Raw genomic sequence first — 72,089 nt, 5'->3', positions numbered from 1 at the left:
CATCAAGCATTTTTAAGCTTCCACATTTCAGTGTCTTTAACTTTGCCGTCGTTGAAAAGGATACTTCACAAATATATGTAGTACATAGGGGTGGACGAAAGTCCCTTACCTTTCGCCAAAGCTTTTTCGCGGTGGGGGGGAGCGCTTCGCTGCTCCCCCCGCAAAGTTCAAGCCGGGTGGGGAGGCTTCCCACCTCGCCCGGCCGAAATTCAGGCCAGGGAGGAGGCTTCCCGCCTCGCCCGGCCGCGAACTCGAAAGTAAAAAAAAAAAAAAAACATGTCCCCTGATAGGCTACGTGACGATTCACATAGCCTATCACGGCTAGATCTGGAAAGTCAGCCGTGATAGGCTACGTGAATCGTCACGTAGCCTATCACGGGTGACTTTAAAAAAAAAAAAAAAGCGCGTACGCGAATGGCGGCCCCCATAGGGAGCCGCCATTCGCGTTCCTTATTTAGTTGCTGTAGTCTACGTCAATGTTTACGTACACTACGGCGAAAATAAGGGCAACGCAAATAGCCAAAATATGTTGTCATGAGTCACATGCACTCATTGGTAAACCTTAAGAATCAAATGACTGATGGACCAGAACAAGGACGTTACAGGGGCATCCCTGGAGTCGACACCAAGAACACAATATTTAAGGAAGTTTTGAAAAGATCAAAGATGTAACACTTGGAATGTTTCAAATAATAAAGTTAGTTACCTTAAACTTATCTTTACATTTCATTTTTCTCTGCTAACTGGGGTCATAACTAACCAATTTGTTGAATATAATTTAGTTCTTCCTGAACAAGATGATGCACAGTTCTGATGAGCTCACTGGAAGTACTAATAGGGGGAGATCCTTCCATTGTATGGCAACCACCATTCGTTGTTTGATCACTGGTAATCCTAGCTGGGAAACTCTCCAAGTAGTGTGCACCTTCATGTGAATAAGGAATGGGGAAGATGTGGCCCTCCTGATTTTTAATGCTTTTTTAGCTATGTTTGGATGCATTTTTGAAATGTGAATCCAAAAGCGGTCTAAGTCACCCTGACCCTGTTCATGCATCATTAACAGATTTCGATCATTTTTTATGTCAGCTAATTCTTCTTCTTCAATAAGTGAAAAATTCCTCATTGCAGTTGAAAGATATGGATTTCTGATCCAATCATAGTCTTGGATTTCAACATTTGGAAAGGAATGATGAACTTTCTCTCCAAGCAATGTGAAATGGTCAACAATTAGCAAGCTGATATCACATTTTAGCCTGCACTCAGCAGTTTTGGAAAACATTTCAAAATTTCCTTCTTTCACTTTCCTTTTCCAAATTGCTATTTTGTCTCTCATAGCACAAATTTTATCTACCGCTGTTAAGATATTTTCTCCTTTTCCTTGCATACCGGTGTTTATTTTATTCAAATGTTCAAATATGTCAGCAAGATATGCCAATTTTGTGCACCAAAGTTTGCTTCGAATTAGATCTCAGAATTCATTTTGCTGATTTTCCTCAAAAAGTTTAAGCATCATTTCCCTCAATTCATTTACACGACAAAGCACTCGACCTCTTGAGAGCCAACGAACGTCTGTGTGTAGTAGAAGCTTTTTAAACCTTGCCCCCATGTCTTCACAAATATGAGCAAATAATCTTGATTGAAGAGGTCTACTTTTAATGTAATTGACCATTTGAACCACTTTGTCCAAAACTTTTCTTAATTCATTTCCAATGGTTTGTGCGACTAGTGCTTTGCGATGTAAAAAGCAATGAGTAATTATAATATTTTCATTCTCTTTCTTTGTTAAAGCTATAAAACCTTTTGTTGAACCAACCATTGAGGGTGCGCAATCTGTGCATATTCCTACACAATTTAACCATTGCAAATTATTTTCCTTCATGAAGCAATCAAAAGTTTTAAATATATCTTCACCTCTAGTTCTCATTGGAAGTTCTAGACAACACAAGAATTGCTCAATAATTCTGTCAGTATGAATGAAGCATATAAAAACCAATAATTGTGCTAACCCACTGACATCTGTTGCTTCATCTAATTGCAATGTAAAGATCATATTATCGTCTTGAAAAATATCCTTCATTTGCTGCTTAATGTCATCAGACATGTCTTGAATATGTCTTCCGATTGTGTTATCTGCCAAAGGGATTTTATTAACTTCTATCTCAAATTCGGGCCCAAACATTGTTCGAACAATAGCACAGCAAGATTCCTTTATGGTGGTTTCAGCAGTAGCGTGTGGGTCCTTGTTTTTGGCAATTATTTGAGCAAACAAGTACCTTGCCTTTTGAGCTTTCTCTGATGTCTTCATTCTCTTTATAGAATGATGCAGACTGCTTCTTTCTGGACTACAAGGCTATACTGCTGTAAATATTGCAATGCCTATGTCCAGAGTCCAGTTCCAGCACTCTCCAGTGGTACACTGCCAGTGAGTGGTTAATCCACAATTACAGCAGAGTAAAAATAAAAATAAATGGCAGAAATCAACTGAGCTCCGTTCCGACTGGCCAAGATGGCGGATGGCCCGCTCGGTGCAGTCCCAGGTGGCGTTTCCACCTGTGTGTTACTTTGGCCTGTCCACGCAGCAGCACGGTGAAGAGGTCCGCAAAGGGCACACCAGAAACCATGCAGGGCTGGTGGCCGCTGCCACTTCTTCGCGCCAGTGTTGGCCGAGCTCTGCTCCCAGGGCAGTGCCTCCCTTCCCCTCTCTTCGCCCCACACCTCTACCTTTCTGAGGAGCGCAGGCTCGAAGCTCCTCGCCTGCCCGGCGCAGCCCTCCCTGCTCTGGGGGCGTCCAGCAGGCCGTTCTTCTCCCCCACTGCCCTGCAGCCTCACCAAGGACGTGGGGAAGCCTCTCGCCCGAGCTGATGGCAAATTGCTCGACTAATTGCTCTGCTAACTTCGAATTCTCCACACTCCTCGTGCAGCCAGCATTACCACACTCCTTGCCGTACCGCTCCAACACCGCCAATCACGTGCGTCCTGGATCAAAACGCCACGTGATCCTATAGCAGCTAATGTTAAAGCAGCTAAACCTTAGCAGCTAAGCTGCTTTAACATTCGATGCTTTAGGAAGTTCTGGGGGAGGGACCACGCGAAGCAAACGTGAGTAAGGGAGCTCCGCGGTACCCGTCCGCACAATTTTCATGCGACACACCTACACACTGCTGGCGACACACTAATGTGTCGCGACACACAGTTTGGAAAGCTCTGGTCTACGTAAATATTTACATAGACTAAGATGGCCCAAAATAAGGAACGCAAATGGCGGCAGCCGTAGCTGCCGCCATTTGCGTACGCGGTTGTTGTTTTGGTTTTTTTTAAAACCCATCCATGATAGGCTACGTAAATCTTTACGTAGCCTATCACATCGTTGTTGTTGTTTCTTTAACAAGACTACAAATGGCGGCGGTGGCAGCCGGTCGGAAGACCAGCCACCGCCGCCGGAGCCGCCACCACCCGGAAGATCATCCCCAGGTAAGTCTCATCCCGGGGGTGATCCGTGGGAGGGCAAGGGGCAGGCCGTTCCACCACAGATTTCGGGGGATTCGGCCTCACCGAGATCCGTGGCCAAATTCTCTGCCCTCCCTAAAGGAAATACACCCAGATGGGAGCAAAGTCAGGACTTTCAGCTGTAATTCAAGGGGTTTGACAAAAGTGGGGCACTAACCATTCAGGAAGTACAGCCAGTGGCATACAGAGGCCAACTGCCAAAACAGTTATCCTCTTGGCCCTGACTGTACACCTTGCTATCTTCCGCCTGTTCTGCTGTCGAGAACTTGCTTGGATCGTTCTTTGTCTGGTTCCTCCCCCTTGATCTTGCCGCCATGGGTGACCCTGCTGGGAGTACGTAACTCCCAATGGCTTCACTCACGGGGTTCACTGGAACACACAAGCCCACTCACCACAGCAAGGTGATGATCCAGCAGAGTAGGTTAGGATGTATACCAGTGAATGGGAATGTGTGGCCCTCCAGATAGCACTGGACTGCACATTCAGCAGCCCTAACTGGCCTAGCCCATGGGGAAAAACGATGGGAGTTGCAGTCCGAGAACATCAGGAGGGCCACATCTTCCCCATTCCTTATGAGCATGAAGGTGCACACTACTTGGGGGAGTTTCCCAGCCCTGCTCCCTTTGCAACCCTCCCAGTTGCACTCCTTGAGCTGGATTAGCCAGGATTTTGTTGTTTATTTGGTCAGTCGCTTCCGACTCTTTGTGACTTCATGATCCAGCCCACACCAGAGTTTCCTGTCCGCCGTCACCACCCCCAGCTCCCCCAAGGTCGAGTCATCACCTCCAGAATATCATCCATCCATCTTGCCCTTGGTCGGCCCCTCTTCCTCTGGCCTTCCACTTTCCCTAACATCAGCATCTCCGTATAGGAGATTGTGCAGCACTCTCAACCCTGAGAGTACACTACCAAACAAAGATGAGCCAAAGGAAAGCCATCTAAGCTAGTCCACACAGAAGCAATTCAAGAGACCCCGGGAACATTATCGCATCCAGAGTGATGGAAGCACAGAGGTACATCCATTGGAACAAACCCAGCAGCAAGTGCAGCAGCGTCCTTGTGCTCGAGGATTTCACCCACCTGCAGGTACTCAGTAGCGCATGGGCAAACATTGAGTATCAGTTAGTGAGTGACTCCAGCAAGGTGCAGCCCAGTGCTGTTCTCTGCTTGATCCAGGAGAGCCGTAGTGGCCTCCTCAGTGTCCAGGATGCACAGCTGGCCGTAGCTTGGAGGCTCATCTGACCGCAAAGTGCTCATCAGAGGCTGAACTGAGCCTTGCACCCTGAACACAACTGTGCTGGTGCCTTGTGGCTGTGCAGTCTTGAGTGCTGCAGACCAGGAAGCCCAGCCTAGAGGCCCGTTGTCCTTGTGAATGCTCTTTAGGAATTCCTTGCCCAGAAACGAGCCATCAGTGTCAGTGTTGCGAGTGAAATCAGGAACTGTCAGTGGGGGTAGTGAAAACTTTCTGCCATGGCAGCTAGGAGTTGATGATTCAGCATTGAAAAGCCAGGCATTGCAGTGCTCACAAACCTTAATGCTGTTGCTGATATGGAAACTGTCAATGTTGGTTGCAGGATGCAGGCTGAAAGGCACAGCCTGCCTCCCATGCCTGGGCTGGTTTCAGATATGGACGGATGCAAGGCGGGACAGAGCTTGGCATTTGCGTTCCTTATTTTTGGCCATCTCAGTCTATGTAAATGAAAACCAAAATGACAAGACTGCAAATGGCGGCGGCAGTTAATACTTAAATATGTAAGTATTTACGTAGGCTAAAATGGCGAAAAAGAGGGAACTCAAATGGTGGCCCCCGTAGCCGCAGCCATTTGCATCCGCTGATTTGTTTTGGGTTTTTCTAACCTGGCGTGATAGTCTATGAGAATACTTACGTAGCCTATCATGGCAGCCTGGCTGGACATCCCTATCTTCAGATGTGGGAGATACTTTGCTCTTTCAGATTTCAGGGATGCGAAATTGTCCTGGAAGGGTCTTATCAGCAAGTGGGGTTATCACCCACCCTTCCTACAACTGCATGAGATGCGTGTGAAAGGGGGAGGCATTATTTTACTCCAACCCTGTGCTTTTTAGGAAGATTCAGGTCTGTTAATGTAGAATTCTTCAGAGATCAACACTGAACCAGAATGCCTTCATAATATCCCTCTATGGCTCCCCAGAACAGATGGGAAGGATGGGCATCTCCTCACAAAATCTCACCTTGAGCCTGGCTCCAAAGTGTCTTGCCCCAACGGGGCGTTGCGTTACTTCTTACAGTCTGCCCCTTGTCTCTGCAAGGGATGTATGAAAGACTTATCTGATTCCAAAATGGGGGACCCGCGTGGAGGGGAGGCGCTCCGTCCTCCCCCCCGGAATCCTCCAGAGTTCTGGCCATGGCTGGGCTGCTGCGGTCGCTAACGGCGGCCATCATAGCGGCCGCCATTTGCGTCCTTCCAGGCTGCTGTGAAAGGCTACGTAAGTATTTACGTAGACTATCACAGCAAAGAGCAGGGACCCAAACGGCGTAGTGGTGGCCATTTGGTCCCTGCTCTTTGCCGTGATAGGCTATGTAAGTATGTAAATACTTACATAGCCTATCACGGCAGCCTGGAAGGAAGCAAATGGCGGCAGCTAAGACGGCCGCCATTTGCGGCCACAGCGGAATCCCATTCGAGGATTCCGCAGGATGGCAAAGGGTGGGAGGCCCTTCCGCCACGGGTTTCACCACCTCTTTAACTCAATCCAATTCTACCCATAGTGGGGCCATAATTCAGCAGTAGAGCACCTGATTTACAGGCACAAGGTCCCAGGTTCAATCCCTGGCATCTCCTGTTAGGGCTGCAATAACTCCTGCCTGAAACCCTGGAGCGTTACCAGTCAGTGTCAGCAATACTGGGTTAGACGAGCCTATATTTTTGGAGGCAGCTGCCTAAGTTGACCCTTGAATTCAGTATGACTTGGGAGTAATGAATAACTGACTGGATAGACATGTAGCCTAACACATGTCTGACCAGGGGGTCGGGGAGGTGCCAACATAACTGTTGTCACAGGCAGGGGGAGGTATGGCCTTGGCGGATTAACAGGCCAGCTGAGGAGAAGAGGGGCTAGACACTTTACAGCTGTCCCCTCTTCTGGTTCTTCCCCCAACCTGATGGTTCCGGACGGCCTTACCAGTCTGCCCTCGGGTCTGGTGGTGCTGATGCTGAATGCCTGGTGGGCCCCAAATAAAATCTCTCTCATCCATGATTTGATTGTGGATGAGGGGGCTGACCTGGTATGTATTACTGAGACCAGGGTTTGGGAACTGGGAGGGGTCACCCTCTCCCAGCTGTGCCCTCCTGGCTATTCAGTGCAGCACCAACACCGACTCGAGGGTTGGGGAGGGTGGGTTGCCATGGTCTCTAGGAATTCAATCTCCCTCTCTAGGGTTCCTGCTCATTCGAGTGCAGATCTTGAGTGTCTTTACCTTGTGTTGGGAACGCAGGACAGATTAGGGATTCTGTTGGTGTACCGCCCACCCTGCTGCCCATCAGACTCCCTGCCTGAGCTGGTGGAGGTGGTGTCGGACTTGGTGTTGAGGACCCCTTGGATGATGGTCCTGGGGGATCTCAACTTCCATGCTGAGGCCGCTGTATCCATGGCAGCTCTGGACTTCATGGCCACCCTGACAACCATTGGGCTGTCCCAATATGTCATCGGCCTAACGCATATAAAAGGACACATGCTTAATCTGGTTGTCTTGACTGGGCAGGAGGATGGTGATGTGAAAGTGGAGGAATTAACATCTGTCCATTTGTCATGGTCAGATCACTTCCTGTTGAGGTTTAGACCCCTGGCAGCCTTTCCCCTCTGCATGGGTGGGGGAGATGTTAAAATGGTCCACCCCCAGAGGCTAATGGATTCCGATGGATTCCAGAGGGCTCTGGGGGGTTTTCTGCTGGTATGGCTGGTGCTCCTGTCAAAGCCCAGGTCGCTCTGTGGAATGCAGAGATGACTCGGGCAGTTGACACGATCATGCCCAAGCGCCCTCTCCCTCTGAGCAGAACCCGGCCAGCTCCTTGGTATTAGGGATGGCGGAGAATTCCGCCACGGATCTCAATGAGGCCGAATGCCAGTGCGTGGGGTCCCCTGAAATCCGTCGTGGAACGAAGCCCCCCCACCCCCACCCCACGAAATGTACACAAAATGGAGAACCTCCCTGGTGCCGTTCGCGCCACTTTGCGAATGGTGGGCAGGTCTGCGGCTGCTATTCGCTTCACCATTTTTCCTGAGATACGCTATTTAAATTCATACGTAGCCTATCTCGGTTAATGCAGGGACCCCATTTGCATCCCTGTGGAGCCCATGATAGTCTACATAAATATTTACGTATCCTATCATGGTGAAAAAAAGGGACACAAATGGCAGTGGCTACAGCAGCCACCATTTGCATCCCTGTGCTAGCCAGCAGTGGCCGGATGTCTCTGTGGGCAGCCCTGGCTGGTGGCTCTGCAGAGTCGTCGAGCAGTGGAGACAGCCAGCAAGAATTTCGGGGGAGGGGGGAAAGTGTCTCCCCTCCATCATGGATGTCATGAAACGAAACAGGTAAGTTGTTTCATACATCCCTACTTGGTATACAACTGAGCTGAGGGCAATGAAGCAAGTGGGGAGATGGCTAGAATGCAGGTGGAGGAAAACTCATGCTGAGTCTGACCGAACACAGGTAAGAGCTCACTATCGAGCCTACTCTGTGGCGGTGCGGGTGGCAAAGAGACAGTGCTTTTCCACCACTATTGCATCTTCTCAGTGTCATCCAGAGGAGCTTTTCTGAGTGGTTTGTGGCCTGTTACATTCTGGGCCAGGGAGAGACAACTGTGGGACTCTCAGTTGCACGCTGGAACTGACAGGATCAGGACTCCAGATCAATACAGCATAGAAACACCCATCCATGGACCTTAAGATCATCCTCAGCAGCCCTTCTCCATGAGCCCCTGCCAAGGAAGTGAGTCAGATGACTACTAGGAAGAGGGCTATTTCTGCTGTGGCACCCCGGCTGTGGAATGAGCTCCCTAGTACGGTTCGCCTGGCACCTACATTGTATTCCTTCCGGGGCCAGGTGAAGGCCTTTTTATTTTCCAAGGCGTTTTAGCATTTTAGCTTTCTAGACTGTTAGCTTTTCTGTTTTAAACCTGTATTTTAAATTCCTACACTGCTGCTAAGTTTTATTGTGGTTGTATTGTTGTATTGTGATTTGGATGTTCTATATATTTAAATTTGTTTTATTGCAGGCCATTTGGTCTTAATTTTTGTGAACCACCCAGAGAGCTTCGGCTCTTAAGCAGGATAGAAATAAAATGAAATAAATAAATAAATAAATAAATAAATGTTAAGAAGCTGGGGTTGGCAGTGTGACACACAAGACAGGGTGGAAATTCTTAGAGCTTAAGAGATGTCACAAGCCAATAATAGGACACAAATCCTTTCTCCTACCTCATTAAAATGGCCGGGCCAGGCAATGTCTTCCTGTTTAATGGTGAGTTTCATGTCTGGAGAGGCCTGTCTCTCCACACTCCCAATATTTACTCTAGTGCGAGACGCATTGGGAAACATCACCCAATTCACAATATCAAAGTCAGCTGCCAGTTCCCCACTCGTATCCAGATACAGTCCGCCCATGGAAGCATTAGAAAACTGGATGCCTCATAAGGGAGTGTGAAGCTAGAATGACAGATAAAACAGCCCCGATTTAGAAATCATGACAATGTAGTCCATATCTTAGGCCTCTTCACTTGTACAATAAATGCATCCCATCAATGAACAGGGGGCAGAAGTAAAAGTGCCTGATTACCTGCAGACATTTTGAAACAAATCCTGGCCAGTCCTACTCATAATGAAGATACCAGGCATGTTCAGACATCATGCTAAGCCATAATGGTTAAGGAATCTCTGCTCACCTTGGTGGCTTAGTTTGTCATGTGGGGGAGAAAACCACATTCCTCATGCTTAGTAAGCCACCCCAACAAACCACCTCTCTGCAAAAGTGTTAAGGGGCCGAGGTGACTTGTCGTTTAATCTGGCAGACTCCTCAGGGTTTCAACAGGCTCCCGAGGACTTCCAGGCCATTACCATAGAGTCTGCTGGATGGAGTCTCTTCCACTCTGGAAATGCTCTAACTGCCACGGGCTTTCTCTATGGCCAAGTGCTTTTTGGACCCTGGAGAGGCCACCAGGAATGAATGGCAGGAGCCGTTTTGTGCCACAGAAGATGGGATGCTCACAAAACACATCCAGAAGATAGACAGATAACAAAGGAGAGAGGGTCGTTACCAAAATGAAAACAACATTGGTGGACAAGGTCATATACCGTCTGGGATGCCACAGCTCAAGAGATCAAAGAATGATCACCGAATTTTAATTTCTGAAACCACCCTTGCAGGTAGCAGGGGAACTGGAGTTCAGTGCCTCGAACACCAGTGTAGAAGGCTCAGGAGGATATGAGCGTTGATGGTAAAATCTTCGAATCATAGAATTGTTGGAATGGAAGGGGGCTATAAGACCATTGCGTCCAACCCCCTGCTTAATGCAGGAATACAAGTCAAAGGATCCCTGACAGGTGGCTGTCCAGCCTCATCTTGAATGCCTCCAGTGTGGGAGAGCCCACCACCTCCCTAGGTCATTGGTTCCATTGTCATATTGCTCTAACTGTCAGGAAGTTTTTCCTGATGTTCAGCTGGAATCCGGCCTCCTGTAACTTGAGGCCATGATTCTATGTCCTGCATTCTAGGATGATCGAGAAGAGATCCTGGACTACCCCTCTGTGACAACCATTCAAGTACTTGAAGAGCACTCTTGTATCTCCTCTCAGTCTTCTCTTCCCAAGGCTAAAGATGCCCAGTTCCTTCAGCCTCTCCTATTAGGGCTTTGTTTCCATTTACCTGGTGATCTTTCCTTCCCTCCTCTGAACCCTTTCCAGTTTGTCTGCATCCTTCTTAATGTGTGGTGCCCAGAACTGGACACAGTACTCCAGATGAGGCCTAACCAGTGCAGAGTAGAGGGCAACTTGTACTTCATGTGATTTGCAAGTCTCAGATTCAGGTTGTGATCGACAACAATTCCAAAATCCTTCTCGCTTGATGTCCTTTGGAGCCAAGTATTCCCCACCTTGTAACTGTGCATTTGGGTTCTTTATCCTAGGTGCAGAACTTGACATTTATCCCTACTAAATTTCATTCTGTTGTTTTCTGCCCAGAGCTCCAGCCTCTCAAGATCACTTTGAATTCTCTAACTGTCTTCCATGGTATTAGCTATCCTGCCCAATTTTGTTTCATCTGCACATTTGATCAACATTCCCTGCATCTCCTCATCCAACTCATTAGTAAAAATGTGGAAGAGCACTTGGCCCAGGACTGAGCCCTGTGGCACCTCACTCGATTCCAATCCCCAGTTTGAGAAGGTCCCATTGATAAGCACTCCTTGAGTCCGATTCTGTAGCCAACTGTGGATCCACCTGATGGACCCTTGCTACTGGTCCATCTGCCAGGAAATATAGCCCGCCGTCCTAGATTCCAAATTTCTCATGCTAGCAGCACCTTCATAGCCAGTCATTCACCTGGAGTATTTTTCTTTCCCATTTTATCCCTCTTCAAACTATTGGAAGGATGGATGAGAAAACTACCTGGGCCCCAAAGTTCTTGAGTTTCCTTCCCAAAGCTTCAAAGTCTGACATGATTTCTTTGTAGTTCTGCTTGTTGGTGTCATTTGTTCCCACATAGATGAGAAGAAAGAGATACCTGTCATGGGCTTTATGAGCATAGGGAACCCTTCAGACACATCTCTAGTCCATCCTCCTGGGAGACAGCTTACCTGGTGAGTCCATGGGTCTTCACGACATACTTAGATTTCAATCCCACACAGCAAGGAGTCTCCCACTACTACTAGTCATATCTTCTTCCTGTTGTAAGCCTTGCTTTCATTGCCTCTGTTTGACTGACCTTCAGCCTCTTGCTTGCTCTCATGCGGGATCCCCTGTAATTCTTCCTCTGCACGGTGTCCTCCTGTCTCATCCTCAAGTACCTGGAAATGATTCCATAGTTCCAATGCTTCCACTGGTCTAGAGTGGCTTCCAGTTGTTCTGCTCCTAATTCTGACCCTTTTCCAAGGAGTATCCTTTACTTCATTTTTCTTCACCTCAGCAGTTTCCTATTCTGCCTCAGCTTGCTGTTGCTCTTCTAGCTTTATGTTTCTCGCTTTCTGATTGTACTGGAATAGCCTGAGCTTCGTCCTCTGTTCACTGGAAGTTAAAAACACAGTCCCACTGGTATGGAAGTGTGTGTTACAAGAAAAGGAAAAAAAAAGAAAAAAAATAATTAGCGGCCTCCCCCTTGACCTCCCCTGCCGAACCTCCCAGGCCATCTCCTGTTTTTTCCCCCTGTTCACTCCCTCTGATTTCTCGCTCTCTGGGAGCTTGCTTGCTTCCATAGTCCCGAGACCAGCTGGAGCAGCTTCCTCTGCACTGCTCAGGTAGGAAACAGGAAACAGACATGTCAAAGGAGATGTGAGACCAAGTAGCATCAACAGCGTGGATTTCCCCTTGTTTCTTTTAATGGTCATCCTTCCTGAGACCAGGACTTATTCAGTCACATAACCAGACAGGGAATCCAAATGGAAAGGGGCTGGACAATCAGGAACTTCAGCTGGGCTGCCACCACCCTCCTCCTTGAGACCACTAGCCAAATGGGGGTATTAGGGCTGGCAGCAGTGATCCAAAACCAGGGCTGTGAACAGAGTCCCCATAAGGTTTGGATGCGACTTTGGGCCTTCTGAAGCAGCCCTGCTTTGCTTCAGGCTGATTCTGACCCCCTCCGCTTGTCTTCAGACCCCAATTCAAAGCTAGATTTGGATATCCGAATCATTCTGATATGACATGTTCTCATTGACTGGCATTGAAAAATAGAAATGGCTGTCAGGTTTACAGGTTTTATGCTAAACACATGAAATTCGGAAACCTGGGATCCCCCATGGAGGGTATTCCACCTGCTAAATTTCAGACAGTCTGGCAAAGTAGTTGTTGTGCTAGGCACTGCTAAAATGTGCTTTTCTCAGAAATACAAACCAAACTCAGGAGGGATAATAATTCAAGAAGTTAGCTGTTGAAGTGGAGGAGGTCACTGTCCCTAATTCTGCTGTAGGTTTCTTTGAAGTGTCTCCTCCATCAGTGCGCTCAGAGCACTGCAACTTGCCTCCGCACTATCTGGACTGGGGGAGCAGCGGACTGCCGACCGGTGCTGCTAATCACAGCCACACCTCATCCACCTCTGCTCTGCCCTGCCAACAAGATGCTGAAGCTGCCTCATATTGGGCTTGCTTGCTTTGAAACACAGGGTGGTTCTAAGTTATTCAAATAATTGATTTTAATGTGTGTGTAGTCTTTTGCTTACTGTTTTTTGAAATGTGGACTGGGTCGTACTTTGACACACACTGCTTGCTTGAGCACAACACAAAGACAAACACAAAAATGAACACATAAGTTGAGAGACGGGGGGGATCAAAAGAAAAGCAAATGCTGGACGACCTACAAGCAAGTCAGGAGGACAACAGAAGGCAACGGGGGTTTTAACTGTTGCTGTTCTCACTGTTGTTTAAGGGAAATGTGTTCAAAAATGGGAAAGGAAGGAATACGGGAAAGGAGGAGGGTGGGGTGGGTGGAGGAGAGCCTAGAAAAAGGTGTGTGTGTGTGATACTGTGTGTGTAAAATCCAGACAGAATCAAAGTAAGAGCAAACAAATTGTTGAGAATTGAGAAGGGTGTTCTGGAAGCGAAAGAAAGAGGCAAGGGAAGGAAAAGAAAGTAGTTTTTTTTGAATCTCTCCTTTTTAAAATAAACAATCAAGAAAAATTGAAGCGTAAAACCTATTAGAGAAGGGGAAGGGGAGAGACAAAGAACCAGGAACAGAAAGAGGAAAACTCAAACTCCGTACTTTTCAAGTGTTTGGTTTTTCAAATAAAGGATCTACAAATGAAAGAAAGAAAGAAAAAGAAAAGAAAAGTTGGATTTGGTGGAAGAAGAAAGTACAAGCACGCACACCATGTACGCACAACACGCCGTAAACCAAAACCATCAACTAATCAGTGCTCGCTCTCTCCCCCTCCCCCTCCCCCCCCTCCCTCTCCCTCTCCCTCTCCCTCTCCCTCTCCCTCTCCCTCTCTCTCTCTCTCACACACACACACTGAAATGAAAGCAGACTGAACTCTCCAATGAGTCCACTCCAATTCTGTCCCCCTCCTCCACTACTGTCACTGTTTGGAGACTGCTGGGTTAAACTCTGCCCTTATTTGGCAATTGGAGATGCCATTCACCAAGGCTCACCATTTCCCCCTCCCGCCTCCCCCTACTCTCCCCCTCCCATATCTTTTGCAAGTTGCTACCTTTTGGAGATGGGCTGTCTGTGCTTCAGAAGGCATCAGAATGCCTCTGAAGATCCAAGTGGAACTGAGGAGCCTTGGCGACGAGCTGCTTCGCTTCGGGGCACCTCGGCACTGTTTTGATCCACTTCAGATCATGACAAGGCACCTCCAAAGCAGCCCACTTTGCTTAGTTATTCGGGATTCAGTCCGAAGATGTGCACAGCCATCTCCAAAACCATAGAGTTCAGACAATGTTTCAAAATAAATGGTCACACTGCTGTTCCCTTAGGAACAGCAGGCACTACCCCCTCACATCGGGATGCATTCTTCACTAGGGATGGATGGACTCACCTCTGTCCAAGGCATGGGGGAGGTCCAAAGGACCCCCACCCAGCCTCCCAGCTTGCCTCGCAAGGTCATCCAAGTGAGCTGCCCCACCCGCCTCCACAGGGGTTAACTGCTGGAGTCCTGAGCACAAATGGGCCCAGCAAGCCAACCATCCTAGGGATGTATCTGTTCTAACCCATATTTGGTTATCTTCATCATGAGTCTTTATGGAGGTGTTGCCAAAGAAAAAGGGAATACCTGCCAGGGCTGCAGCCTTTGACGTTCCCGCCTTTCTCCTTCACCCACAATCAGCATCCGCTTGGGTTGGGATGAATATGCAGCATGTAAGGCATGGGCCACAGCTTGGATGCTGCTATATGTAACGTAGCTGTCCTGAGACAGGGCTCTCTCAATCTCCTCCTGGGGCAGCGTCGCCTGTTTCTCTTTCTCTCTGCAACCTGTCCAAATTTTCATGGACAAAACATGCATTGAACTGAAACACTCAAATGTTTCATCCCACAACCGTTCCAGAGAAGAGGAGTTTGGCTCATAGTAGTCATATTTTGTCATTATTTTAGTCTTCATTCTGAAGGACAAAGATCTCTGGAGGAAATGGAAGTAAGAAGGTTCTACAGACAAGTTGATGTCAATATCCTGAAAAGCTGGTGTGATCCAGACTTTTGCCCCAGTTGGTTTCTTTTCGAGTGTTTTTTGCATAAACAACAACGGAAAAATGCCATAGTGGGAGTCCGCATAGTAAACAATTACCTTCTTTCCCCAGGAAAGAAACGTCCATCTGTAATATTTGATATAAGAGATTTCGGGGCAGTCTTTTGGAGAAAGCGACACAAATTCCACTGCTGATCATCAGGGGTGTGAAGGCACCCAGGAACCTCTCCCCATTCTCAGTGTCTGGAGCAAAGAGACCGACCCACGTCCATCGGAAAAACAGGAGTAGCTGGACGATCCCTGGGTACTGGGCTTCCTCCTTCGGGGCCATCCGGTAGACAAAAGGGAACTGACTTTTGTCATTAGAAACAGGAGTAGCAATGCCGTAACTCATCTAGGGAGCAAAGTAAAGTAAGAGATGGTAGTTTAGTATCAGTTTGTTTTCTGGATAAAATGAAATATTTTTGGCTAAAATGGAAGGATGATTATGTGCCCCGCATTGGGTTCCTTAAAGAGGAAAAAAGGCAGGGTATAAATGCAATAAATGCAATAAATAAATAAATAAATAAATATTGCCTAAATCAATGCCTGTCAGTATGAGGCAGAATATGTGGACAGGGAGTGCAAAAATACCTCAAGCTCCATTTGTGGTGCAATCCAAGAGGAACACTGGGGTCCTGTACACCCATTCAAAACACTGTACACTGACACACTTCAGGAACCAATCAATGAATGTTAGACCTGCTCACTGCCTTGTGTGAGCCAATGGAAAAGGGTAGATTTACCCTCGCCCCCTACTATGTTCTAGATTCTGTTTGGGGAGCACACAGGAGCCCTATTCAAGAATTAAAGCAATCAAGGGGCCACATGAGAACCAAAGAACCCCACTTTGGGTGTTGACCTGGTTACAGGACCGAATCAGCCTTGGTTGCTCTGCTGGATGATCTATCTCAAGAGAGGGACAGGGGGAATGCCACTCTGCCATTTCTGCTGCATCTCTCATTGGTTTAGGTACCATGGACCATGGTTTCCTGCTGTATTGATGCTGTGGGAAGGACAGCGGAAGAAGTGGCTTACAATGGTTTCACTCAAACTATGGGGCTGATTTGAGGGAGTAATGTTGGGTGTCCATTTCTTGACCCCTTGGCAGTTGAGTTACAGGGTTCCACAGGGCACCATCTTGTCCCCAATACTGCTCAACATCTGTATGAATTCACTGGGAGTAGTCATGAGGGGATTTGGAAGAGGACGGAAGCCCTGTGTGTCACTGGTTCTCAAGTCCAGGAGATAGGGCCATTGTCTCTTCTGGATGGGGATGCACTCCCCTTCAAAGATCAGGTTTGTAATTAGGGATGGCGGAGAATTTCTCCCCGAAACTTCGGGGGGCCGAGCGCCAACGTGTTCGGCCCCCCGAACATGTTTTGGGGAGAAATCCTCCACCCCCCGTCCCCCGCCCCCCCCGGGACGGGACTTACCTTCCCTGAATGTCCCTCCCGGCGGCGGGTCTGGCTGGCGGTTCGTCCGGTGTTCGAGCGGGGCGGGAGCGGCAGCCGGTCTTTTGACTGGCTGCCGCCCCCGCCATTGCAATGAAAGAAAAAAAAGAAAACACGTCCCCTGATAGGCTACGTGACGATTCACGTAGCCTATCACGGCTAGATTTGCAAAGTCAGCCGTGATAGGCTACGTGAATCGTCACGTAGCCTATCACGGGTGACTTTAAAAAAAAAAAAAAAAGTGTGTACGGATAATGGCGGCCCCCATAGGGAGCCGCCATTCCCCTTCCTTATTTGGTCGCTGTAGTCTACGTCAATGTTTACATAGACTACGGCAAAAATAAGGGCAACGCTATTTGCGTTGCCCTTAGTTTCGCCGTAGTCTACGTAAACATTGACGTAGACTACAGCAACTAAATAAGGAACGCGAATGGCGGCTCCCTATGGGGGCCGCCATTCGCGTACGCGCTTTTTTTAAAAAAAGTCACCCGTGATAGGCTACGTAACGATTCACGTAGCCTATCATGGCTGACTTTCCAGATCTAGCCGTGATAGGCTACGTGAATAGTCACGTAGCCTATCAGGGGACTTTTTTTTTTTTTTGTTACTTTCGTGTTCGCGGCCGGGCGAGGCGGGAAGCCTCCTCCCCGGCCTGAATTTCGGCCGGGCGAGACGGGAAGCCTCCCCCCCCGGCCTGAATTTTGGCCGGGCGAGGCGGGAAGCCTCCCCCCCCCGGCCTGAACTTCGCGGGGGGAGCAGCGAAGCGCTCCCCCCCACCGCGAACAAGCTGCGAGAAAAGGTAAGTGACTTTCGTTCACCCCTATTTGTAATCTGGGGGGAGTCCGACATCCATCGTCCCTGCAGGCCCACATGGCCCATGCAGCTTGGAGTGGCTTTTGCCAACTTCAGCTGGTTCATCAGCTATGGCCTGTCCTGGATGGGGTAGCTTGTTCACCATGGTACAGGTGCTAATAACCTGAAGACTGGATTACTGCCATGCACTCTATGTGGGGCTGCCCTCAAGGCTGCTCCGAAAGCTGGCGATTGTTCACAATTCAGGAACTTTGCTGTTGTCAGGAGCTGACTCTCTTCAGCATGCTACCTTTGCTGTGGGAACTGCACTACCTGCCTATTTGATACCAGGTCAGATTTAAGGGGTTATTTACTAGTGTACAAAGTGCTAAACAAATTGCGACCAGGATACCTGCCACAGCATCAATACAATCCAGTGGTATTGTAATTATTTTTCTTTCTCCCACTCTCTCTCTCTTCTTTAAAAAATAATTTTTAACATGGAGTTTTATTCTTTTACCTTATCTTGTATCTTTTATTGTTCACCACTCTGGAATCTCTCTAGATGTGGAGTGAAATATGGATGTAAATGAATAAATACAGAAATGAATACAGAAATAAATAAAGAAATAATAAATGCCCTACAGGGCTGTGCCTCCAACAGAGAGATCGGTGACAGCATACCTTCTGGGGCAGAATCATGGCAGTAGTCATGCGGGGGCTGCAAAAACTGCTGGGGAGGGTTCTCGTTCCTGTCACCCACTACTGTTTTCTGCAACATCTGCATCGGAGAGCCTTTGAAGACATGATTAAAGTTGCAATCCTATACAGATAGACGGGCACTCAGACCTCCGCTGAAGTCAGAGGCAACCTCCGATCCAATGCAGGGCAGAACCAGCGCAAACAAGGGGATTCCCTCTGTGCTGCACTTTGCCTTAGATGGACGTTTCCACGTTTCTATGTGAGGGTTCGGGAAGGAGCAGGAACCGGGCTGGCGATCACATGGAAAGCTGTCTAGTACAGCTTCCGTGGTCTCCTGCCATCCCTGCACCCAGGGATGCCTGGTGTCCCATCCCAGAGCTCCACCGCTGCCATGACTCACCTCCACATACTTCAGAGAACCATTATGCCCATGAGGCACAGGGACTGAAGAGCGAGAGCTGAGCCCAACCAAGGCTCATCTCCCCTTTCTCTGCACCTGGCCTTCTGTCCGCTCCCCATTCACACCTGTGGGGTTTTGTAGATGCTCGACATGGAGGAAATGTGGAGGGAGAGGTCCGATTCAGCCCCTTCAATGACGGCCAGCAGGTGATTCTTCCTCCCGCAGCTGTAGTGTGGCATGTTGCTTTCACCCCCAGCAAGGAGCTGCAGCATGGTGTAGGAGGTGGCTCTTCCCTCAAAGAAGGACTTGTAGATGTTGTAGCCCAGGGTGATGTTGGGTAAGAGCCTGGGGTTCCGGTTGATCTCCTGAATGGCAAACATGAAGGACAGGATGTGCCAGTACCTTGTATCATGGAAACTGCAAAACAGTAAATAAGAACAAAATTCAATGCCTCATGCTGTCGTTCTCCATTGAATGAAAACAAATCTCAGTTTCCTTCTTTTATACCCCCAAATTCTTTTTCATGCAATTTAAATCTCAGAAGAGCCGATCATCACATAATGCTTTGGATGTTCATAGCGAGCGGCAAATGTACCTGTGCTGCAAGGCGTTGGCATATTTCAGGGATCAAGGATCTGTCTGTCTGTCTGTCTATATTTAGACAGATAATCTCTCTCTCTCTCTCTCTCTCTCTCTCTCTCTCTCTCTCACACACACACACACACACACACACATGCCTTTTGTTAAGGATTATCAGTAAAAACAATGTTTTTGAAATTTACTGGTGCCAGAAGAAGTGTTGCGTTTACATACCATCAAATTTCCAGATCTATTGGTGAACTATGGGGAGAGAAACAGCAGTATAAGAGAAAAAGCAGACAATCCCCTCTCTCTGTCCAAAGTCACTTGGGCAATATGTATCAGCGACCTTGTTTGGATCAGAGTTGGGGGGGGGGGCATTTTTTTAAGGCTAAAACATTGATGATTTCCTCTTCCTCAGGTTTTGGGGATGGTGGAATACTTTTTTAAAAAAAACACACACCTCTTTTTAACATGTATGCAAGTCACCTGCAGCCCTTGTAGGCTTTGTTTTCATTTTGTTTTCTGCATCATGCCATGTTTTCTGTTGTCTGAGAGGGAAATCAAAACGGCCAGAGCCATTTTAAAAAAAAAAGTTCCCCAATTTGCCAAGGATATCATTAAAAACAAAAATGTCTGGAGGGACATGTAGTGAGTATATACTGACCAATCAAATGATGGTAAAGTAGGCTGGCGTATTTAAATGGAAGTAAATGCTTTGAAGAAATGCTAGTTTCAGATCTTCTGTGTGCACGCGTTTGCCTGAGCATGCGCATGCACGGGCCTGTAGGTCTGCTTCTTCCTGCCTTTATAGTTCTCAGTGTTTCAAGTAGGGATGGCTGAAAGTCCCTTACCTGATCCAGCAGCTTGCTTCGCGGTGGGGGGGAGGCGCCCCATCCCTCCGGCCGAAATTCTGGCTGGGGGGAGGTGCCCTGTCCCTCCGGCGGCGAACCTCGTCGCCTGCCGGGACGCAAATTGCGGCGGCCGTAGGCGCCACCGTTTGCGTCCCTGCTGTCAGCTGTGATAGGCTACGTAAATCTTTACGTAGCCTATCACGGCTGACTTTGGGGGGGGGGAAAGCCCGTACGCAAATGGCGGCGCCCATGGGCAATACAAATAGCGTTGCCCTTATTATCGCCGTAATCTATGTAAATGTTTATGTAGACTACATGTGCCCAAATAACGAATGCAAATGGTGGTGCCCATGGGTGCCGCCATTTGCATACGCGCTTTTTTCTTTTTTTTTGCAAAGTCAGTCGTGATAGGCTACGTAAGGATTTATGTAGCCTATCATGGTGTTTTTTTGAAAATCTAGCCATGATAGGCTATGTAAATCTTTACGTAGCCTATCACATCTGTTGTTCTTGTTTTTTTTCACCTTGGAAATGGTGACCACCACCACCAAACAGCCGCCGGGAGCCGCCAGCGCCAGGGGCATTCGACAAAGGTAAGTCCCATCCTGGGGGTGGCGGGGGGGGGTGGCGGACCATTTCTCCACCAATTTCAGGGGGCTGAATGTGTTGGCATTCGGCCTCCTGGAGATTCGTGGAGAAATTCTCCGACATCCCTAGTTTCAAGGGATTTTACTTCTGGTTTGAATTCAGCTTCACTCTCTCGTTTCCCCCAAAGTATCTTTAAATCAATTCTCATTTAGCTTTGCAACTTTTGTTACTGAATATCACTCACAGAGACTTCGAACTGAGTCTCACTTTTACTCACTGGAAATCACATCAAAGTGGAAACTGAAAACGAAGCACACATTAACACTTCTTGAAGGAAGAACTTTTTTCTAGCTGGTACTCGCACAACCTGTAGAACCTGAAAGGAGGGTTACAGGCATTTGCTTTTGCCATCTTAGCTCACTGCCGACAGGATATTCAGAAATAAAGCCCCTCAGCTCAGCTTGGTGACCCCAAATGCTCAATCTGCCGCTCCAGCACCACCCCTTGCTACCTGAAGTTTCATCTTCTCCCATATACACTTGCCCAGACGCTGAGATCAGCTTTAGCCATCTCACTCCAGAAGCCCCCGCCAAAGTAAGCAAGGTGAGTAGTGACTAAGACAAGGGCTTTTCTCCTGTGGCATCCCAGTTGTGGAGGAGAAACTTGGGTGCAGTGTATTCTCTTATAACCAGAGGTTGGAGGCGGGGAGAGTAGATTCTATTTCTTATGTTGAGAAAATGCCTCAACTGACCAGGCTGAATCTTCCTAGTGGAGGAGAAGTGTATCTGAGGATGGCCTGTGGCAATTCTGCAGTAGAACTTGTCAGAAATAGAAATTGCTTTTTTTCTAAGAGGTTAAATTTTGAAAAGTGAGCTCCTGCAATTTGACAGGGTTTGTCTGTTCTTGTTTTTTCCCACTTGAGTTACATGGGCTACTTCAGAGGATCATTTCTCCTGTTTGTACAGCGAAAACAGTCTGCAAAACAGTTTGTCCTCTTAGGAAGGAAGAAGGTGTAGAATATACTATGCCTCAGAAAACTATAAGGCATTTCAAGGTTTTTACTCCATTTTAAGCCAGCATTCAATTAAAAAAGAATTTCCACACCAGCCACTCAGCCATTCTGGAATATTAACCAGTCCTTAATCGCATGAAGGATGTTAATAGTCTTAAGCCATGTTAGATTCAGGGGGAGGAGGGGGGAGAAAAAGAGATCTACATCTTAATAACACAAGAGGCGTAGCTCGGTGCTGATGATCTGCAGCCGTATATTTGATATACATCGATATAGATGGACAAAAATTTGGAGACACATTATACAGATTCTTAATTCTCCTATCTCTAATAACCTAAATGAACAGATCACCAAAAAGATAACAAAGGGCTCTGGTTCATTACCATCCCAGAAGCCTTTTCTCCATTATCGGGAATCTATGCACAAAACACATAATGAACTAAACTGGTTTTTGCCTTGAATCTCTTCTAACGCAGGAGCAACCACAGGCTTCTGCAGTCTTGATTCAGAGACTTGATGATACTGAGTGACAGGAACTACACTCCTGCCCAGCAGAACCTGTTCCCCCAGTGACCCCATGTGAATGTGATGCTGCCTAGTTCTGGCACTTCACCCTCTTCTTTGATGTCTCCTCAGAATAAACAGGGCCATCATGCATCCATTCATGCAAGACTTAATCTTTGACCAGCAGCAGCATTTCAGGGGAGGTTTTGGGAAACTCCATTCCAAAGCAGATCATGTCTGTGTAAGGCAGGAGTCCCTGCAACTCTGAGCCAAGGACTCTTTTATTGTAATTTTTATTCTGATTTGAGAGGCCGTATGCTGTATGCTCTGCTGACTAATTCCCAGGGCATTCTGAGGAAAGATTGGTCACTCACTGTCTTGGGAAAAGTCAGCTATCTCAACAAAGAGGTGGCTAATTATTTTCTAATCATCATGCATATAAACAGCTGATTGTATGAGCTAAACTGAAGAAACGGTATCCCTGTGTCCTGATATTACGTCTTCTATTTTATCTTGAATTGGTCTAACGCCCATTACATACACACACACACACACACATGCACACACACACGTGTTTTCTTCAGAAGTAAATCCCTCAGAGTGCAGTAGGATTTACAGTCACGTGCTGTGGTGGATTTCGGCTTAAATTGAAGAACGTCGGGAAAACCACTAAACCGTTCAGGTATGACCTAAATCATATCCCTGATGAATATACAGTGGAGGTGAGGAATAGATTTCTGGGATTAGACCTGATAGACAGAGTGCCTGAGGAACTATGGACGGAGGTCCGTAACATTGTTCAGGAGGCAGCAACGAAATCCATCCCAAAGAAAAAGAAATGCAAGAAAGCCAAGTGGCTGTCTGAGGAGGCTTTACAAGTAGCTGAGGAAAGAAGGGAAGCAAAAAGCAAGGGAGAAAGGGGAAGATATATCCAACTGAATGCAGAGTTCCAGAGAATAGCAAGGAGAGACAAGAAGGCCTTCTTAAATGAACAATGCAAAGAAATCGAGGAAAACAACAGAATGGGAAAGACTAGAGATCTTTTCAAGAAAATTGGAGATCTCAAGGGAAAGTTTTGTGCAAAGACGGGCATGATAAAGGACAAAGAAGGCAGGGACCTAACAGAAGCAGATGAGATTAAGAAGAGGTGGCAAGAATACACAGAAGAACTATACAGGAAAGATCTGAATGTCCCTGATAGCCATGATAGTGCGGTCACTGAACTTGAGCCAGACATCCTCGAGAGTGAAGTCAAGTGGGCCTTAGGAAGCATTAGTAACAACAAAGCTAGCGGAGATGACAGTCTTCCAGCTGAGCTATTTAAAATCCTAAAAGATGATGCTGTTAAAGTGCTGCATTCAATATGCCAACAAATTTGGAACACTCAACAATGGCCACAAGACTGGAAAAGGTCAGTTTACATTCCAATTCCAAAGAAGGGCAACGCCAAAGAGTGCTCAAACTACCGCACAATTGCGCTCATTTCACATGCCAGCAAGGTGATGCTCAAAATCCTACAAGCTAGGCTTCAGCAGTATGCGAACAGAGAACTACCGGAAGTACAAGCTGGGTTTCGAAGAGGCAGAGGAACTAGAGATCAAATCGCCAACATTCGCTGCATCATGGAGAAAGCAAGATAATTCCAGAAAAAAGTCTATTTCTGCTTCATTGACTACGCTAAAGCCTTTGATTGTGTGGATCACAACAAACTGTGGCAAATTCGTAAAGTGATGGGAGTACCAGATCACCTTACCTGTCTCCTGAGAAACCTGTACGAGGGTCAAGAAGCAACAGTCAGAACCAGACATGGAACAACCGAGTGGTTCAAAATTGGGAAAGGAGTACGACAAGGCTACATATTGTCACCTTGCTTATTTAACTTATATGCAGAGTACATCATGAGAAATGCTGGGTTGGATGAATCAGAGGTCGGATTAAGACTGCTGGGAGAATTATCAACAACCGCCGATATGCAGACGATACCACCCTAATGGCAGAAAGCGAAGAGGATCTCAAGGGTCTCTTGTTGAGGGTGAAAGAGGAGAGTGCAAAAGCTGGTTTGAAACTCAACATTCAAAAAACGAAGATCATGGCATCCAGCCCCATCACTTCCTGGCATATAGAAGGGGAAGAAATGGAAGCAGTGACAGATTTTACTTCCCAAACATGATGATGCACAGTTCTGATGAGCTCACTGGAAGTACTAATAGGGGGAGATCCTTCAGTCATTTGTGTACGTGGGTTTTTTTCTTCTTTTTTTTACCCAGAACCCTCTGCGGCTGGAAATCCGGCTGCGGACGGCTCTGGCCTGGCTGGGCCGGGCCAGGCCGGCTGCTCCGCGCAGCTGCCGCGGAGCAAAGCCGGCCGTTCTAGGATTCCAGGGGGAGGAACGGAGCGCCTCCCCCCTGGCCAGGATTCCGGGGGGAGGGACGGAATGCCTCCCCCCCCACCATCAACATAATTTGCGAAAGGTATGTCACTTTCGTACATCCCTACCAGATTCTAAAGAATCCGGCCTCCTTGTTCTCCTTGTTCTCAAGACAGAATGTCCTATGGCCCATTTCCTGTACTATAAACAACTGTACCAACTGTAAAACTGTTGCAGAACCCAGAGTCAGAGAGACCACGGAGTGAAGGAAAAAGAGATTCTTTATTTAACGCGCTGGCTTAAGGCTGGAATCATTTCCAAAGAGCCAGAAGCCCCGATTTACATTAGCACATTGGTTTTATAGACATTGTGACACATATGAAACGGCTTCTCCTCTCCTTCCCGCATGGGGTTGCAATCCTCAACATTTCTTCTCCTAGCACCATTGTTTATAATACAAGAACTGGGTTATAGGGTAGCCATGATAAGGAGAGAACAGAAGAGAACAGCAGAGAACAAGTATGACCTTTGACAAGATAAGGAATTCCTGTGTCTCGTCAGCTTACAACAATATATTTAAGGGAGAAAGAGCTCAGCAAGAACATGAAGCATGAGACTGCATGAGGCTACTTAGTCTGACCCCCGATATGGCTGCTACAAAACCATAAGAGAGGGGGTGGGAGAAAGGGTCGCTTGTGTGTCATCATCTCTATAAAAGTAATGTGTGGCTATGCCTCGGGGCTTCTGGCTCTTTGGAAGTGATTCCAGCCTTAAGCCCGCACGTTAAATAAAGAAGTACTCATTTTCCTTCACTCCGTGGTCTCTCTGACTCTAATTTCTGCTACATAAATGGTGCCGTGACTCGGATGTGGCAGGCTCTGAGACAGAGAGGTGGCAGTTGCCTGCTCTTTATCGCCGCACCGGGAGGAAGAGCTCGGCGCATGCCTCCCTTTCTTGGCGCCACCAACCTTTTTGTTGGGTAAACGGGAGGGAGCCTGCGCCGGGATCGCCCAAATGGCAGCGAGCAGCAAGAGAACCTTGGGAAGCAGAGGAAGGAACTTGAGCCCTGCCTGTATCGCAGCTGCAATTGAATTGAAACCCACATTGGAAGCCTTCAGGAGTAAGGCAAGTATGGAGTCAAAGTGGGCCCCGCCTTTAGGGAGAAAGGCCACTGGGCAGAAAAAAAGAGGGCCCCGCCTTATGAAGAAGGTCAGTGTTGGTATATGTATACAAAAAGAACCTACTCCTTGCAGGTAAAAGGGGGGCCTGATCACACCCCCGAGCGGGCGCCAGTACTCAGCACGGCCAGTACTCAGCAGGAAGCTGAGAAAGCTAGGGAAGCCGCTTTCTGCTCTAGTGAAAAGTGAGAAAAGTAGGTGGCAGGGACATATAAATGCAGTGGAGAGATTGATGATGGTGTGAGTGGCTACTGCGGTTTCTGATGCATACCGTTGACCGTCCGGGTGCCCAGGCCAGTAGCAAAGTGCGTGGTATGGAATTCCTTTTGTGTCGGCCAGTGAGACCCCTTACTCACTGACCAATCCCCTTTCCCTCCTTGTGTCTGTCTTTATCTTAAAAAAGAGGCTATGGGAGGTGGGGGAAGCAAGACTTGCACCCCCTTGAGACGTATGTTAAAAAAAAAAGGAAAAAGATTTTTTAAAAAGGATTCAGAATAGAGAGAGGGAATAGCAAAAAAGCTCAAGGTCGAGCTGAGAGAAAAAAAAGAACAAGATCTGAGGCTGTTAATCAGAGAAATGTTGCAAGACAGCCTGGCTTTTGATGAAGCGTGGGAGTGTGAGGCCGAAGAAGTAACCGTTAGCCTAGTGCGCCGGGAGGGCAGCAAGAGAATTGCCCACAACGTTCTGAGTTGTGCAACATCATCACCTTGCCTAATTGAGATGAAATCCCTAAGAAATGGAAACTGAAAATGAAGACCCAGAAGATGAAGGTGCAAAATGAAATAAAGATGAAGAATCAGCCCCCAGGGCACAGGCTAGACCCCTCTTCGAGTGGAAAGTGTGCCATGCCCATAGGACGGTCCCAAGGCAGAATGAAGCGGAGAGACCATGATGAAGATCTCTGTCAAGGTAGCCGTGTTTAGCTTTGAACTGTCCTAGAATTTCATAGAGCCTGTAGACCATCAGCTATATGATTTCTGAAGAGCGTAACCATTAAGCTTTTGCCGTGGGATTCCCTGCAATGAAGAAATCTCACTGATTTGAGTGTCCAGTGTTAAACTGCCTGAGTGTGTGTGCTGAAGAGACCGAGAAACCAGACAGCATGTTCCTGGCCAAGCCAAAATTACGCTACTACCATGCTCCTGGAAGCTGCAATAAACTGTGTAAGCTGGGAGACCCAACCTGATTGAGAAAAAAAAAAGGTATTGGAGTAACTGTCTTGAAAAACAGTGAAATCTGTGTAGCTGGCTGGCTGACGCTGTCAGTGGTGATACAACTTTAAATTAAGACTGTTTTCCTGTTTAAGACCCCAGCGAAGAAAGCTAACCTGAGTTATTTGTTGCCCGTGCCAAAGCAAAGATTTGGCTGCCCTGTACCTCATCATATCCTGTTTTAAGCTTGGGATTTACAAATACAAACAAACTGGAAAGTTTGCCTTTGAAGTCCTGCAAATCACCCCACCGCCTCCCCGAAAAAGATTAATAGCTGCCTGAAAAAAAATGCAAGTATAAGTCGATGCCCATCACCCACCCAGTGTCCTGAGTTTTGGCACTTTGCTTTCGTGTACCAGATTAAAGGAAAGAGAAAAAAGAGTAAGTTTTTAAAATGTCAAAGTCTGTATGAGCTTATCTCCGTCAGCATTCTCAGAGCCAGGGGGAGTCACCCAACTCCCTAGCTGGTCTGGCCTTGGCAGGCAGAGAAGCTAGAAAAGATGTCTGTGAGAACATGACGGAAGTAAAATAAAATTTACGGAGGAGTTGCCCAGGTTAAAGCGTCACAGCTAGAGAGCTGAGCTGTGCCGCTCTGTTTAGACAGAGGCCTTGCTAAAAAGTTAAAGGCCCTTGTCTGTCAGAAGGGGTGTAGGGCCACACTTCCCCTTTTTTAAACTGATGCAAAAGTGGGGAGCCTTTGCTGGAAACATCTCATCTTCATTGCCCAGAGCCTTCTCTGTTTGGCTCCATCATCTAGGCTTTTTAGAGACACTCTGCACATGGACTAAAATTTTGAATTGTCAAAGACTTTCCATGGACAGTGCTATGAAGCTTTTCATAAACTTGAACTCTTATTGCTGTAGACCGTGTGTCTGTGTTTGTAGTCAGCTCAGTGTACAGCAGGCTAAGTTTGATCTATAACTTTTAGATTTCCTTCTGCCAGAACTCATGCAGCATAGAGTTGCCGATGCAAAAATAGTGACCTAGAACTCTTTGCGTGTGTGAGTATGCCCATCCCTTGATTTTAATGGGCCCTGAGCTTTCAGCCAGAAGAGCAGTATAATTGCTGGATCTGCTCCATCATGCCTTACCCATGCAAAAAGTGTTTTCCATTCATTGTGTTAAATTGCAAAAAAAGTTTGTTGTGTATATTTTATGATTTCTTAGATATCATAAAATATATGTGATATTTGCAGATGTTTTTACTGTTAGTTGCAACTCCAAATGATACTGAGTGTGGTTCCCAATGGGTGACAAGTAGAAAAAGACAGAGAAATAGAAAAAGTGGCAGACAGATAGAGAAAAAAAAAAGAGGCAAGAAGCAAAGAGAAAAAACATTTATAAAGAAAAAGCGTGGCCATAGTTGCCCCAGGATAAATTAGAAGCAGCTGATTGTGCCTGGAGCTTATTACCTGGGGTAAAGTAGCCACAATAATGTAATAGTTCTTTAAGATGAGAAAATGTAACTAAAAGGAGAAGAAGAGCCTATCCCAAATGTGCGTCATTGAGACTAGTGTAGGGCAGAAATGTTTAAGTAAGTGAGTTTAACTTGCAAAAAGACAAGGCTGGTGCATAGAGCGGAAAGTTTTATATAAAAAGTTTAAAACATGATCTGCAATACAGGCAGATCAGCAAAAGAGAAAAAAAGCAAGAGAGGGAGAGAGGTTTCTCTCTCCCAACACACAAGCAGGGCTAAAGCGCCTCACCCAGTATCAAACTCTCTTGTTAGAAGCCATGAGGGCAAGAATAAAGAAAGCAATTAATATAACCAAAGTGGCTAAAGCCAAAAGTCTTAAATAAGACAGACCGGGCCCCCTTAATCTCAGCCCCGGGAAGCCCCTAGTCACTGCCACTGTGAGGGGCCGTGACATTGACTTCATGATTGACGCTGGAGCGGCATCAAGAGCAAGCAAACGTTAGCCTTAGACAAGAAGTCCAAACACTGGGCAAAGTTCTTCAAGCCCAGCGTCGCTTTGCCTTAGAAAATAAGCCCCAATTCCCATTACAGAGATTCATCCTTTCCAACCAGGAGATGTATGGGTCAAAAAGTGGAAAAATGACCCTTTGACTCCCAGATGGAGAGGACCAAAAACTGTTATACTTTCCACCCCCACAGCTATAAAAGTAGCTAGAATTAAACCCTAGATACATTGGACACGAGTCAAGAGAGCAAAAGGAGAGGAATGGACTGTAAACAGACATCCTAAAAATCCTTTAAAATCATTCTAAAAAGGCAGTAAGAAGACTCAGGCTAGACCTTACTGTGGGCACACCTGGAGACTGTCCACCCAGCGTACGGTCAGACCTGCACCTGGAGAATTGAAGAAGGGGACTAGACCCTGCTGCAGCTAGCCAGGTGAATAGCTGCCCAGCGTACGGTCAGATCCCAAAGAAGATCAAACGTGCGTGTTGTAGTGTTAGTAGCATTGCATTGTGTTTCCCTAATAAGATATGAAAAAGGGGGGCCTGCCCCTGGAGGAGGTAGTTTGTCCCAGCGATTCGCTGATAATTACTGGCTTCACTTAGCTAACATCACTGGGATAAAGTATTTTTGTTTACCAAAAGATATACCTGCAAACAGGCTTATTAGCACGTCTAATACCTGTCTGTAACCATCCTGAAAAAATTCAAAAAGATACCAAGTTAAGAGTTTATAGTGTAAGTTTAACTTACTCCCAAAATGCTGATTGGGGCGTGGTTGCAAAGATCCTACCCCCTACAAAATTTACGCACCCCCATTGTTGCTAGAACAAATGCTACGTGTGCGCGAATGCCCAATTGTCAAAAATCTTCTGGAAAATATAAAGCCATCCCTGGTCCCCCCCTTCCACTGTAATAAAATTCAAAATATACCTTTTAATGAGGCCCACATACCTTTGCCTCATAAATAGTTTTAGACATGTGGTTCCCGCACTTGGTCATTTATTCCTGCCAACTTGTCCGATAAGCAACCATGTTGCCTCAGTCGCCTAGTGCCATTCCTTCCCCCGTGGCCTAAAAAAATCCGTCAACGGCAGCCTCGAGCACTGCAACTGACTGAAGATTGTAATAGTCATGTGCAGCTATACTCTGACACAGAAAAATTGGCCTTAGCGATGTCACTAGTTGGTGTTCCAGGTTTAGCCTTGGCTGATGGTCTGAAAATCAACCGGTTAGCGTGCAGCTTGGCCAAAAGTATAAATGCCACCTCACGAGCATTGTCATTATTAAATAAAGAAGTTGCGTGATCTAAGAGGTGCGGTTCTAGAAAATAGAGCTGGTATAGATTACCTCTTCCTTCTTCATCATTTGGGTTGTAAGACATACCAAAAGCTCTGTTGCTTTAACTTAACTGATAATGGCAATGCTGTAGATGAACAGATCAACAAACTGCACCAAGTAGTCGTTGACATCAAAATAGAGCAACATAATTGGCTCGACTGGTTGACCTCTTGGCTTCCAGATCTCAGCTGGCTCAAAACATTATTTGTTCTGATTTTACCAGTAGCAGTGGTAGGGGTACTGTTATGCCTCTGCATCCCCTGCTTTATGCGTTGCTTAAACAATCTATTTATTGCTTCAGCCACAAAAACAGCCACCCGCTATGCTTTAATAGCTCAACAAGATATTAAATAAGAAAGTTGCCATAAAAATCCTGTGTTATGCCTTGCCAACCGAGATGTCTACTTGTGTAATGAAATGCTATAATTGCAATAAAATTATGCATTTAAGGGGGGAATGTAGCAGCCATGTCAGGGGTCAGACTAAGTGGTCTCATGTTCTTGCTGAGCTAGCATAGTTTGGCAGGAACAGCAATGTAGATTCAATGTTGTGAATTGCACAACACAGTCATGATTTTGCCTTTTTGCTTACTGCAAGACTGTATCCTTGTTCTCAAGATAGAATGTCCTATGGCCCATTTCCTGTACCATAAACAACTGTACCAACTGTAAAACCACAGGAGAGGGGGTGGGAGAAAGGGTCGCTAGTGTGTCATCATCTCTATAAAAGTAATGTGTGGCTATGCCTTGGGGCTTCTGGCTCTTTGGAAGTGATTCCAGACTTAAGCCCACACATTAAATAAAGAAGTACTCATTTTCCTTCACTCCGTGGTCTCTCTTACTCTAATTTCTGCTACAATAGTGTTCATCATTCTGCGGTCGTGATGGAAGCACAGAGGTTTGTCCGCTGGTACATGCCCAGCAGCAAGTGCAGCAGTGTCCTCGTGCTTGAGGATTTCACCCCCGTGTTGGTACTCAGTGGCACATGGGAAAACATTGGGTATCAGGTAGTGAGTGACTCCAGCAAGGGGCAGCCCATTGTGCTGTTCTCTGCTCGATCCAGGAGAGCCATAGTGGCCTCCACGGTGTAAAGGATGGCCATAGCTTGGAGGCTCATTTGACTGCAAAGTGCTCATCAGAGGCTGAACTGAGCCTTGCACCCTGAACACAAGTGCACTGGGGCCTTGAGGCTGTGCAGTCTTGAGTGGTGCAGACCAGGAAGCCCAGGCCAGAGGCCCGTTGTCCTTGAGAACGCCCTTCAGGAATTGCTTGCCCAGAAAGGAGCCATCAGTGTCAGTGTTGCGGGTGAAATCCAGACCTGCGAGTGGGGGGGTAGTGAAAACTTTCTGCTGTGGCAGCTATGAATTGATCATTCGGCAGTCAAAAGCCAGGTGCCGCCATGCTCACAAACCTTAACGCCGTTGCCAATAGGGAAACTGTCAGTGTTGGTCACAGGATGCAGGCTGACTGAAAGGCACAGCCTGCCTCCCATGCCTGGGCTGGTTTCAGATATTGATGGATGCAAGGCGGGCAGAGCTTTTTGTTGTTGTTGTTGTTCAGTCGTTCAGTCGTGTCCGACTCTTCGTGACCCCATGGACCATAGCACGCCAGGCCTTCCTGTCCTGCGCTCTCTCCCGGAGTGTGCTCAAGTTCATATTCATTGCATCCGTGATGCTATCTAGCCATCTCATCCTCTGCCGTCCCCTTCTCCTTTTGCCTTCAGTCTTTCCCAGCATCAGGGTCTTTTCCAGGGAGTTTTCTCTTCGCATTAGGTGGCCAAAATATTGGAGCTTCAGCTTCTGTTGTCAAAAGGCCGAGGGGTTGCCTGCATATGCAGGCTGAATGAAGTGGGGTGGAAGCATCCATGCCGGGCCACAAAGCGCCTTCTCTAGGGGCTGGAGGGGTACAATTGGTGCAGCGGCATGAGTTGTGCTGGGACTCATGGTTCACCTACTGGTTGCTGTCACCAGTAAGCATTTCATGCCTAGGGATGGTAGTAATGCGTGGAATATATAAATGTTGTTTTGTTAAATGCAACAGCTCAAGACTTCCTTTCTGAGCAATAAATAAACTTCAGCTAGCTAACTTTTAACTGCAGGTATCTCTTAATCCCTTCTTGATTTCTTTGCTGGCTCTATGTTACTGGCATATCATAGTACCTTGGCCTGCACCTCTGTTTATACAGGTGTCCAGAGACTTTTGTGTGTGTTCATATTTGCTTTCACTTCAATTTGCAATAGATGGTTTAATTAAACTTGACTGTTTTGATATTAAATATAAACATTTATAGTACAGTATTAGAGAAAATAGCCTAATTCTTTTCTTCTTCTTTTTAAGATTTATACAGAAACTCCTGACTTTGAATTATAGCGAAAATCATGGTTATCTGTGGAATCCACATGTCAGGAGCCTTCCAATGAAGTGTGTTTCAAGAGAATCTCTCAACTGGAAGGAAGCCAAAAAGGGATGGCCAACCTACTCCCAACTAGCAGGTAGAGATATACACACAAATGCGGACACAAACGCCCACACACGATTTTCTAGTTATTAGAGCAGCCCTCTTCTGAGTCTGCATGGTGTCCATGGGCAGTTTCCCAGTCCCTGTGCCCTGTTTTGGTCCACTGCTGATGCCCACCCTGAGCCCCCCTCAATTTCCCCCCCTGTCCAGCAGTGGCCTCCACAATTTCTGAGTGGATGGAGTAACCATGCAGAAAGGTACTGAAATGGGCAAATGTGAAAGCACAGATAAGCAGACAGAGGTCAAAACACAGTTGGGCAGTCAGATATCTTACAGTCCACAAGCAGAGCCAAAAAAAAGAAAAGGTTCAGTAACACCAAGCATCCATCACAGTCCAAGGTCTACAAGCCAAGACGGAAGCCACAGAACCTGAAGGAACACCATTGTTTCTAGCACTGGCTAAAGACCCTGATGCTGGGAAAGACTGAAGGCAAAAGGAGAAGGGGACGGCAGAGGATGAGATGGCTAGATAGCATCACGGATGCAATGAATATGAACTTGAGCACGCTCCGGGAGAGAGCGCAGGACAGGAAGGCCTGGCGTGCTATGGTCCATGGGGTCACGAAGAGTCGGACACGACTGAACGGCTGAACAACAACAGGCAGACACTGAAGTCTTTTAGCCCAAAAGCCTGCTGAGCCCCACCCAGAGCTCGGCTGCAGTACAGTAGAGCTCTCTGGTCACAGCCCTACTCATGAGGAGGCACTTTCTCCCGAGGAGACCTTCCTTGCAGTTGGGCACTTCTTACAGGAGCCCTGCTGATTGCCCTCTTTAGGTGATGATACTCCCTGTGACTGATGTGGGTGTATGTTGCTCAGCCTCTGTTTTTAAGCAGAGCTCCCCTCTTGTTGTGGGGATGGACCCATGGTCCTCTCCCACAAGGGCCCAGGCTCCCCCAAGTCTCCTGATATACGTGGTTCAAAGACATCACCCTGTCTCTGGGAGGTCTACGTCTGAGGAGGAGGAGGAGATGTCCAGCAGGGTCATGCCATCCCCCGACTTGGCCACCATTTGGAAAGACAAAGCTGAGCTGGGGACAAGTGGGGTGCTGACATGTGTAGGAATAACTCGCATTGAACTCAATAAGACCTACATCTGAGTAGACATGTACAAGTTTGGTTCTCCTCTCCATTTTAGCCTCACAACGTCAACAACAATGCTGGATGTGGAAATACAAAGCTTAGCAGGGAGAATAATACCTCGTGCAGGGCTCCAGACGGGCATGGTCATTTTAAAATGTTTTTTTCTTTCTTTAGAACAGTGTTGCTTTAAACAAAGAGTGCATCGCTCCGACATACCTAGGACAACTTTCTTTTGGGAAGCCCCTAGGAGGAGGAAGTGTTTCGGCTGAAAGTAATCACTGCACGTCTCAGGGCAGGGGAAAAAATTCATAAACAGCCACGAAAAATAGCCTTTCTTACAGAAGTTATGCAGATTCATGGAGATGGCTGGGCACCGGAATTACGGTTGTCTGTACGGATTTATCTTCGTAATTTTCAGAGCAGAAAAGAAGAGGAGAATTCCGGGGGCTTGCGAACGATGGTACGGAGCACTGGCTGCAAACTGCGGAAGTCAGGCGGGACGGAAGGTGCACAATTTGTACATCCCATAACCTGTGATCTCTCAAGAGCACTTTTCTGTATTTGTGCCTCTCCCACCCCTTGCCTCCCTGGTTTCCCTTTCTCTCTCCCTCCGTCTGACATTGCATTCTCTACCTTTGTGGCCCCTTTCTCTCCTATTGTGCCCTTTCTCTCTCTTGACCCCTGCACCACCCTTCTCTCTCTCCCATCAGCCTCTGATGCTGGTTGTTCTGCATTCTGAACTCTTCCACCTGCTGCTGCCTGACCACCACAACTCCTGTTCCCAGGGAGGGAATTAGGGATTATGAAAAGCCTGCTCATTTTGCGGATTGTCAGGCACCTTCTATTCCATCATCCACCCATTGACAGAGTCTGATTTTTCTTAGTTTGCAAACTTCTGCAAATTTGCATTGGCAAAATGCCCCGCCATGCACAAATTCCCCCCAAATATGCATTTTAACTCCCTAGCCTATGGGGAAAATGTGCATTTTTAGGCAGGGTGTTTTTTAAAAAAATTGTGACTTTTTTTACAACAAAATTTGGACAACACAGTCGAACGTTAGAAACATGGTTCCCCAAATCTGCGGAATCCACCCTCCAGGGGAAAAGCCCATCCACAGGTAGGGTTCATAAAAATCTGAACTCATTTAGTTCTATTGCAGATTCCTCCAACATTCCTACTCACAAGTCTCTCTGCCAGCCTGTCAAAAATGTTTTTAAAAAACATCTGGGAAGGGGCAAAGATGGGAGATCATGATCATGAATCCAGGTTTGGGCAGTGGCCAGGGTCGAGGCTAGAGTACCAACTGCACCCATTCCAGAGATGTCAGATCTGATCAAGGTGAGACATGCCTAAGTTACACCCTGTTTGGGCTGCAGTAACATCCAGTATGTGGGGGTGCCTTTGGTAGGGACGGGTGAATGAGTGAGACCCGACACTGCTAGGATCTTCCAAATATTGTATCATTGATCTTCACATTTCCTGTTCATGATATCTGCTCACTCTGCAGGAACAGGAAAAATGTGCAAATCAAGCAGCAACTGAATGTGAAATGTGTGCACATGTCCCAAACTTTGTACCCATTTCCTGATTTGTGAAACTTTCCTCCATAGACTAAAGTAGGGCTGATTCAGTCTCCAAGGAAATTTGCACAAATTGAAATCGGGGACTTGCTCAAATTGAACATGAGCACACATCTGCCATTTTCAAACATTTTCGCCAGACGTGGTTTCTGTCTGGAACCCAGGATGGGTTCACAGCTCCTCTGAAATCAGAGCTGCCAGCCTCCACTGGCAGCTGCCCCAAATCTCAGGCTGAGAATGTCAGGATCTAAAGTTTAAATGGCCTGGGACCAAAAACTGAGCACAAGACTATCCCATGTCAAATATCTCTCTGTTCAGGAGACTGTCCCCTTTGAAAAAAACAATTCCCTTCAATCAAATCATCATTTCTGTGGAGTAAATGTGTAATGACCATAGATGAAAATGAGAAGCAAGGAAATGGAAGTACCGAATTAAACTCCAGCATTCTTTGAGAATAATTCTTAATGACAACACGTGCATGAAACCGTCATAGCAAGCAGAGCAATCAGAATACACTAATGCCAGTAACAAACATCCATTTAATGTCTTGCATTCAGGGCTTTCCATGTGCACGCAAGCTGTAAAATACTGGTACACTGCAGCTGTTAAGGGCCACACCTTCAACAGATGCATTATTTGGACAATGTCAGTATGGTATAGTTCCAGCCTCAACACTACCACAGATTCGGATGGCAGTCACTGGCAGAGTGAGACCCTCAAGGCTCAGCTTTGCCTGTCTCCTGTAACGGAAACACCAAAACTGTGCAACTGAAGCTATAAGCACATCAAAAGGCTCTGATAACTAAGATCTCACCAAACTTGTATCTCCTCCAAACTACGCCAAATATTCTCCCACAACTCTACTTCTATGGATCAGATGCCCTAATTTGTTTTGAACATGATATGCTCCTTCGTATTCAGATCAGGTCTCAGTACAATGATGTAGCACTTGGGAAGGAAGATGCAGCCCAACAGCCCAGCACTGGAGGCCAAGATGGAGAAGACCTGCACGGCCACCATGTATTTGCCCTTGGTGCTCAGGTAGGAGGGCACAAAGGACAGCCAAACACTGCAGAAGACCAGCATGCTGAAGGTGATGAGTTTGGCTTCATTGAAGGCCCCAGGCAGCTTCCTGGCCAGGAAAGCCACTGTGAAGCAGATGGCAGCCAAGAAGCCCATGTAGCCAAGGGCAGTATAAAAGAAGAAAACAGATCCTTCATTGCATTGCAGGATGATCTGTCCAGGCTGGGAATGCATGTCAGAGTCAGGGAATGGGGCAGAGCTCCCCAGCCAGATGGTGCAGATGACAACTTGGACACTAGAACAAGAACTGACAATGGAGTTTGCAAGACTCTTCCCCAGCCATCTCTTCACTCTGTTCCCTGGTTTGGTGGCCAGGAAAGCCAACACCACCATGACGGTTTTGGCCAACACCGAAGAAACGGCAACTGAGAAAATGATGCTGAAGGCTGTTTGTTGGTGAAGGCAAGTCACTTTCCTTGGCCGCCCCAAGAACAGGAAGGAGGACAAGAAGGAAAGCATGATGAAGATGAGGAGAATGTAGGACAGGTCTCGGTTGTTGGCCTTGATTATTGGAGTTTCTTGGTATTTCATGAAGATTCCTAATACGAAGCCTGTGGATAAGGACAAGAATAGAGCAAAGGAAATCAGGACAATCCCCAAAGGTTCTTCATAGGTGAGGAAGGTTATCTCCTTGGGGACACATTGATCTCTGTCTTTGTTTGGATGCTGATCTTCCGGACACTTGTTGCAATGGTCGGCATCTGAGAAGACGGAGAGTGAGTTCAGCAGGATTCACATCAACTGTGCCTCCAGAAAATATGTGCAGTTGGGCAGGAAGATAGAGAAACATTCCCTCACAGAGGACCTGTTTTGTGACCAGACCAGTCTATGGTCTTATCACCAGGCAAGGACCTTAGTAGTCGTAGGTCCAGGAACAGAGAAGAGTGGGTAGATGGATTGATGGTAGGGTTGGTGGAGAATTTCTCCCCGAAACTTCGGGGGGCCAAGCGCCAACGTGTTCAGCCCCCCGAACAAGTTTTGGGGAGAAATCCTCCGAACCCCCCCCACCCCCCGCACCCCCCCCCGGGACGGGACTTACCTTCGCCGAATGTCCCTCCCGGCGGCGGGTCCGGCCGGCGGTTCGGCGGGTGTTCGAGCGGGGCGGGAGCGGCAGCTGGTCTTTCTACCGGCTGCCGCCGCCGCCATTGCAATAAAAGAAAAAAACCAAAAACACCCCCTGATAGGCTACGTGACGATTAACGTAACCTATCACGGCTAGATTTGCAAAGTCAGCGGTGATAGGCTACGTGAATCGTCACGTAGCCTATCACGGGTGACTTTAAAAAAAAAAAGTGTGTACGGATAATGGCGGCCCCCATAGGGAGCTGCCATTCCCGTTCCTTATTTGGTCGCTGTAGTCTACGTAAATGTTTACGTAGACTACGGCGAAAATAAGGGCAACGCTATACGGCGAAAATAAGGGCAATCTCTGCGGAGCACAGCCGGCCAGCCAGGATTCTGGGCTGGGGGGAGGAACGGAGCGCCTCCCCCCCATCAACATAATCCACGAAAGGTAAGTGCCTTTCGTACATCCCTAGCCCTAGGGAACTCCCATTCTTCTGATCTTGCCTACCTTCCTGAATGGAGATGGTTCCTTCCGCACATGGAGCGCAAGCATAGCAGCATGGTGGCTCTCCTTCTTGGACCTCCTTGTAGTATCCACGGTGACAGCTCTCAGTGCATCTGGAATGAGGACTGGTCTAGCAACAAAGAGAAGGAGCATCCAGGAAAACAGTGTTATGAATATTTGTGCCTATGGAAATGAGTCCTCCAATTTAGACAGGACCCAACAAGGTTTCTAGCGCTTGTGACTCTAAGTGAAGTAGAAGTGATCCCAGGTCCTTGTTTCAGGGAATCACTATTTATGCATCACAACATGGCACGGAGGGTTTTGGTCTGTTCGTTTCAAAATGTTTATGCCACCTATACTATACATGTACTCAAGCCAATATAAAAACTGGAGGGGAAAAGGTACGACAATGAAATAAACTAGAAGACAATCCCACAATTACAGAAATTACAAGCAACAGCAATAAATGGACAACTTCAAAACGTGTGCATGAGGAGGCCTCATAAGAGCTCAAAGACAACATTTCCAAGAGTCATGTGGAAGAGGGCATTTTTGCTAGAGCTGTTAACCACTTTAGTCTGAAGCCTGAATCCCTATCTTTATCTGCTATAGAAATGGGAAAGAGGAGATAGTAGGGATGTATGAAAGTCACTTACCTTTTTGCAGCTTGGATTCACGGTGCGGGGGAGGCACTCCGTCCCTCCCCCTGAAATGCTCCCTCGGCCGGCTCCGCTGCGCATGAGTCCGGAGGACTTCTGGCCGCAGATGAGCTCTGAGGACGCAAATGGGGGCCGCCGTAGCCGCCGCCATTTGCATCCTGCAAAGCTGTTATGATAGGCCATGTAAGTATTTATGTAGCCTACCACAGCAAGCCAAAAAAAAAAAAAAGCATAGGCAAATGGCAGCAGCTATGGCGGCTGCCATTTGCGTTCCCTATTTTTCGCCATTTCAGCTTACGTAAATATTTACGTAGTCTATTACGTCAAAGAAAAGAGGAGTCCAAATGGCACAGTGGGCGCCATTTGTGTTCCTTTACCCCCCGCCGCAGTTTTAGACTATGTAAATATTTATGTTGGCTATTACGGTGAAAAAAAAAGGAATGCAAATAGTGCTAAGTATTTACATAGGCTAAAACGGCGAAAAAGAGGGAACTCAAACGGTGGCCACCGTAGCTGCAGCCATTTGCGTACGCTGTTTTGTTTTGGGGTTTTCTGACCTGGCGTGATGGTCTACGTAAATACTTACGTAGCCTTTCACGGCAGCCTGGCTGGACATCCCTATCTTCAGATGTGGGAGATATTTTGCCGCAGCTGGGCTGCTGTCGCCGCTAACGGTGGCCGTTGTAGCAGCCGGCATTTGTGTCCTTCCAGGCTGCACTGCAGCGATTCTGCTCCTACTTGGATGGCCAACTCCAAAAGGTGGTGCTGGGGGATTATTGCTTTGTGCCATGGCAATTGTGCCATGGGGTTCCATAGGGCTCTATTTTATCCCACATGCTGTTTCACATCTGCATGAAACCGCTGGGGGAGCTTATCCGGAGGTGTGGGCTGAGGTGCCATCAATATGCGGATGACACCCAGCTCTGCCTCTCTTTCTCATCAAACCCAGCTGAGGCAGTGGCTATTCTGTATCGGGTCTGGGCACGGTAATGGACTGGATGAGGGTAGGGACGTACAAAAGTCACTTACCATTTCGAAGGGTGACATTCGTGGAGGGGGTGCTCCGTCCCTCCTCCCTGGCATTCGGCCTCCCCGAGATCAGTGGCGGAATTCTCTGACATCCCTAGATGAGGGCCAATAAAATGAAACCCAATCCAGACAAGACGGAGGTACTGCTGGTGGGTGGTTCATCTGCCTGGCTAGGTGATATTCAACCTGTTCTGGAGGGGGTTGCACTCCCCCCAAAGGATCACGTTCATAGTTTGGGGATGCTCTTTGACCCAGAACTGTCACTTGAGGGATAAGTGAACTCAGTGGCATGGAGCACTTTTTATCAGCTTCGGCTGGTATCCCAACTACCCACTTATCTGGACAGAGAGAGCCTGGGTGCAGTTATCCATGCTCTGATAACCTCTCGCCTGGATTACTGCAATGCATAATATCTGGGGCTGCCTTTGAAAGCAGTCCAGAAACTTCAGCTGGCGCAAAATAGGGCAGCAAGATTGTTAACAGGGACTGGCCAGTGAGCTCGTATTACGCCAGTACTTTTCCAGCTTCACTGGCTGCCAGTCCATTTCCAGCCCCGATTCAAAGTGCTGGTACTAACATTTAAAGCCCTTAACATCTTGGGGCCAGGTTATCTGAAGGTTCGCCTCCTCCCATGTGTTCCTGCCCAGACCCTGAGATCATCCTCGAGGCCATTCTCCGTGTGCCCCTACCAAGGAAGTGAGGCAGATGACTACTAGGAGGAGGGCTTTTTCTGCTGTGGCACTCCGGCTGTGGAATGAGCTCCCTAGTACGGTTCGCCTGGCACCTACATTGTATTCCTTCCGGGGCCAGGTGAAGACCTTTTTATTTTCCAAAGCATTTTAGCATTTTAGCTTTCTAGACTTGTAGCTTTGCTGTTTTAAACCTGTATTTTAAATTCCTACACTGCTGCTAGGTTTTATTCTGGTTGTATTGTTATATTGTGGGTTGGATGTTCTACATATTTAAAATTGTTTTATTGCGGGCCATTTGGTCTTAATGTTTGGGAACCACCCAGAGAGCTTCGGCTATTGGGCTTTATAGAAATAAAATAAATAAATAAATAAATAAATAAATAAATAAAAGTGTAGAAGCTGGGGGTGGGAGTGGGACACACAAGACAGGGTGGATATTCTTAGAGCTTTAGAGATGTCACAAGCCAGTAACAGGACACAAATCCTTTCCCCTAGCTCATTAAAATGGCTGGGCCAGGCAATGGCTTCCTGCTTAATGGTGAGTTTCATGTCTGGAGAGGCCTGTCTCTCCACACTCCCAATAGTCACTCTAGCATGAGACTCATTGGGAAACATCACCCAATTCACGATATCAAAGTCAGCTGCCAGTTCCCCAGTCTTATCCAGATACAGTCCGCCCATGGAAGCATTAGAAAACTGGATGTCTCGTAAGGAAGTGTGAAGCTAGAATGACAGACAAAACAGCCCGATTTAGAAATCATGAAAATGTAGTCCATATCTTAGGCCTTATTACTTTGAGCTGTGAACTTCCATGTTCAGTGCACATCCCATCTGGGTTCACAATGTCATTCTTTGGCTGTTCACAGTCACAACTAGAGTTGTCAGAATAATCCGCAATCAATTAAAAAGTCATCGTATTTAAGAGATGGCTTCTCCCAAGTTGCACAGATTAGGGAAACTTGCAGGACTTTTTTGTTGTTGTTTTAAGTGGGGGGGGGAGGTGCAAGTGCACGTTAGTAAAAAGTGCACCTTTGCAAATGACCAAAATCCTCGTACACAAAAGTGCATCCCATCTATCAACAGAGGGCAGAAATAAAGTTGCCTGATCATCTGCAGAGATTTTAAAACAAATCCTTCCCATTCCTACTCATAATGAAGATACCAGGCATGTTCAGACATCATGCTAAGCTGTAATGGTTAAGGAATCTCTGCTCTCCTTGGTGGCTTAGCATGTCATGTGGGGGAGAAATCCACATTCCTCATGCTTAGTAAGCCACCCCAACTAACCACCTCTCTGCAAAAGTGTTAAGGGGCCTGAGGTGACTTATCTCGTCATCTGGCGGGCTCCTCAGGGTTTCAACAGTCTCTAGAGGACTTCCAGACCGTGACCATAGAGTCTGCTGGATAGAGTCTCTTCCACTCTGGCAATACTCTATCTGCCATGGGCTTTCTCTATGGCCAAGTGCTATTTTGGACCCTGGAGAGGGCACCAGGAGTGAATGCCAGAAGCCCTTTCGTGCCACAGAAGATGGGATGCTCACAAAACACATCAAGAAGATAGCCAGATAACAGTGGAGAGAGGATGGTTACCAAAATGAAAACACCATTGGTGGGAAAGGTCATATACCATCTGGGATGCCACAGATCCAGAGATCAAAGAATGATCACCGAATCTTAATTTCTGAAACCACCCTTTCAGCTAGCAGGAGAACTGGAGTTCAGTGCCTCCATCACCAGTGTAGAAGGCCGAGAAGGTTACGAGCATTGACGGTAGAATCTTTGAATCATAGAATAGTAGGAATGGAAGGGGGCTAAAGAGCACTGCGTCCAACCCCCTGCTAAGTGCAGGAATCCAAGTCAAAGAATCCCTGACAGGTAGCTGTCCAGCCTCATCTTGAATGCCTCCAGTGTGGGAGAGCCCACCACCTTCCTAGGTCATTGGTTCCATTGTCATATTGCTCTAACTGTCAGGAAGTTCCTCCTGATGTTCACCTGGAATCTGACTTCCTGTTACTTGAGCACATGATTCCGTGACAGCGTTCCCCTTATTTTCACCGTAGTCTACGTAAATGTTTGCGTAGACTACACGTGCCAAAATAAGGAACGCAAATGGCAGCTCACATGGGCGCCCCCATTTGCGTACGCGCCTTTTTTTTTTTTACAGTCAGCCATGATAGGCTACACAAACATTTACGTAGCTTATCACGGCTGACTGCAGGGATGCAAACGGTGGTGGCTACAGCCACTGCCATTAATGTCCCGGCAGGAGAGGAGGTTCTGCAGCCGGAGGGACAGGGCGCCTCCCCCCCAGCCAGAATTTCAGGGGGAGGGTCGGAGCGTCTCCCCTCTACCATGAAGCAAGCTTCGGGATCAGGTAAGGGACTTTCGTCCATCCCTACTGTGAAGTGCCTCCTCTGTCAGTGACCTCTGAGCACTGCAACTTGCCTCCGCATTCAGCTGCCCCACTACACCAGCACTCACTGTCTGGACCGGGGGAAAGCCTGACTGCCGACCAGGGCTGTGAATCCCAGCCCCACCTCGTCCAACTCTCCTCTGCCCCTGCCAACAAGACCCTGAAGATGCCCCATACTGGGCTTGCTTGCTTTGCAACACAGGCTGGTTCTGAGTTATTCAAATGATAGATGTTAATGTGTGTAGTGCTTTGCCTACTGTTTTTTGAAATGTGGACTGTTTTGTACTTTGACACACACTGCTTGCTTGAGCACAACACAAACACAAACACAAAAACAAACACACAAGGAGAGAGAGAGAGTGAGGAGCAGAAGAAAAGCAAATGCTGGACTACCTACAAGCAAGGCAGGAGGACAACAGAAGACAACATGTTTTTTAACTGTTCTTGTTGTTGTTTAAGGGAAATGTCATCAAAAATGGGAAAGGAAGGAATATGGGAAAGGAGGAGGAGGGCAGGTGGAGGAGAGCCAAGAAAAAGACAGGAGAGTAGTGTGTGTGTGTGTGTGTGTGTGTGAAAAATCTAGACAGAAAGAAAGTAAGGGCAAAGAAATTGAGAAGGGTGTCGTGGGAGTGAAAGAAAAAGTCAAGGGAAGGAAAAGGAAAGTAGTTTTTATTGTATTTCTCCTTTTTGAAAAAAGAACAGTCAAGAAAAGAATGAAGTGTAAAATGTATTAGAGAAGGGGGAGGGGAGATACAAAGAACCAGGAACAGAAAGAGGGAAACTCAAACTCTGTACTGTTCAAGTGTTGGGTTTGTCAAATAAAGGATCTACAAATGAAAGAAAGAAAGAAACACAGAAAAGAAAAGTTGGATTTGGAAGGAAGAAGAAAGTACAAGCACGCACACCATGTATGCACAACACGCCGTAAACCAAAACCACCAACTAATCTGTGCTCGCCCTCTCTCTCTCTCTCTCTCCCTCCCTCCCTCCTCTCTTTCTCTCTCTCTCTCTCTCTCTCACACACACACACACACTGAAATGAAAGCAGACTGAACTCTCCAATGAGTCCACTACAATTCTGCCCCCCTCCTCCACCACTGTCACTGTTTGGAGACTGCTGGGTTAAACTCTGCCCTTATTTGGCAATTGGAGATGCCATTCACCAAGGTTCACCATGTCACCATGAATGTCTTCCCCTACACCATTTGCGTTCCGGCTTTAGCCGTCATAGGATACGTAAATATTGATGTAACCTGTCATGGCTAAAGCAGGGATGCAAATAGCATCCCCTACGCCATTTGCGCCCCTGCTTTAGCTGTGATAGGCTACAGAAATATTTACGTAGCCTATCACGGCCCACCTGTGGAACCCAGCGGAGACAGGTAAGCGGGGTTTCGTACTCCCCTACTGTCAGCGCCACATGGCTCGGCGAGCAGAGTCAAAGGGGCTGGGTGGGGGGAGTCTGCTGGCCTCCCAGATGAAGGTGGGTGCTGGTGACATCCCCATTTACCACAGGCTGCACCAACCTGGTCATACCCCATCCTCCACAGCTGGCTTATATTCAGAGGACATGTAAGAGGGGGCACATTGCTACAAACTCCCTGGGCACTTCATAAGACTGCGATCAGAGAAATGGATCCCAATGGGTCTTCTACAACAAAAGCATTAATTTGACTGCAAAGTCAGGAGATTGTAGCCTGATGGTGCTTCAGAAAACAACAACAACTTGTTCTCGATGGGCCTGGGGCTTCATTTGTAAGGGATTTTTGGAGGAGGGAAGCTACTTGAGCATGTAACGGTGGCAGAAAACAGGGTCTACTGCCTGCCTGCACTGCCATGCAGAGGGAACAAATATCTGCTCTAACCCACGTTTGGTCATCTTATCATGCGTCTTTATGGAGGTGTTGCCAAAGGAAAAGAGAATACCTGCCAGGGCTGCAGTCTTTGATGTTCCTGCCTTTCTCCATCAACCACCATCAACATCCGCTTGGGTCGGGATGAATATGCAGCATGTAAGGCATGGGCCACAGCCTGGATGCTGCTATAAGTTACGTAGCTGTCCTGAGACAGGGCTCTTTCAATCTCCTCCTGGGGCAGCGTTGCCTGATTCTCTTTCTCTCTGCAACCTGTCCAAATTTTCATTGACAAAACATGCATTGAACTGAAACAATTAAAAGTTTCATCCCAAAACAGTGCCAGAGAAGAGGACAATGGCTCATAGTAGTCATATTTTGTCATAATTTTAGTCTTCATTATAAAGGACAAAGAACCGTGGAGGAAATGGAAGAGAGAAGGTAGAAGAGACAAGTTGATGTTAATGTCCTGAAAAGCTGGTGTGATCCAGAGTTTTGCCCCAGTTGATTTCTTTTCGAGTGTTCTTTGTAGCAAAATCAATGGAAAACAGCCATAGTGGGAGTCCGCATAGTAAACAATTACCTTCACTTCTTTCCCCAAGAAAGAAAGGTCTATCTGGAATATGTAATTTAAGAAATGTCGTCCTAGTCTTTTGGAGAAAGCGACACAAATTCCACTTCTGATCATCAGGGGTGTCAAGGCACCTAGGAACCTCTCCCCATTCTCAGTGTCTGGAGCAAAGAGACCGACCCACGTCCATCGGAAGAACAGGAGCAGCTGGACGATCCCCGGGTACTGGGTTTCTTCCTTCGGGGCCATGCGGTAGACAAAAGGGAACTGACTTCTGTCATTAGCAACAGGAGTAGCAATGCCATAACTCATCTAGGGAGAAAAGTAAAGTCAGAGACAGTAGTTTAGTATCAGTTTGTTTTCTGGATGAAGGTCAAATAATTTTGGCTAAAATAGAGGGATGATTATGTGCCCCGCATTGGGTTCCATAAAGAGGAAAAAAGGCAGGATATAAATGAAATGAATGAATGAATGAATGAATGAATGAATGAATACTATCTAAATCAATGCCTGTCAGTATGAGGCAGAATATGTGGACAGGGAGTGCAAAAATATCTCAAGCTCCATTTGTGGTGCAGCCCAAGAGGAACACTGGGGTCCTGTACACGCATTCAAAACACTGTAGAGTGATATACTTCAGGAACCAATCAGTGACCTGCTCGCTGCCTTGCGTGAGGGAACTGAAAAGGATAGATTTACCCTTGCCCTCAACTATGTTCTAGATTCTGTTTGGGGAGCACACAGGAGCCTTACTCAAAAATTAAAGCAATCAAGGGACCACATGAGAACCAAATAAACGCACTTTGTGTTTTGACCTGGTAACAGGACCGAATCAGCCTTGGTTGCTCTGCTGGATGATCTATATCAAGAGAGGGACAGGGGGAATGCCACTCTGCTAATTCTGCTCCATCTCTCATTGGTTTGGGTACCATGGACCATGGTTTCCTGCTGGATCGACGCTGTGGGAAGGGCAACGGAAGACGTGGCTTACAATGGTTTCACTCAAACTATGGGGCTGATTTGAGGGAGTAATGTTGGGTGTCCATTTCTTGACCCCTTGGCTGTTGAGTTACAGAGTTCCACAGGGCACCATCTTGTCCCCAATATTGCTCAACATCTGTTTGAATTCACTGGGAGCAGTCATGAGTGGATTTGGAAGAGGACGGAAGCCCTGTGGGTCCCTGGTTCCCAAGTCCAGGAGATAGGGCCATTGCCTCTTCTGGATGGGGCTGCACTCCCCTTCAAAGATCAGGTTTGTAATCTGGGGGAGTCCGACATCCATCGTCCCTGCAGGCCCACGTGGCCCATGCAGCTTGGAGTGTCTTTTGCCAACTTCAGCTGGTTCGCCAGCTACGGCCTCTCCTGGATGGGGTAGATTGTTCAACATGGTACAGGTGCTAATAACCTGAAGACTGGATTACTGCCATGCACTCTATGTGGGGCTGCCCTCAAGGCTCCTCTGAAAGCTGGCGATAGTTCAGAATTCAGGAGCTCGGCAGTTGTGGGTAGGGATGTACGAAAGTCATTTACCTTTTCGAAGATGATTCCCAGTGGGAGGGAGGTATGGAAATCCTAACACAGCTGGTTTTGCTCTGTGGCGACTCGCAGAGCTGCCAGCCAGGTGCATTTGAAGGCTTGCAGAGCCTGCGGATGCAAATGGTGGTGGCTATGGTGGCCGCCCTTTGCGTTCCTGTTTTTTTGCTGTGATAGGCTATGTCTAGTACAGCTTCCGTGGTCTCCTGCCATCCCTGCCCCCAGGGATGCCTGGCCTCCCATGCCAGAGCTCCACCACTGCCATGACTCACCTCCAACACACACTCCAGAGAACCATTATGCCCAGGAGGCACAGGGACTGAAGAGCGAGAGCTGAGCCCAAGCAGTGCTCAGCTCTCCTTTCTATGCACCTGGCCTCCTGTCTGCTCCCCATTCACACCTGTGGGATTTTGTAGATGCTCGACATGGAGGAAATGTGGAGGGAGAGGTCAGATTCAGCCCCTTCAAGGACGGCCAGCAGGTGATTCTTCCTCCCGCAGCTGTAATGTGGCAAGTTGCTTTCACCCCCAGCAAGGAGCTGCAGCATGGCGTAGGAGGTGGCTCTTCCGTCGAAGAAGGACTTGTATATGTTGTAGCCCAGGGTGATGTTGGGTAAGAGCCTGGGGTTCCGGTTGATCTCCTGAATGGCAAACATGAAATACAGGATGTGCCAGTGCCTTGTAGCGTGGAAACTGCAAAAAATGAACAAAAATTAAATGCAATGCCTTGTGCTGTCGTTCTCCATTGAACAAACAAATCTCAGTTTCTTTCTTTTATACCCTCAAATTCTTTTTCATGCTTTTTCAATCCCAGTAGAGCCAATCATCACATAATGCTTTGGACATTTATAGGGAGCAGCAAACATACCTGTGTTGCAAGGTAATTCAATATCCATTTACCTGATGAAAGGAAAGACGGAGATATGTATACCACATCCCTTGAGCGGGGATGTTGGCAGATTGCAAGGATCAAGGTCATAAGTGTCTGTCTGACTATACTTAGATAGGTAATCTCTCTCTCTCTCTCTCTCTCTCTCTCTCTCTCTCTCTCACACACACACACACACACACACACACACACACGTCTCTTTTGTTAAGGCTTATCAGTAAAAACAATCATTCTGTCATGTAGAATCCTAATAGGGGTGTGGTATCATTCAGAAAGGTTTCACCAATGTTTTTGAAAATTACAGGTGCCAAAAGAAGTGTTGCGTTTACATGCCATGAAATTTCCAGGTCTATTGGTGAACTATGGGGAGAGAAACAGCAGGATAAAGAGAAAAAGCAAGCAAGCAAACAAACAAACCCCTCTCTCTGTCCAGAGCGACTTTGAGAGTTTGTACCAACACCTTTTTTGGATCTGAGTTTGTGGAGAAAAAACAAAACTTGTTTTTGTTTGTTTTAAGTATAAAACATTGATGCTTTCCTATTCCTCATGTAGTGGGGATGGTGGAAAACTTTTTTTAAAAAATAATCCTTTTAATTTGTATGCAAGTCAATAGGATCTCCTCTCACTTTTTGATTTTGGATGTTGAGGAGGAAGGGGAGAAAACCTGCAGCGTACGCCATTTGTGTACGTGCGGTTTTATTTTTTGTTTTTCACTCAGCCGTGATAGGCTACGTAAACATTTGCGTAGCCTATCACGGTATTTTTTAAAAAATCTAGCCATGATAGGCTACATAAATCTTTATGTAGCCTATCACTTTTTTTGCTTTTTCTTGTTTTTTTTACTGGAAATGGCGGCGGCGGCTGCCGGTCGGAAGACCAGCGACCACCAACGCTGAACCGCAGCCGAACCGTGGCCGGAGCTGCCGCCGCCAGGGAGATTCGCCAAAGGTAAGTCCCATCCTGGGGGCGGGGGGGGGGTGGCAGACCATTTTGCCACCGATTTCGGGGGGCCGAATGTGCTGGCATTCAGCCTCCCTGAGATTCGTGGCAAAATTCTCTGACATCCCTATGAAAAAGGTCTGGAGGGACATGTAGTGGGTATGTACTGACCAATCAAATGATGGTAAAGTAGGCTGGCATATTTAAAAGTAAGTAAATGCTTTGAAGAAATGCTAATTTCAGGTCTTCTGTGTGCACCTGTGTGGGCATGGGCATGCACGGGTCCACGGGTCTCCTTCTTCCTGCCTTTATAGTTCTATGTGTTTCAACTTTCAAGGGATTTCACTTATGGTTTGAGTTCAGCTTCACTCTCTCCTTTCCCCAAAATTATCTTTAAATCACTTCTCTTTTATCTTTGCAAGCTTTGTTACTGAATATCACCCATAGAGACTTAAAAGTGAGTAATATGGGGAGGGGATGTCATAGATTAACTGTGCCCTCTTATCCATGCTGTTTCAGTATGTATAAATAAAAATAACAATGTTTTTTTTATTATTACCTACATAGACCTTATAGTGTATACAGTATTTGAAGTGTTAAGGGCTCGGGAACGTCGCCTCAAAGAACGGCTGTCTCCCACTCACTTTTACTCACTGGAAATAACATCAAAGTGGAAACTGAAAATGAAGCACTCTTTAACGCTTCTGGAAGGATCACCATTTTTCCAGTTGGTAGTCACACAACCTGTAGAACCTTGAATGGAGGGTTACAGACACTTGCTTTTGCCATCTTAGCTCACTGCAGACAGGATATTCAAAAAACGCAGCCCCTCAGCTCAGCTTGGTGCCCCCGAATGCTTAATCTGCCCCCCCAGTACCCCCCCTTGCTACCTGAAGGATCGTATCCTCCCATCTACCCTTGCCCAGACCCTGAGATCAGCTTTAGCAGTCTGACTTCAGAAGCCCCTACCAAAGGAAGCAAGGTGGGTGGCTAGTAAGACAAACGCCTTTTCGCCTGTGCCACTCCAGTTGTGGAGGAGAAAACTGGGGTATCGTATTCTCTTATAAGCAGAGGTTGGGGGTGGGGTAGTAGATTCTATTCCTTATGTTGAGAAAATGCCTCAACATACCAGGCTGAATCTTCGTAGTGGAGGAGAAGTGTATTTGAGGATGGCTTGTGGCAATTTTGAAGTAGAACTGGTCAGAAATTGCTTTTTTCTAGGAGGTTTAATTTTGATAGGCGAGCTCCTGCAGTTTGACAGATTTTGTCTGGATTTTTTTCCCACTTGAGTTACATTGTCTACTTCGGAGGATCATTTCTTCTGTTTGTACAGTGTCTCTTGGAAAACAGTTTGTCCTCTTAGGAAGGAAGAAGTTGTAGAATATACAATGCCTCAGAAAGCTATAAGGCATTTCAAGGTTTTTACCCCATTTTCAGACGGCATTCAAATAGAAAAGAATTTCCGCACCAGCCACTCAGCCAGTCTGGAATATTAACTAGTCCTTAATAGCACGAAGGATGTTAATAGTCTTAAGCCATGTTATATTCAGCAGGAGGAGTGGGGGAAGAAGAAGTGGTCTACATATTTATAATCCAAGAGGCGTAGCTCGGTGCCGATGATCTGCCACCATATATTTGATATACACGGATATAGATGGACAAAATTTGGAGACACGTTATACAGATTCTTAATTCTCCTATTTCTAATAACCTAAATGAACAGATCAACAAAAAGATAACCAAGGGCTTTGGTTCATTGCCATCCCAGAAGCCTTTTCTCCATTATAGGGAATCTATGCACAGAACACAAAATGACTAAACTGGTGTTTGGCTTGAATCTCTTCTAATGCAGGAGCACCCACAGGCTTCTGCAGTCTTGATTCAGAGACTTGATGATACAAAGTGACAGGAACTACTCTCCTGCCCATCAGAATGTGTTCCCTCAGAGACCCGATGTGATGCTGCCTAGTTCTGGTACTTCACCCTCTTGTTTGATGCCTCCTCAGAATAAACAGGGCCATGAAGCATTCATTCATCCAAGACTTAATCTTTGACCAGCGGCAGCATTTCAGGGGAGGTTTGGGGAAACTCCATTCCAAAGCAGATCATGTCTGTGTAAGGCAGGAGTCCCTGCATCTCTGACCCAAGGACTCTTTCATTGTAATTTTTATTCTGATTTGAGAGGCCATATGCTGTATGTTCTGCTGACTAACTTCCCAGGGCATTCTGAGGAAAGATTGGTCATTCACTGTCCTGGGGAAAGTCAGCTATCTCAACAAAGAGGTGGCTAATTATTTTCTAATCATCATGCGTATGAGCACTCAGCTGATTGTATGAGCTAAACTGAAGAAACTGTATCCCTGTGTCCTGATATTATCCCTTGTGTTTTATCTTGAATGGGTCTAACGCCCATTACATAAACACATACACAGACACACACACACACACGTGGTTTCTTCAGAAGTAAATCCCTCAGAGTGCAGTAGGATTTACAGTCATGTACTGTGGTGGATGAGGAAGAAAGATGCTCAGCCTTAGAACTATGGCCTGTAATTATTCCAGACAGGGAACCTCTGTGCGGACATCTGCATTTGGACCACTCCCAAGAAAGAACCTCCCCAGCTCCAGCCTGTGTCTTAGCACAACATTTACTATCAAAGAGGCTGCTGGTTCTTTTGGGTGAAACAATGCAAGGGAACCCCATGGACCAGTCATATGTGAGTGTACTGAACTAAATGGTGCCTTCTCTTTAATGAAGCTCCGAATTCTTCTTCAAAAAGGACAGAGTAGGAAAAGTCAGGAGAGCAATCTATCAGGGATGACCAGAGATACCAGAAAAGATGGACAGTCTCCCGTAAATGGGGACAACCAGAGTGCGGGTTTGGAAGCAGTACATCATCAGCATCACTTACGTGACAACCCTGGTTAAAGGGGACTCAGAGAAAATGTATGGTTCGTTGCAAACGAAATACTGTGAAGACAGGACTCCACTGATGAGGTAGTCTCCTGGCCAGTAATAATAGGATCCTAACTCTTGCTCTTTCTTCTGAGTCCTCAGGCAGTCTGACTTCTCCAGCTGACCGGCCGCATAAGGAAGCAGGAGCAACAGCAGCAGCAGCAATGATATCATTCTGGGTCTGCCTCCCTCGTGCTCTTCCTGCTTTCAGAGTGTCCTTTCACCTCCACAGCCAGCTAATCAGGAGATGTGAGAAAAGTCTTGCGAGATCAAGGCTGCAGTGTCTTTACAATGACATCCAATTCTGAGCCATAGGCAGCGGTGGGAGGTGCTGTACTAAACTACACCACAGGCATGGACATCTTGGCCTGTCTAAATCTGAGTCCAGGCTCTCGGGAGCACAGGAGATTTTTATTCACCAAGATTTTCAGGCACAGTGCAGGAGGGTTCCTGGAGCTGCCTTTCATTCTGATGTTTACATCATTGGTCTCCAAGGAAAACAGGAAGCAAAACATCTCTTGAGCTTTGGCAAGACTCAGAATAGATCACTATGTTTTGGATAATGATCAGGGGAAGCTTCACAGCTGCAACTTCATGGATTCCCTGATTGCCTCGACGCGAGCTGTAGAACTGGGGAAAAACATGTTTGTGAGAAGTCACACAGGCAGCTCCATCTTCTGGTTGGCAAGAGGGAAAGGTGAGCCTGCACTGGCCTGTATGCGAAAAACTCACACAAAAGAGCCAAGATCAAGAAAATCTCTAAGGATGTATACCAGTGTTTGGGAACGTGTGGCCCTCCAGATAGCAGTGGACTGCACTAGACTGCACATTCAACAGCCCAAACTAGCCTAGCCCATGGGGAAAAATGATGGGCGTTGCAGTCTGAGAACATCAGGAGGGCCACATCTTCCCCATTCCTTATTCACATGAAGGTGCACACTACTTGGGGGAGTTTCCCAGCCAGGATTACCAGTGATCAAAGAATGAATGGTGGTTGCCATACAACGGAAGGATCTCCCCCTATTAGTACTTCCAGTGAGCTCATCAGAACTGTGCATCATCTTTTTCGGGAAGAACTAAATTATATTCAACAAACTGGTCAGTTATGACCCCAGTTTGCAGAGAAAAATGAAATGTAAAGATAAGTTTAAGGTAACTAACTTTATTATTTGAAACATTCCAAGTGTTACATCTTTGATCTTTTCAAAACTTCCTCAAATACTGTGTTCTTGGTGTCGACTCCAGGGATGCCCCTGTAACGTCCTTGTTCTGGTCCATCAGTCATTCGATTCTTAAGGTTTACCAATGAGTGCATGTGACTCATGACAACATAGTGTTGTCCATGGCAGAAGAGAGGTGTAGGCAGACAACCATCATCCAGAAGAAAGCCATCCAAGCTAAGAACACAGAAGCAATTTGAGAGACATGGGGAATATTAGATCTTACAGACTGAGCCAGAAACGTCATCATTCTGCCATCATGATGGAAGCACAATGATACGTCCATAGGTATAGCAAATGCAGCAGAGTTCAAATGCTCAAGGACTTCACTGACCTGCCAGTTCTCAGTAGCGCATGGGTAAACATTGAGTAGCAGGTTAGTGAGTGACTCCAGCAAGGTGCAGCCCAGTGTGCTGTAGAGCCATAGTGGCCTCATCGGTGTCAAGGATGTACAGCTGGCCATAGCTTGGAGGCGCATCTGACCGCACAGTGCTCATTGGACGGCAAAGTGACCGTTGCACTCTGAACACAAAAAGATTGGGAGCTTGTGGCTGTGCAATCTTGAGGGGTGCATGCCAGGAAGCAAGGCCTAGAGTACTGCTGTCCTTGCGAACGTCCTTCAGGAATTTCTTGCCCAGAATGGAGCCATCGGTGACAATGTTGCAGATGAGAATGGGAACCAAGGGTGGTGGTAGTGAAAACTTTCTGCCATGGCAGCAAAGAGTTGACAATTCACACTTGAAAAGGAAGGCGTCACAGTGCTCACAACCCTTAACACAGTTTCCGATATCAAACCTGTCGAAGTTGGTTGCAGGACGCAGGGCAAAAGGCGCAGTCTGCCTCCCGTTCCTGGGCTGCTTTCAGATGTTGAGGATGCAAGGCTGGCCAGAGCTTTGTTGACTCCCAAAGCCAAGGGGCTGCCTGCATACGCAAGCTTCTTGAGGCGGGGGTAGAATCATCCTGGCTGGTCCACAAAGCTTCTTCTCTAGGGCTGGAGGGCTAGAGTTGGTGCGGTGGCACGAGGTATGCTGGGACTCATGGATCAACTACTGGTTGCTGTTACCAGTAAGCATTTGATGTCTAGGCATGGTAGTAATGTGTGCAGTACTGTACATAAAGTAGGGATGGCAGAGAATTCCGCCACGGATCTCAGTGAGGCCGAATGCCAGTGCATTTAGCCCCTCGAACACTGTGGCGGAACAGCCTGCCACCCCACCGCCCCACCACGGATCCCCCCCGGGACGAGACTTAATTGGGGCGGATCTTCCGGGTGGCGGCAGCTCCGATGGCAGCTCCGGTGGCAGCTGGGGCGGCTGGTCTTCCGACCGGCTGCCGCTGCCGCCATTTCCACTCTTGTAAAAAAAGAAAAAAAAGAAAACGACGTGATAGGCTACATAAATCTTTACGCAGCTTATCATGGCTGGGTGGGTTTTAAAAAAAACAAATCTGCGTACGCAATTGGCGGTGGCTACAGCCGCCGCCATTTGCGTTCCTTCTTTTTGCTGTCTTAATTTACATAAATATTTACGTAGACTGTGATGGCGAAAATAAAGAGGAACGCAAATAGCATAGCGGGCGCTATTTGCATCCCTTTTTGATTCACCGTTTTAGCCTACGTAAATAGATATTGACCCTGGCAGTGAGAGTGCTGGAGGGGTCTTGCTGGATGCTCGACGCTGACGCAGGGAGCGACGACAGATGGAGGGCACGGAAAGGAGGCGTAGCACTCGTTTTGCATGCAAGATTGCTGGGAGAATTATCAACAACCTCCAATATGCAGATGATACCACCCTAATGGCAGAAAGTGAAGAGGATCTAAAGAGCCTCTTGTTGAGGGTGAAAGAGGAGAGTGCAAAAGCTGGTTTGAAACTCAACATTAAAAAAACGAAGATCATGGCATCTGGCCCCATCACTTCCTGGCATATAGAAGGGGAAGAAATGGAAGCAGTGACAGATTTTACTTTCTTGGGCTCCAAGATCACCGCAGATGGTGACTGTAGCCATGACATTAAAAGACGCTTGCTCCTTGGGAGGAAAGCTATGGCAAACCTAGACAGCATAGTAAGAAGCAGAGACATCACCTTGACGACAAAGGTCTGTCTAATCAAAGCTATCCCAGTAGTAATGTATGGCTGTGAGAGCTGGACTATAAGGAAGGCTGAGCGCCGAAGAATTGATGCTTTTGAACTGTGGTGCTGGAGAAGACTCTTACGAGTGCCCTGGACTGCAAGGAGGTCAAATCAGTCCATCCTAAAGGAAATCAACCCTGAGTGCTCATTGGAAGGGCAGATCCTGAAGCTGAAGCTCAAATATTTTGGCCACCTAATGCGAAGAGAAAACTCTCTGGAAAAGACCCTGATGCTGGGAAAGACTGAAGGCAAAAGGAGAAGGGGACGGCAGAGGATGAGATGGCTAGATAGCATCACCGATGCAATGAATATGAACTTGAGAACACTCCAGGAGAGAATGCAGGACAGGAAGGCCTGGCGTGCTATGGTCCATGGGGTCACAAAGAGTCGGACACGACTGAACGACTGAACAACAACAGCAACAATGGTCGTGTCCCAAGGACCCAAGAGGAAGAGGGAGGATCTCTCCCTAGCCCATAAGTTCAGGGTCTTCCAATGATTCTCCATCAAATGGGGATCAACTGCCTAACCTGCAGCGTAGGCCACTCTGCTATCTTTCCCCAGTGCTGTTCCTTGCTTAGTCACTGGTGATTAGCATCTGAAAGAGTCATTAAGTTGTAAAAGGATTAAAGCCTTGAAAAGAATCCTTTTGTCTGTGTCTTGGGTTGGCTACTGGAGTAGACTGTAAGAGGCAACTAGGGCACAATGACACATCCCTGTTTAACGCCTGATCCCACTCTGAATGGATCACTTTGAGAGCCATGGTTATCCAAGGTTGTCACCGGCATGTTGTCATGGAGGAGCCACAAGAAGTTCTCAAACTCATTAGAGCATCTGGTTTTCAGAAGGTCCAGAGAGCAGTACAATTTACAGTATCGAATGTAGGGATGTCAGAGAATTTCACCACGAATCTCAGGGAGGCCGAATGCCGGCACATTTGGCCCCCCAAAATTGGTGGCGGAAAGGTCTGCCCCCCCCCCCAGGACGGGACTTATCTTGTGCAAATGTCCCTGGCGGCGCTTAAGGGGTTTGTACTATGGTTTGTTGGTCTGTAAATGGCCTTTGTGGCATTAAAAAGCCCCGTGAGTCATGGGCATCTCAAAATGCTGGATTTCTTGTTCTTTCTTTATCTCCCAGGTGTTCTTAAGTTCTCTAGTTCTTCTTTGGACCTCAGCCTTTGTACTGGCATAGGTTTTTTTTCTTAGCGGCACAGTTGATGTCTTTTTGCCATATTTGGAAAGCTTTCCTTTTCTTATCAATTATATGTTCAATCGCCCTATCATTCTCATCAAACCAATCCTGAAGTTTCTTGGTTTGGTATCTGATAGTTTGTTCACAGGCTGCAATATTGGAAGTCTTCAGTTTATTCCAGTGTTCCTTAACATTTTCAGTGGTTTCCATAGGCAGATGTTCCTTGAGGGTTTTTTGAAAGCAGGCTCACTTAACAGGGTCTTGAAGGGCTTGGGTGTTCATTTTACACCTTGGTTTTCTTCCTTGGAGCCTATGTTGAGGGACAATCTTAAAGTTCATCGTGGAATGAATTAATCGGTGGTCTCTCCAGCAGTCATCAGCATTCATCATGGCTCTAGTGAAGAGAACATCACAGTGGTCTCTGGCACGGTGAATTACATAATCTAGAAGATTCCAGTGCTTCGAACAGGCATGCTTCCATGATGTTTTATATTTATTTTTCAGACCAAAAAGTGTGTTGGCACTGATGAGATTATGCTCTGCACATTTAGTCAGAAATAGAATTCCATTCTGGTTCCATTGCTGACTCCTTCTTTCCCAATGGTCCCTGGCCACAAATCAAAATCACACCCAACTCTTGCATTAAAATCACCCAGGAGGACCATTTTATCCTCCTTAGGTATCTCTGATAAGATGGTGTCCAGTTGGGAGTAACATTTTTCTTTGATATCTTCATCAGCATCTAATGTTGGTGCATAGGCACTTAGAATAGTTGCCTGCTGGTTTTGGGGAGTTTCATTCGAAGGGTTGAGAGTCGTTCATTAATGCCAGTAGGAACTTCTGACAAGAGCTTCATAAGATCATTTTTCATATCCAAGCCTACTCCATGTATTCGTCCTTCTTGTTCAGGCAGTCCTTTCCAGAAGAAGGTGTAACCTCCTTTTTCTTCCTTCAGTTCTCCCTCTCCTGCTCTTCGAGTTTCTTGGAGTGCTGCTATGTCAATGTTAAAACTTCTCAGCTCCCTTGCAATGATGGCAGTCCTGCGTTCCCGGTGTTCACTGTCTGTATTGTCCAGCAGTGTCCGTATATTCCATGTTCCAAAGTTCATTTGTCTTTTGCAACCACTAAATGGTGACCCCACTGGATGCGGTAATCCAGTCAGGGAGAAGATGAGGCAGACGATGTTTAGGGCACCTTTTCTGGCCCCCTCCCCATATGGGTTGAGCAGAGTGGATCTTGAATAGGACTGCTCAGGCATGGACACAGCTGCCAAACTACTCAACAGCCTCGGTCCTTGAGTCAGCATGACTGAATCTGTATCCACCCCCCCATGTGCCGGTCCACGACTAGGGGCTTCTGGATTTCACAGTCCTGCCCCGTAACCATTCGCTGATTGCCATGCGACTTTTGGTTGGTTGGATTTAGATAGGAAGATGCCTGTGCATGAATTTGTTTTATATGTGGAGATCAGTGCACAGTGATCAACACACAGTCTTCACAGAAAAGTCTCTAATCCAATGGCATGAATATCATGAGAATTGGTGGTCCTTTATCTGCTGCAGCCTTCATCCGCCTTCTCAGCCATTGTAACATACAGTGAGGGCCAGAAATATTGGAACAAGGATAACTGTTTTGGCTGTTGGCCTCTGTACACCACCACATTGAAGTTGAAAGGAAACTAGGTATGTACGAATGTACCCTTACCTGGCTCCGCCGCGTTCCACTGGGGGAGGGAGGCACTCCGTCCCTCCCCCTGGAATCCTGGCCAGCCGGCTCTGCTCCACGGGGATTCTGCAGAGCCGCCAGCTCCGCCAGCAGCCGGAGATCCGGCCGCTGGCTAGTAGGGATGCAAATGGCAGTGGCCGTAGCCGCCACCATTTGCATCCCTGTAGTCAGCCGTGATAGGCTACGTAAAGACTTACATAGCCTATCATGTCTGGCTTAAAAAACACACCAAAAAACGCATGTATGCAAATGGCGGTGGCTACAGCCGCCGCCATTTGTGTTTCTTATTTTTGGCCGTCTTAGTCTACATAAATATTTACGTAGACTAAGATGGCGAAAATAAGGGGGAACGCAAATAGCATCCACCACGCTATTTGCGTTCCCCTTATTTTCGCCTTATAGTCTGCATCAGAGCTTTCCAATCTTTTCGTGTTGGTGACACACTTTTTAGACATACATCATTTTGTGACACAGTAACTCAGTTTTACTAGCAAACCGGAGGTTAAACTAACCCGTTATAAGAGATACGGACACATACATAAATTGTAATAATAAAAGGTACGGGGATACAACATATCTCATGAAAACCATTCATTTATATTTTTAAAAATATATGATTTGTAAGATAGTTACATACATTGTTGTCATTTATGAGTAACAGTATGTAAATATGTGCAAGAATTTAAAAAAGTTGAATAACACCAATAACTACTTACCATTTTAATGGGATGTATGAGGTTGATGGGATGAACATAGCTCTTCAATATTTGGTGGAATATTAGATAAAGACACTCGCATTTCGTCATCAAGCATTTTTAAGCTTCCTCATTTCAGTGTCTTTAACTTTGCCATAGTTGAAAAGGATACTTCACAAATGTATGTAGTACAAAACTGCGAAGAATTTTTAATGCTTTTTTAGCTATGTTTGGATGCATTTTTTGAAATGTGAGTCCAAAAGCGGTCTAAGTCACCCTATTAGGGATGTACGAAAGTCCCTTACCTGAACCCGGAAGTTGATTCGCGGTGGGGGGGAGGCGCTCCGTCCCTCAGGGACGCAAATGGTGGTGGCCATAGCCGCCGCCGTTTGCGTCCCTGCAGTCAGCCGTGATAGGCTACGTAAATGTTTACATACCCTATCACGGCTGAGTGAAAAAAAAACAAAACATGCGTACGCAAATGGAGGCGCCCATGGGTTCCGCCATTTGCGTTCCTTATTTTGGCATGTGTAGTCTATGTAAACATTTACATAGACTACGGCGAAAATACGGGGAACGCAAACAGCGTAGATGCTACGCTATTTGCGTTCCCCTTATTGTGAGCAGAGATGGGTCAAAGAAGAGTCAGACAACAAGGCTTGGGTTGAAAATTGGGCCACATTTATTGAAATATCTGCAAAGGGGAACCTAGCATGGGCATCTGACTGTGCCAGCGACTAGCTGGCACTTCTTGGGCGAAAGCACACCCAGCCTGAGGGGTTGCGTCGATCTCGCCGCCCCTCCGGACTGCCCCTTCTGGGGGAGGTAGACCTTCTGGTGTCACCCCCAACCCGGTGCCGCACAACACCTGGGTGAGTGAGGAGGGTTGGTCTCCCCGGCAACCCCTATCCCCCCGCCGAGCCGCACAACCCGTTCGGGGGGCCTCAGGCATCACCTGTCACCATAAAGTGCCTCTGCATGCATACCATCCCTAATCCCTTTCTGCTTTTGCCCATCCTAGCCGCCCCGAAAATGTGACCTATGAGAGATTGGACTGTATTCGCCTACTGGACGCACCCTAGCCCCGATAACAGTGTGATGTAGGCAAAAAGACACAAAGTAGAAGGCCAATTTTAACTGTGAGCCAAAAATTCCTACATGGCTCCCAAAAGGGCAATCGTCATAAACCCACACTGCTTAAGGGAGGGCGGGAGGGAGCCGCGATAGCGAGAGAGCTGGTTTGTAGGGGGCGCAGAGCTTAAGAGGGCTCTGCCAACTCCTCCCCTGCTTGGTGGTGCCATGGGGGGCACCCAATAGGCAGCAGCCACCTCTTCTCACCCCACCCACCCACAATATCCCCCCCTTTTGCCAGACAAGCTGACGCCGGGGTTAGGGCACTTGCGAGCGGAGATGGGTTAAAGAAGAGTCAGACAACAAGGCTTGGGTTGAAAACTGGGCCACATTTATTGAAATATCTACAAAGGGGAACCTAGGACGGGCATCTGACTGTGCCAGCGACTAGCTGGCACTTCTCGGGCGAAAGCACACCCAGCCTGATGGGTGGCGTCGATCTCGCCGCCCCTCTGGACTGCCCCTTATGGGGGAGGTAGACCTTCCGGTGTCACCCCCAACCTGGTGCCGCAGAACACCTGGGTGAGTGAGGAGGGTTGGTCTCCCAGGCAACCCTTATCCCCCCGCCGAGCCGCACAACCCGTTCGGGGGGCCTCAGGCGTCACCTGTCACCATAAAGTGCCTCTGCATGCACACCATCCCTAATCCCTTTCTGCTTTTACCCGTCCTAGCCGCCACAGGAGTCACAAGCCTAGAGCTTGTGAACTCCCCCCACCTGCGCAGAAGAACTTCCGCAGGCCCCTTTGCAGATCCGACAGAAATATGCTATTCCCTACATTAGACAGGTGGACATCGTCCTGCCTGTAACGCTCCCTCCTTGTCCAAGAATTTCCTGTGGGTGGTGCATCCATCACCCATTCACATAGGACATAAGCCATTTCTCCGTTCACTTTCTGACGCGCCCTGACAACGTCGTTCCAGGTCTTCCAATTGATCCAGGGAGCAGTGAGAATCATAATGGCTACTTCCGGCCAGGTATGCCGGACCACCTGCACATTCATCAAGGCCCGTTCGATCGGGTCCTTGCCTGGCTTACAGCCCAAGTCATTCCCTCCATCGTGCAGCACCTGTACCTGCAGAGGAAGACTGACCAAACCTTGGTGGAACAGGGTGGAGACTCCCACTGCATGTTCCATCTGCTAAGCCACTGGATCGTAGCATGTTGGGTAGCGGAAACTAAGATCTGAAGTCTGGCATAGAACCATACGTGCAGCCCAAAGCACCATACCGTGCCTGCATAAGAGCACCCGTACTGGCGTACGTCGAGTCCGGCAGTCTGAGGAAGAAAAAAGTTAGGGCAAGCAAAGGGACATTGCAACAGAAAGAAGGCGGTCAAATTGTGAGGGCCCTGCTGGAATGCTTCGAACTGCCATCATTCCACCGCCATAACTTGCCTGTGGGAGACACCTAAAGTGGCTGCCTTGGGGACCGCTCAATACCAAAAGTGGGTTCCTATCGAAAATTACCTGGCCTAGCGAGCTAGAGCTGATGTGGTAGTGGCCCAACTGAAATTTTGTTAATAGTGAACTGTCATACTGACAAGACAAGGGTCCCTTCCAGACGCAGTATCCCAGTAAAACCTGTGATGACCCTAACGGGCCTTAACCTCTGAATGGGTAGGTGGAGTACAGTGGGAAAGACCTGTACATCGTAGTATCTGAAGGCCCTTCTGGACAAGCCAGATAAGGAACCCAAAACAACCCTGAAAATCCCAAGGGCCCTGAAGAGAGCCGTTAAGGCTGCAGCGTGTGACAGTGAAACGCCATACAGGGAGGGGCAAATGGAGGGCCATATCTCGGAACCCAAGAAGGGAATCTGGAGAGAGGGTGCCCAGAATCTGCTAAAAGGTGGAGGCGGCCGTGCCACCACCTCACAGTGGACGCCTGGCACTGGAAGTTAATTTGGCGTCAGTAACTCTCCTTGTTGTGGCCCAGACTAAAAACGGCCAGCTCGGCCCTCCTGGCTCTAGCAGATATCCCCCTTATTCCTCAAAGAGATGAAGAATTGCAGCAAGGCTCTATAGGGAAGGGCCATGAGTCCTGACTGACATTTGCTCCTAAGGTGCGGGACCGCATACCCGCCATGGTGGCACCAGTACGTAGAGCTATGTAATTTAGGATAACATGTTCATCTTTGGTACACCGGTCCCATGTAGTCTTGCAAGCATGGTACCTAGTAACAGACAGATCCACGAGGGTAAGGCCCAGAGCCTGTCGATCTGATTCCATGACAAAGCATTGGCAACTGGGTGTGCCAAAACCCAGCACATGGTGGGCCTGTAACCAGATGTAGACACCCAGACACTGGGGCATGGATGCTCTGCCCAACGACCTGATCCCTGATTTCTGTGGGATAAGGACTCAGTAACTCGCACAGTGGCCATGTTGACGTACAGAGAGGGTTAACTATGAGGCCAGCCCCAATGTGTATGGCAAGGTGAATGGGCAAGAACTCTAGAAGGCTGGTCCTGACAAATTCTGGTGGTGGCCCAACTCTCAGGCTGCTGCCCGGGGCACCACCCAAACCAGCCGTGCGATTCTAAAACTCAGGGTACCAGTGGCACCTGGTAAGATCTGCGGGTTGGCATTGAGGAGCAGCTCGCGCCACCGGGAGGAGATGGCATTAAAATCCTGCAATGTTGAAGCCGCAACCACATATCTAGACACATAGTGTGAGTGACCTTGGTCCGATGGTGCGGCCGCTACAGTCCCTGCATTGTTGAACAGAGCCGGCCCAGGAAGGCATGGCCAGGGTCCACTACCCTACCAGGGAGATTGGGAAAATTGCCCTACAACTTCATACAAGGGCCCCCGAGGGAGACCCCAGGGAGATGTAAAAACCACCTGGAGTCAGCCTGAAAGCCAGAGATTTGTCCGGGGGCGGGGGAGAGAACATTGCCCAAGGGTATCAAACTTGATTCCCCAGAATGTAATGCAGCATACAGGCCCACTGTCCTGTGGGAGAAAGTGACATCGAGGTCAAGAGGGAAGGGGACAAATGGTTTGATTAAGAAAGAACACTGCCCCCGCTGCTGGACTCCATATAGCAACATGCCCAGCAGGGACCAGGGGTTGGTCTACCAGACCGAAACAACCATATCTTCAGAAGAAGTGTTTCATACAGGGCCCAGATACCCAGGGGGTCTCGTCATGAACGGGCTGGCCTACGGGAAAGAGAGGCTATGGCTTAGCCTGGACTCCCAAAGGGATGTCATGGGGGATAGCACTTTAAAAACTGAAGGAGCGGCACCCTTCTGACCAGGCTGGGCCCATTGGGAGGGGCAGTAACCTGCTACAGGCTTCCCGCAGACTTGCCACCCCCGGTGGGGACCCTGCCACAACCGGGCTATTGGACAGGAGGTGGATGGGTGCTACCTGCTACCAAGGGAGCACATGTGACAGAAAATGGCAATGGTTTGGGAGCACGTGACCATGGGGCTGTACTCACAGCTCAGCATGCAGTGCCAAAACACTGGGCCCGCAATAGGTGTAGGCCACTGTCACACCTATTGCCACAATCCGGCAGGGAAGGAGAGATAACTAATAGCCCAAAGGCCCTGGTCTCTCAGGTCCCAGAGCATAGAAGGTTAGGGGCAGCCCTTCCACAGACGGCCTTGACATAAGGCAGCTGTGCCACTCCCAAGTTGAAGGCCAATTGCAGAAGAAGCAGCCTGGATGGGAATTGCTCCTCTCACGGGATTAGCGAACGGACCTACCATTGCCACGTATGTGGGCGTCTGGGGGTAGGGACAAGAGATCCTAAGTTAACCCTGCAGGACTCGGCCGGACGCTAGCGAAAGGGAGTGAAGTGCTACTGGAAATATGTCTGACGGAGCCGCATGTGGCCCGGGAGTCGTATATAGGGTGTGTGGTTGTCTCACCCATACCCAGGGCAGCCGTGCCAGGGTCCCTTATAGGTAAGGGGGATGATACTGCTTACGGTGCTGCTAACAGGATGTCCCAGAAGGGTGAACTGTCTCCAATGGTGGTATGCCGCCTGGGAGACCCTGCGAAGACGGGGCGTAGCCTCAATGGTGTACAGACGTGATGGATCGGGGGCCGCAGCGCCTTGATCCCCAGCGGACCAGGGGAATGATGCTACTTGCATTGCTGCTGGCGGAGCTGCCTCAGGTGGGCAGGCTGCCTCCAGCGGTGGCGTGCTGCCAAGGTGAGCCTGCGAAGAAGAGGTGGATGCCGCACTGGCGCCCAGATGCGCTGCAGACAAGGTGGCTGGGCGATGCTTCTATGGCATCCAGATGCACTGAACTCACTGTGGCCATGTTCTGATCCCCAACCGGCAAAGTGGGTGGCGTCGCTTGGGTGACGGGGGATGGGGAAGTCGCAGGCGGAAAGAGCCCCTCTGGGGGCAGTGGGCTCTCGAGCATAGCCGGTGAAGAGGAGGTGGAAGCTGCAACGGCATCCAGACGTGCTGAAATAGAAAACAGCCGTGTTGGGTCTGCTGCCGCATCCTATAGAATTGGACCACCGAGGTTTTCTTAGGCCTGGCCAGGGGAGGGGGAGGGATTCCTGAGGAATGCTCAGCAGCCTCCAGGCGCGCAAGGATTAAGGCCAGAACTGGGCCCGCCTCTGCCTCAGACCTGGAGTTGGGCCCAGGCTGAGGTCTCTTGGCGGGGGGGGCGGGGGCCCTACCCTTCCCCCTCCTTCCACCATGGCCCTTCTTCTGGGGCATGATGTAAGAAGGTGGAGTTCCGGGTCAGTGCTTGGTATCAGGCTGCTAGAGGACTAGTGGCAGGGAAGGTAACAAGGACCTAGGTCACAGTGCAATACTCCAACCACTACGCAGCAATTCCTGTAAGCACAAACGCAGCCAGGGGCGTAAACCCACAGGAGAGGATATCCTAGAGAGGGCTACCAGCAGGACCCCAGATCAACCAAGGCAGCACCTATAGCCCCTTACTGTAGGGCGGAGGCAGGCCGAGGGTATGAGTGGGCTGAATGCCTGGCAAGCGCAGGCAGGACACTGCCCGCCACTCCAGGTAGGGCAACGCCAAGGATGATCGGCCAATAGGACTGCCAGATATGAATGGGGGAGGGTAGAGAAGATACGCGCTGAGCGCGTTGCTCTCTGGAAAAGGTATTGCATTATCTATATTTCTTATTTCTTATTATTTATTGCATTTATATTATCCTCCTCTACAATTTCACAACAACGACCCTGTGAGGTAGGTCGGGCTAAGAGTCCGTGACCGGCCAAAGTCACTCGGTGAGCTTCCATGGCTGAGTGGGGACTAGAACCGGGGTCACCCGGCCCCCAGACCAATGCACTCACAACTACATGACTTGGGTCTCCAATGCTGATGCCTCTACAGCAGCGAGAACATCTGCAGAAAGGAACAGGGGCCATGCACCGAGGCAACCAGCGGGCAGGGAGGCGAGGGGCGCATGCACCGCTGAAGGAGGGCCGGCGCACCTGGCAGTGCAGCAAGAGGGCTGCGCCTCCCAGCGAACAGGAAGCGAGTGCACCACAGCAATGAGCGGAGTCGCAACCAGACCGAGAGACTGCGCCTCCCAGTGAGCCGGAGGGTGTGCGCGCCACAGCCGCGAGTGTCGGCGCCCCACGAGGCACGGCAAGGTATTTTTTTGTTTTTGTTTTTGTTTTTGTTTGGGGGAGGCATTGGGAGGCCAGCGAGCAAGAGGCGAGGGGCATGCAGGCCGCTGAGGGAGGGCCGGCGCATCCGACAGCGCGACAAGAGGGCCGCGCCTCCAGCGAGCCAGAGGCGAGGGGCGGGCACCTGCAGGAGCGGGCGCCGATGCCCCCGGAGCCGCGGCCAAACCCAGCGCCGGGCCGCGCCTCCCGGCGAGCTGGAGGGCGCGCTTGCCGCAGCCGCAAGAGTCAGCGCCCCACGAGGTGCGGCAACCGCCGGGGAGAGGGCCGCCCCCCCAACCACCAGGAGGCGAGAAGCATGCGTGCCGCCGAGGGAAGGCCGGCACATCCAGCAGCGCGGGAAGAGGGCCATGCCTCCCGGCAAGCCGGAGGTAAGGGGTGGGCGCATGCAGGAGTGAGCGCCGACGCCCCCGGAGCCACGGCCAAACCCCGCATGGGGCTGCGCCTCCCAGTGAGCCAGGAGACGGGGGGTGCGCGCCCCACAGTCGTGAACGTCAGCGCCCCACGAAGCGTGGCAAGCACCAGGGAGAGGGCCATCCTCTCAAACATTTACGTAGCCTATCACGGTGGTTTTTTAAAAATCTAGACGTGGTAGGCTACGTAAATCTTCATATAGCCTATCACTTTTCTTTTTTTTAACTTGGAAATGGCGGCGGCGGCAGCCGGTCGGAAGACCAGCCGCCGCCGCTGCACTGCCGCCGGAGACGCTGCCGCCAGGGACATTCGCACAAGGTAAGTCCCGTCCTGGCGGGGGGGGGGGCAGACCGTTTCTCCACCAATTTCGCGGGGCCGAATGCGCTGGCATTCAGCCTCCCTGAGATCCGTGGAGAAATTCTCTGACAACCCTACACCCTGTTCATGCATCATTAACAGATTTTGATAATTTTTTATGTCAGCTAATTCTTCTTTTTCAATAAGTGAAAAATTCCTCATTGCAGTTGAAAGAAATGGATTTCTGATCAAATCATAGTCTTGGATTTCAACATTTGGCAAGGAATGATGAACTTTCTCTCCAAGCAATGTGAAATGGTCAACAATTAGCGAGCTGGTATCACATTTTAGCCTGCACTCAGCAGTTTTGGAAAACATTTCAAAATTTCCTTCTTTCACTTTCCTTTTCCAAATTGCTATTTTGTCTCTCATAGCACAAATTTTATCTACCGCTGTTAAGATATTTTCTCCTTTTCCTTGCATACTGGTGTTTATTTTATTCAAATGTTCAAATATGTCAGCAAGATATGCCAATTTTGTGCACCAAAGTTTCCTTTGAATTAGATCGCAGAATTCATTTTGCTGATTTTCCTCAAAAAGTTTAAGCATAATTTCCCTCAATTCATATACACGACAAAGCACTCGACCTCTTGAGAGCCAACGAACGTCTGTGTGTAGTAGAAGCTTTTTAAACTTTGCCCCCATGTCTTCACAAATATGAGCAAATAATCTTGATTGAAGAAGTCTACTTTTAATGAAATTGACCATTTGAACCACTTTGTCCAATGGTTTGCGTGACTAGTGCTTCGCGATGTAAAAAGCAATGAGTAATTATAATATTTTCATTCTCTTTCTTGGTTAAAGCTATAAAACCTTTTGTTGAACCAACCATTGAGGGTGTGCCATCTGTGCATATTCCTACACAATTTAACCATTGCAAATTATTTTCTTTCATGAAGCAATCAAAAGGTTTAAATATATCTTCACCTCTAGTTCTCATTGGAAGTTCTAGACAACACAAGAATTGCTCAATAATTCTGTCAGTATGAATGAAGTGTATAAAAACCAATAATTGTGCTAACCCACTGACATCTGTTGCTTCATCTAATTGCAGTGTAAAGATCATATTATCGTCTTGAAAAATATCCTTCATTTGCTGCTTAATGTCATGAGACATGTCTTGAATACGTCTTCCGATTGTGTTATCTGCCAAAGGGATTTTATTAACTTCTATCTCAAATTCGGGCCCAAACATTGTTCGAACAATAGCACAGCAAGATTCCTTTATGGTGGTTTCGGCAATAGCGTGTGGGTCCTTGTTTTGGGCAATTATTTGAGCAAACAAGTAACTTGCCTTTTGAGCTTTCTCTGATGTCTTCATTCTCTTTATAGAATGATGCAGACTGCTTCTTTATAGACTACAAGGCTATAATGCTTTAAATATTGCAATGCCTATGTCCAGAGTCCAGTTCCAGCACTCTCCAGTGGTACACTGCCAGTGGGTGGTTAATCCACAATTACAGCAGAGTAAAAATAAAAATAAATGGCAGAAATCAACTGAGCTCCGTTCCGACTGGCCAAGATGGCGGACAGTACGCTCGGTGCAGACCCAGGTGGCGTTTCCACCTGTGTGTTACTTTCGTCGGGCTGCGCGGCAGCACAGTGCAGAAGTCCACGAAGGGCACATCTGAAACCACGCAGGGCTGGTGGCCGCTGCCACTTCTTTGTGATGGTGTCGGCTGAGCTCTGCTCCCAGGGCTTTCTGGGGAGCGCAGGCTCGAAGCTCCTCCCCTGCCCGGCGCAGCCGTCCCTGCTCTGGGGGCATCCAGTGGGCCATTGTTCTCCCCCGCTGCACTGCAGCCACACCAAGGACATGGGGAAGCCTCTTGCCTGAGCTGATTGCAAATTGCTCAACTAATTGTTCTGCTAACTTTGAATTCTCCACACTCCTCGTGCAGCCAGCATTACCACACTCCTCGCCATACCACTCCAACACTGCCAATCACGTGTGTCCTGCGTCAAGATGCCACGTGATCCTAAAGCAGCTAGTGTTAAAGCACCTAAGCCTTAGCAGCTAAGCTGCTTTAACATTAGCTGCTTTAGGAAGTTCCAGGGGAGGGACCAAGCGAAGCAAACGTGAGTAAGGGACCTCCGCGGTGCCCTTCCGCACAATTTTCGCACGACACACCTACACACTGCCGGCGCCACACTAATGTGTCGCGACACACTGTTTGGAAAGCTCTGGTCTATGTAAATATTTACGTAGACTAAGATGGCCAAAAATAAGGAATGCATATGGCGGCAGCCGTAGCCGCCACCATTTGCATACGCGGTTGTTGTTGTTGTTTTAAACCCAGCCATGATAGGCTACCTAAATCTTTACGTAGCCTATGACATCGTTGTTGTTGTTTCTTTAACAAGACTACAAATGGCGGTGGCGGCGGCCGGTTGGAAGATCCGCCCCAGGTAAGTCTCGTCCTGGGGAGGATCCGCAGGGGGGGGCGGGGGGGCAGGCCGTTCCGCCACAGATTTTGGGGGCCGAATGCACTGGCATTCAGCCTCACCGAGATCCATGGTGGAATTCTCTGCCATCCCTAAAGGAAACACAGCCAGATGGGAGTGAAGTCAGGACTTTCAGCTGTAATTCAAGGGGTTTGACAAAAGTGGGGCACTAACCATTCAGGAAGTACAGCCAGTGGCATACAGAGGCCAACTGCCAAAACAGTTATCCTTGTTCCAATATTTCTGGCCCTGACTGTACACCTTGCTATCTTCCGCCTGTTCTATTGTAGAGGACATGCTTGGATCGTTCTTTGTCTGGATCCTTCCCCTTGACCTTGCCGCCATGGGTGACCCTGGTGGGAGTACATAACTCCCGATGGCTTCACTCATGGAGTTCACTGGAACACCCAAGCCCACTCACCACAGCAGGGTGACGATCCAGCAGAGTAGGTTAGGATGTATACCAGTGAATGGGAACGTGTGGCCCTCCAGATAGCACTGGACTGCACATTCAGCAGCCCTAACTGGCCTAGCCCATGGGGAAAAATGATGGGAGTTGCAGTCCAAGAACATCAGGAGGGCCACATCTTCCCCATTCCTTATGCGCATGAAGGTACACACTACTTGGGGGAGTTTCCCAGCCCTGCTCCCTTTGCAACCCTTCCACTTGCACTCCTTGTGCTGGATTAGCCAGGATTGTGTTGTTTATTCAGTCAGTCGCTTCCGACTTTTCATGACTTCATGGACCAGCCCATGCAAGAGATTCCTGTCCGCCGTCGCCACCCCCAGCTCCCCCATGGTCGAGTCCCACACCTCCAGAATATCATCCTTCCATCTTGCCCTTGGTCGGCCCCTCTTTCTCTTGCCTTCCACTTTCCCCAGCAGCATCAGCATCTCCGTATAGGAGATCGTGCAGCACTCTCACCCCTTAGGGTACACTGCCAAACAGAGATGCGCCAAAGGAAAGCCATCTGAGCTGGTCCACACAGAAGCACTTCAAGAGACCCCGGGAACATTATCGCATCCAGAGTGAGCCACAGTGCTCATCATTCTGCGGTCGTGATGGAAGCACAGAGGTACGTCCATTGGTGCATGCCCAGCAGCAAGTGCAACAGCATCCTCGTGCTCAAGGATTTCACCCACCTGCCGGTACTCAGTAGCGCATGGGCAAACATTGAGTATCAGTTAGTGAGTGACTCCAGCAAGGTGCAGCCCAGTGCTGTTCTCTGCTCGACCCAGGAGAGCCATAGTGGCCTCCTCGGTGTCTAGAATGCACAGCTGGCCGTAGCTTGGAGGCTCATCTGACCGCAAAGTCCTCATCAGAGGCTAAACTGAGCCTTGCACCCTGAACACAAGTGCGCTGGGGCCTTGCGGCTGTGCAGTCTTGAGTGGTAGTCACTGCACTACACTGTGCAGTGTAGTCTAAGATTTACGTAGACTACAGCGACCAAATAAGGAACGGGAATGAAGGCTCCCTATGGGGGCCGCCATTATCCGTACGCGCTTTTTTTTTTTTTTTTTAAGTCACCCGTGATAGGCTACGTGACCATTTATGTAGCCTATCACGGCGGACTTTGCAAATCTAGCCATGATAGGCTACGTTAATCATCATGTAGCCTATCACGGGGGGGGGGTTCTTTTATCCCCCAAAGAAGTTCAGCACCTTGGATAACTCCTTTATAGTTCTGGATGGTTCTTACCAAAACCCAGAATGGATCCACAGCCCCGCCGAAATCAGAGTCACGAGTCTACACTGTACCAAACCACAGAATACATCAAATTATATGAATAAAAGCACTACATAAAAACCAACCATTCAACACAAAAGGATCACATGAAAATCCCATTCAAATAATTGAAAAGCCTCCTGAAACAGAAAGCACTTCCTGCTTGAGACTCATGGCAGACCGACATCTCCAGGGATGTTGCCACACCACAAAAGGCCTTCCTGCCAATTGTCACCAGCCAAATCACAGCTGGCTGTGCTACTCAGAGGAGGCTTCATCAGATGCTGTAATACAAGATATCCAAGAGTCATGTAGAAGATGCCATTTTTACTAGGACTGTGCCAAAATAAGGAATGCAAATGACGGCGGCCGTGGCCGCCGCCATTTGCGTACGCGCGTTTTTTGTTTTTGTTTTAAATCAGCTGTGATAGGCTACATAAAGATTTACATAGTCTTTCACGGTGTTTTTTAAAAATCTAGCCGTACTAGGCTACGTAAATCTTTACGTAGCCTATCACATTTTTTTTTCCACCCCGCCAAACATGGAAATGGCAGAAGCGGCAGCCGGTCGGAAAACCGGCCGCCACAGCCGCTGCCGCCGAAACGCTGCCGCAGCCGCCGCTGGAGCCACCACCACAAGGAAGATCCGCCCCATGTAAGTCCCATCCCAGTGGGGTGGCGGGGGGGGGGGGGGTAGCAGGCCATTCTGCCACCGATTTCGGGGGGCCGAATGCGCTGGCATTTGGCCTCCCCGATATCCATGGTGGAACTTTCGTACATCCCTAATTTGCTCCATTCGAATAGGATGATGGCATTTTGCAAATGGGTGGGGGTGGGAGGCCAGGGACAAGCAATAAATCCAAGCCAGATTATCTGCTATATAAATGGGATAGGGGAGAGAGGCGTGAGAGAGGCAGGGAAGAACAAGAGCTGGAAGTCCAAAGGGTAGAGACAGATGAGGAGAAAGGCAAACTGTTTCCTGATGACTGGTGGAGGTGATAGTCCTGGGCATCAATGCATTGAGCTGTGAAGGAAGTACAGTAAAAGCTTTGTCCTCTGTGATGGATTAGTCCTTCTTTGGCCAACTTCAGAACTGGGAGATATTTTCCTCTTTCAGAAAGCAGGGATGCTAAATTGTCCTAGAAGGGTTTTATCAGCAAGCTCTTAAATGCATGAGATGTGTGGAGGGGAGTGGGAGGCTCTTCCGCCACGGGTTTCACCACCTCTTTAACTCAATCCAGTTCTACCCATAGTGGGGCCATAATTCAGCCATAGAGCACCTGATTTACAGGCACAAGGTCCCAGGTTCAATCCCTGGCATGATCTCCTGGTAGGGCTGCAATAAATCCTGCCTGAAACCCTGGAGTGTTGCCAGTCAGTGTCAGCAATACTGGGTTAGATGAGCCCATATTTTTGGAGGCAGCTGCCTAAGTTGACCCTGGAATTCAGTATGAATTGGGAGTAATGAATAACTGACTGGATACACATGTAGCCTAACACATTTCTGTCCAGGGGTTCGGGGAGGTGCCAACATAACTGTGGTCACGGACAGGGGAAGGTATGGCCTTGGCAGATTAACAGGCCAGCTGAGGAGAAGAGGGGCTAGACACTTTACAGCTGTCCCCTCTTCTGGTTCTTCCCCCAACCTGATGGTTCCAGACGGCCTTACCAGTCTGCCCTCAGGTCTGGTGGTGCTGATGCTGAATGCCTGGTGGGCCCCAAATAAAATCTCCCTCATCCATGATTTGATTGTAGATGAGGGGGCTGACCTGGTATGTATTACTGAGACTGGGGTGGGGGAACTGGGAGGGGTCACCCTCTCCCAGCTGTGCCCTCCTGGCTACTCAGTGCAGCACCAACACTGACTTGAGGGTGGGGGAGGGCGGGTTGCTATGGTCTATAGGAATTCAATCTCCCTCTCTAGGCTTCCTGCTCATTCGAGTGCAGATCTTGAGTGTCTTTACCTTGTGTTGGGAACGCAGGACAGATTAGGGATTCTGTTGGTGTACCGCCCACCCTGCCGCCCATCAGACTCCCTGCCTGAGCTGATGGAGGTGGTCTCAGACCTGGTGTTGAGGGCCCCTTGGTTGATTGTCCTGGGGGATCTCAACTTCCATGCCGAGGCCACTGTATCCGTGGTGGCTCCGGACTTCATGGCCGCCATGACAACTATGGGGCTGTCCCAATATGTCATCAGTCCAACGCATATAAAAGGACACATGCTTGATCTGGTTGTCTTCACTGGGCAGG

Source organism: Heloderma suspectum, chromosome 2 (genome assembly GCF_057233095.1).
Source record: "Heloderma suspectum isolate Gila_16-S chromosome 2, 16-S_ref, whole genome shotgun sequence".
Classification (NCBI taxonomy): Eukaryota; Metazoa; Chordata; class Lepidosauria; order Squamata; family Helodermatidae; genus Heloderma; species Heloderma suspectum.
This window is presented reverse-complemented; position numbering follows the sequence as displayed.